Source organism: Ictidomys tridecemlineatus, chromosome 13 (genome assembly GCF_052094955.1).
Source record: "Ictidomys tridecemlineatus isolate mIctTri1 chromosome 13, mIctTri1.hap1, whole genome shotgun sequence".
NCBI lineage: Eukaryota > Metazoa > Chordata > Mammalia > Rodentia > Sciuridae > Ictidomys > Ictidomys tridecemlineatus.
Genome location: NC_135489.1, coordinates 32,375,497 through 32,447,585, shown reverse-complemented (window position 1 = coordinate 32,447,585; position 72,089 = coordinate 32,375,497). Strand labels below are relative to the sequence as shown.

Sequence of the window (72,089 nt, the reverse complement as noted above, 5' to 3'; positions counted from 1 at the left end):
ACAAGAAATTCTGTATGGCTGGTCTAATGAATACAAATAAGATAAACAGATTCAAAGTATACACAGAAAATAGTCTTGTGTTGTTGGGAGTTCTGTGTTCATGTCCATCAGATGCTGTCAGTTGTTATTGGGATGATATGAACTTGGTAATAATTGTGAAATTTCCTGGTGAATTTTTATATTTTAAGTAAAAATTTTTCCCTCAGTTTCTCTGAGAAATACCTGACTCCTGGATGTGCATTTTCAATGGATGAGGGTGAGGGGAGGTGAGAGGAAATGGAGAAGGGATTTTAGGTGCAAGTAATGTTGAGGTGTCCTGAGCCATTTTTTTCTGCTCCATTTTTGTATCAACCACTGCTCCTCATGGCAACATTATGAGCATTGTCAGAATAGCATTTGTGAACTCTCTCTTTAAAGTGTAAAGTGCTTCACAAATACTACATACTGTTAGCCACAGCTTGGTTCTTACCCCAAAACACTAGATTGACATTTCTCTACTAACTCTAAAAATGAGATAGATTAGTAAAGACCAAAAGAAAAGTTCAGTGAATAGTAACTGAGATAAAAAATGTATAAGCACTGTGACCATGCATGTAGCATTGACAAGTGTCACATGTTTCCTTAAACGGGTCTGTTAAATGGTCCATTCTAGGCATCATGAACCTAAAAATATGTGATGGTGTCTTTGACTATTGCCAGTATATTATAATTGTAATACTCTGTCCAAATAATACTTGTTCCCTTTCAAAAGACAAAAAGTCTGAAGCTGGTCAGACAGGAGGAAAAATTCATCAGTGGACCTTTTAACTGGATGGAGATTGGACCAGGATGTTGAGAAGATTTACTTTACTTCTCTATCAAACAAAATAATAGGTTCTCTGTTCTTTCCTTTTGCATTCAAGCTTGAAGAAGATTTGTGACAGGCAGAGATCTGAATCTCAGACTTTAATGTTGTTTTAACAAAGTTTCCATTTTAATCTGTAGATAATCCTAACATAATAGACCGTGAATCAATATTTATAAATGAATTTTAATCTTTTATAGCAGATTCATTAACAAACCCCAAATTTATTGAGCCATAAAAGGTAGGCCAATGCTATGTCATATAGTATAGTCTTATAGTTCCCAATTGAATCACTAGGCACTGTAGATATGTTGCTTCCCACTGCACAAGTGCCCTCAAAAAAAAAAAAAAGTCAATTTGTCACTTCTTTTACTTTTCTTTGGGATAAACATGAAAACAGTAAAAAGGGGCTAAGAAGCCACAGGGGATGCAAAGCAGACAGGCTGCACAGCCTACAAGGGAGGCTGTTACCAAGTTACAGTAGCTGCCACAGAGCAACCAGCTGTGCATCTGGAATGAGCTGGTATAAATGGGACACTTTTAAGAGGACCAACATTGTTCCTTGCATGTTACTTCATTTGCCTTTGGGTTTTATTAGGAGATTTGCAAAGTGTATCCTCCCACAACCAGATGTGCAAACAATGAATAAAAGAATGGTTTTGCCCTCTTGGCATTTTTTCAATAATTGAATTAAATGAAGGTAAGTAAAATGAAAGAGGACCAGCTTTTCTGGGTTCCTAATCCAACCTCAGAAGGTGATGAATCTCTGTGTGGACCTCCCTCTGAATCCTTGATGCTGTGCTGCATTGTGACAGTTTTGGACAGTTTCCTTGTGATGATTGCTTAGCTCACCCATGCATGAAGCATAGACACACTGGACATATGTGTAGGCACAGAGATTCAAACAATAGCAAGAAGATGAACTTGGAACATTGTTGGCTCTCCTATGGACCTAGAAGTTAATATGGAGAAAATGCTAACATTTTAAGTCTAGCACTTGAAGTGGCTGTAGTCTTTTGTAAAACTGATGAACTACTGGACCACAGAATAAATTTGCAGACCTTGAAGAAATGCTATCACTTTCAAGTCTCCTTAGAATTTATTTTCAAGGTTGTGAGTTAGTGAGGATTGCCCTGAGTCTGCCTGTTTTTTTTTTTTTAATAGACTGATAGAAACATTGCATTGTGAAAACCAGAGGAATTGACAAAATAATATAGTAGTTATAATGGCTTTCCTGGAGATCTGAGTTGGATATCGGTTTCCAAACATCATATTGCCTAAATGAGTCATATCCTGAATCAACACTTACAACTTTGTAGGCAGATATATTATATTTCATGATTTAATTAATTGGCATTTCTTCTCCCATTTTCTCCAAAGTCCTGCATACTCTTTAGTTCAAAACTAGAGAGCAACTTTGCAAAGTAGTATCTAGATTACACCATTCCAGCCTGGATGTCCTTGATGTTTCCCAGCTTGGAAAACCACGTTCATAAGCTGAGCAGCTCCCCTCAAACCAGGCAATTCTTCTACCACTCTTAGATCTCATTGCTGAGTTCAGCCTCCCAAAGGACATTAGTCACACTGTTTGTTCTATATTTTCCAAAATATGCATATGCCTATAGTCTGGCTGATTCTAATGCTTTTGCAAAAAGAATTGAACTACCTCATCTGATGTGATGCTCCTTATCTAAATGATATTTTAAAATATTCTGGCTGTATTTTTATGTGAGTAAGAAGTCAATAATTTTTTTAATGTCTAATTGGCAGAGACTAGTACCTTTCTATGGAAATGAAATCTGGTTGTCAAACAAACAAACAAAAAAGTGAATATGAGTCTGAGAACTAGAATTAAGAGGAAATTCAAAAAATATGGAAAAATGAACAAGAGATAGGAAGATAGGAAGAGTGTGGGAGTAAGAGACTTTGAGACCTGGTTTAAGTTATTCTCTTGAGCTGTTGCCAAATGCTTTCAATCCTTTATGAACGCTGAGAGTCTATTTCTCCATTGTTATCCTAAAATCTGCTTTCCTCTGTATAGACACAGTTCTAAGAGTGAGCTAACCCATGTATACTAAAGGCCAACTCTCTAGGGTTCAGGAATTCCATGTGTTCCTACCTAGATCAAAGCTGACTTGATGGAATATCTCAGCATTTCAACAATCAAATCTCTAATTAAGAGTTGATGGAAAGTTGCACTGAAGAGACGCCTGTGCTGCTCCAAGTGCTAGTTCAGCCCACAGACCTTTTCTAAAATATTCAGTTATGGTTTGCATATGAAATGTCTCCCAGAAGCTCTTGCATTGAAGGGTTTTCCTCTGTGCAATAGTGTTCAGAGTTGAGGCCTTGGAATGTGATTGGACCAAGAAATCTCTGATCTCATCAATGGATAAATACTTTGATGATTTCATTGAAGAATGGGCTATTGGAGACGGTGAAACATTAGGAATGGAGGTTTTGTGGGACATAGTGAGTCACTGAAGGCCAGGCTCGAAGGATTCATTTATGTCACTGGTACCTTCCTCTAGCTCTGTCCCTTTCTGCTTCATGACTCTCATGAAGTGATTAGCTTTACTCTACTATAAGCTTTCCATCATGATGCTCTGCTACATCACAGGCCCGCAAACAAAGAAGCCAAGTGACAATGGACTTAAATCTCCAAAACTGTGAACCAGAATAAACATTTCCACATTTAAGTTGCATATTTTATCACAATGATGAAAATCTGACCAACATAGTTTCCTTACTCACAGTTGGAGAAAACTAGACCTGTGTGACGCTGCCACTCTAGACAGTTCTTGGTCATGGAGGTAAAGATTGAAGAGTCAGCATAGGAGAATAGTATGAAGTCAGAGAAATGCAGAAATAAAAAGGAGTAAGCAGCACCATTACATTAAAAGAGGAGAGAAGTGAATGTGGTGTTATTAACCAGAGAATTGGTCCTAGGAGAAGAGAAAATCCCAAATGGGCATAATGGAGAATACTGTTACAAGATATTTGGCAATTTTTACTGATAAGATATGCCATGACTTGCAATTAACTCCCCTGAGATTCTACCTACCTTCTAGAGCTTAAAAAAGGGAGAAATATTGATAGTTTCTTTCATACAAAAAGTTGATAAGTATGGTTTCTGGTGCCACATAGCCAAGCAGGCTATCTACTGGAATACTTGACCTTTCCTTCTTTTTTTCCTCAAGTTTCCCTGTAGCAAATACTAATTTTCTGAGGAAAATTTACACACTAGTGAGGGTCAATGCCTTGTGTCCTACACTTGCCATAGACATTGTTTAAAAAGTTCTGCATCCAATAATCTATACATTTGTCCTAGTACCAAGCCTAGTTTAACCACATTATTTATTTATTAGAAATATTATAGAAAGTCATATATGAAATATAGGATAATCATATGGTGGTGGGAGAAAAAAATCGTTTAGAGAGATATTAAGGCTGAAATTAGTCAAGGATAGTAGCATATGTTTAAAATTGTATTTAATGAATACTAATATGTGCTTGCAATTTACTAATAACCAGTCTATGCACAAATTCACTGCATCAAAAATAATAGCTCTATGAATTTTAACTCACCTAATCCTTATTACAACCTCATGAGATAGGCACTATTATCCTTATTTATAGTGGTTTGGATATGAGATGTCCCTGGAAAGCTTGTGAGTGGGACAATGAAAGAATGTTCAGAGGTAAAATGATTTCATTATGAGAGCTGTGACCTTATAAGTAGATTAATCCATTTGCTGAAATAATAACTTATAAAGACTACTGTAGGCAACTAAGGTATGGCTGGTCAGGTAGGTCACTGGGGCATGCTTTTAAAATTATATTTTGTCCCTGGTGAGTGTATCACCACCACCACCCCCACTCTCCTTACTAGCTATCATGAACTGAGAAGCTTTCTTCCACCATGCCCTTCCACCATGGTGTTCTGCCTCACCTTATGCCCAAAGCAATGGAGTCAGCCCAATATGGACTGAACATCTGAAATCGTGAGCCAAAATAAACTTTCCTCATCTAAAGTGTTCTTGCCACAACAATAGAAAGCCAACTAATACACGATTAATATAGATATATAGGTAACACAATAATGTCTAGATAAAAAAAAAGTTGAGGCACAGAGAGTTGAAGAAATTTGTCAAAACTTCCCAGTGTGTGATTAGAAAAGCAAGAATACGAATCCAGGAAATTGTTCTAGAGAAAAGCCTCTTGTCTGTTACATTATGCTACCTTTCAAATTCAATTTTGAAGATTTAAACTAATTTCTAAATATTTGTTAAACACTTTTGCTATGAAATGTGAAACATGAATGTGTGTATACACATTCACACACAAAAATATATAAATATGCAAATGTATACAAATGTATACATGCCCATGCACAAATATATACATTTATGTATGTACTGATTGGTATGTGTGTATATATATATATATATATATATATATATATATATGTACTGTACTAATACATATATATGTCATATTTTCTAAATCTAATAACTTTGTAATTTTCCATGTGGTAAAAATATGAAGATAGTAGGTAAAAGTAAGTTTCACTGTTGTTCTACTTTTCTCTGTGTGTAGTACTAAGTAAGTGCCACTATTTTTCTACTTTTCCCTGTGTGTGTGTAGTAGTTCAAAGCTATTTATTTAATCCTAACTAGTCTAACCCAATTCTTAGTCCTTCAAATAAATTATCTCTATCAATACCAGTACTACTTCAAGGCCTCTTCATTTTATTGTCCAAGCAACTAGGCTTAGGGAGACTAGAGACCTGCAATCCATAGTCACTCAGATAATGAGAGAAAAGCCCAGGATTCAAAAATAAATCCTGGTACTCAGATAAATGAAAGATCATTACAGTCTGCTCCATGAAAACATAGCTTCCAGGAACAAATCAGATTTGACCTTTATGTGTGTATTTATTTATTTATTTTGCTTTTTAATTTACACATTGAGTTACAGGTAACATTCCAAAATTCTGAGAGGTGGTTCCGTGTCGGGACTATACTTCCTACAAACAAACTGGGAAGACTGTCATGACCACATGCTGGTTTGGTGGGGAAGGAGCATGACATAAATTTGGATAAATCAGATGAAGCCCTATTAAAGAAGTCTTGAAAAACAGCAGAGGAGTTTGGACTTAATGTGATAAGAAATAAGGCTGTGAAGGTTGTCGAGAGGCAGAGGATATGATAAAAGCAGTGCTTGGGGAAGATTAATCTGTCAACAGTTTGCAGGATGGATGCTATTTTAAAGATTGTATATTGTTATGGTACTTTATGTTTCCTTGGGGGTGTTTTGTGTATATTTTTCTCTCTTCTGTTAGATTATAAACTCCTGTAAGGCAGACCCCATGCTTTCAGTTTGCTCCTGCAGTTTCCCACAGCGTTTAGCCCAGTGCTTGTCTGTTACTCTTGATGGTTGGGAGTTTAGAAAGGCTATCTAATGATGGAGTGTATTCAAATATTTCAGGCTGTTCAGTACAAAACAACATCTCCCCTTGGTTAAATTTAAAGGATGCTTTCTTTTTCTGATTCAAAGATTTTGGAATCATGTGTTCAGTGACGTGAAAAGTTGTTTAAAAGGAGGAGAAGTGTGCAAAGTGGGAAAGGGAAAAGACTAGAAGGGACCTCGCCCACATGGGACAAGCTTTGGGGGAGGGGCAGAAATACTTCAATCAAAATGGGAGATGCCCTCTAATTCCATGTGGGTAATAGACTGAATCAATGTTGCTAACCACAAAGTCTGGGCACTTAAAAGTCCACATCCCAGATGATACAGTCTTATATCTACGTTATAACCAAAAAAAAATCTCATTATCCCATTTTTTTTTTCATTTGGCAGGCAGCAGCTCCATGAAGCAGTATGTAGAGGACTGTTATGCCATTTTGGGGCAAAAGTTTTTAAAATAAGTTAAATAACAATGTCTTCCCTGGTGTAGGATATGGTAATGATAGCACGTAAACCTGCCTTTGTCAACCCTGACTTAGTTTGAAATCTTCCTACAGCAGAGGAAAAAATGAGATCTAAATAATAATATGGCTAGTCCCAAATAGCTAAAGAGGCTAAGAATCGACCCAAGTTACAGTCTAGTCCTTGGTCTCCATCCTGATATTCCATACTCTCTTTTATTTAGATACTGGGGTTTGTTATTTCTCTAAATTCCTCAAAACACAAAACCAAATGACAACCTTCAACCCGAATATTTACAGTACCTGAGTTTTTCTGGACATATTTACAGATAGAGGTATAAACTCCTTTTGCTTCCAGAGTTTGGTTTCAGTTCTTTGTGATGCTAGATTTGCCAAAGGGGAAATGAATGAACACCCTCTGGGGCACACCAGCATCTGTAGAAAACTGCTGCATTCCACTCCTGCTTAGTGCCTGCAGTGTGGAAGTAATTTATCCTTCTAATTTTACAATGCAATCTTTCATACCTACCTTTCAGACTTGATGCCTTATGTGTACACACTTCCACTGGGTATAGATAGCGTCTTTGTTTCCGTGGTTTCTTTATGATCATGGCTAGCTCCTACTCAGATAATCTCCTCCACCTCCACAGTGGTACTCTTGGTAATGGGAAGTTCAGCTAGCGGTATAGTTTACATCACTATATACTGTTGGTTAATGGCCGCTTTATTAGGTATCTCCAGTGAGATGATGGGCCATCGGAGAGTATTAACACCTGGATTTACAGTCATCATGATGGAACACATCGAGGATCTTTACTAAGCTGAATTACTCAATAACATCGAAGAAACATAAATAATCAAGAAGCCTCATTTTCAAGCCTAAAAGCCAGGAGTCTGTCTTGCTAATTGACCATGATGGAGTTATAATAGTGAAATACAGCACAGAAAAATTCTCTGGAAGGCTGCCTTGGGCATATAACATCAATAAAGCAATGGTGATCTCATTTCCAGCCCCGGAGTCCTTATGAAGGGCTCCTTCAAAGTGGGCCTATGTTTTGAGATGCAGATCTATGGGGAAGTGCTTTAAATGTCTAGTTATTTCACAGAATACTTGAGAAGAACTATCTCCATGTAATTAATGTGAGCCGCAAGGTGTTTCCAAAATGCTCTAGACTTTTCAGAATTAATTTATAGGCTTCAGGCACCCAATGAGATTACCTAATTCATCAAGGATGTACCATAAGTAAAATAGAGTGTAATGAAGTAACACAAAGAATAGAGTAGAATGGAATAGAATAGAATTAGGATGGATCCAAACAATTGATTCCTAAAACTAAACAATGTGTACCTATACTTTCCAAGTAAAGAACAAAAAAGAGTAAGACATAAATCCGGGACTAATCTTTAAGTAGACTGTGCCTAGGTTGATCAATGCCAACGATAAAAATGATTATGCCTTTCTCCAATGTTAAAATTTTATGGTCATGAAAGAATGTTGATTCTTAAAATGTAGATAAGGCAGATACTACTTAAATTTTACAGATTATAAAATAGAAGCTTAGAGGGAGCTAGTTAAATTGGAAATAGAATACACAGACCTACTGACTTTAGCTGATTCAATGTTGGTACTTTTTTGTCCATTCAAGTAACAGGTAGCAAGGGCTATGAGACTTTTTCATAGTTCTAAAGCCAATAAAGTAAGGGTGTTTCATTCCCCATGTTAATTTGAATAGATTGCCCTCTGAACACATAGTTCACATTCTGATCAACCAGTAAGCAGTATTACTTATAACTCAACGTGTACTAATAGAAAATAAGGTGGAAATCAAATTTTCAGAACTGTGGTCTCCCAAACATTTCAAACACCAAAAACTGTGACATATTTCCATCCACCACATAGACAATTGACAAAGAAAGCAGATTTACTTCTAAGTTTTCCAAAATCCTTAATATACAATCAGGGTAAAGATCCTGTATAGTTCATTAGGTTGCCTACACATTTCTGAGTTGAGTCAAATATCACTTATCTCGTGTGGCATGCAAAGGAACTGAGTAACAACAAGAAGCAGATCATCTGTTTGATTCTGTGTTACTAGACTTGAGCCCTTTCTCATTGTCTATGTAGTAATGTCCATTATCACTATGCACAAAAAACATGTAGTCTGCTGTGATCACTGCAAAAGGTTTCTATGGCTGTTTTCTGCTAAATAGGAGCAAAATAGGAGACTTTGTTCACCAGGAAGATGTCTTGTTTCTTACTTGTTTTTCTTGATCCTTATGCTACTCTTCTCCCTTATCACCTTAGCCTCCCCTTATTCATTAATACTGGAAGATAGCAGTAGCATATTATCCCGAGTCAGAATTCAGGACAGAGACATTCATGTCCCCAGATTGTTAAAGACCTGGAGAGACAGTAGCCCATCACAATGTCCTGCAGGCTTCATGGGTTGCTGAAATAGAAAAGAATCCTTGCAAGTTGGGAACCCCTATTTTGCTCTATTTTGTTGGGAATCTTTTCTATGAGTGTGGCCGCTGTTTTAAGATGAAGGTAGAACAGGAGCAAAAGCAACTAAAATAAGTTATCACCAAGTAAAGGAAATGAAGGGACACAATTTTAAGAAGCAATAAGAGACAGGCACCAGAGGAATTTTTGTTAGAGTCTTAGCAGAGAGAGTAATTAATACATTGCATATGGAATCAACCCATCGAGGGATGCGATGGAAGTAATTAGTATGAAGTTTTAATAAAAGAGTTAGACATGTATTTAGAGGAAAGAGAATGCTATGATGTACAATTAATAACTCTGAGGCTGGGACAAAGCATACAGGACATGGACTTTCTGGCTGCTTTTCCCTATTCACCCATCAGCCAGTCAGCTAAGAATGTGCCTCAGCGAACATTTTCTACAGTTGGCTCCCAGGAGTGACTTGTCTGTGGAAATCAGGGAAATCTAAAAACAGCTCTGTTCTGTTTCAGAAAGGTAAATGAACCTTCTATGGAAAGCAGAGGTGTGAAAGGCTTTAGACAAACTCATTACAAGCTCCAGCACACACTTAGTGAATGGAATTGTGACTTAGAACCTCATACTGCCCAGTGTCCCTGGGGGCCAGGAATAACAGATAAAGTACAAAGACAGGGCATTCAATTAAATACTGTAAATGAATGGCAGCTTGGCTTATCCTGCTCTGTCATTCTTATTCTATCCCTGCTCAAAGGAATACTATAGGAAACTAAGAGCATACACTGGGGCTATCACCTATATGTAGTTTTCTGTATCTGGGCAAAAGAGCTCACCATCCCAGGAAGAATTTCCAATTTAATGAATGTAGCAAGCAGAAATCTGTGATACGCAGTCAATTTTGGTGTACCCATGTGGTTAAATATGTGACTTTTTAAGTAAGAGTTTAGCCAACTCTATTAACTGCATTTATCTATGAATGACCCACTGGGTAAAACAAATGGCTCTGGGTTTAATTGCTTGCATGAAGTTAGGTTGAAATCAAGTATATAGAATTAAGAAATAGTTAAGGTCTTGAAAGAGCCAGAGAAGAAACAAACCACCTAAATAATCATGCCAAATTCCACCTCAGAAATACTCCACGGTGGTATCTGATATTCAGGATTTGTCATCAGTTATTTTGGGAAAGTATTTTCTAAGAGTTGGGTCCCACAGTGATATATGTCTATCAACAAAAGAAAGTAAGTATTTATGGAGGTTTATGGCATTTATTGCTCACTTAACATTCTGATTTAATTGCCACTAAAGTGCAAGAATGCAGGTATTCATAGCAGAATTTTATAGATGACAAAGCTTTCTGAAGCTGGTGAGTGGCACAGCTGATGTTCCAAACCAGCTCTTCTTTATGCAAAAGTCTTGATAATTTATCCCAGTATTTTTTGTTTCTATACCAGTGTTTATTGTACATAAAATTAAATTTTGAATTGAGAGCTTAAGGAAAGCAATCTTCTTCTCTTCCTCTTCCTCATGCTGGGATAAGTAGCCCTCAGTATATCTGCTATGTGAATGACAATGAAAGGCAATACAAATTCTGACTTAGCCAAATGCACAGTACTTCTTTTCCTTTGTGGTTAAGATTTATAATATAGGTTGCAATTTCTATCAACAAAACAAGACAGACCAGTGTTCTTCTTTGGCACACACAAAGAGAAAACATTGAAAAGAAATTGAAAGAATACAGGAAAACAATAGATAAAGGAATGTGGAAAAGTGTTCCATTTATAGATGGATGTATGTAAAGCCCTGATGTGAGTGTGGTGAAGGGCATGGGAAATAGTGGGATAGGAGCATGGAGAGATAGACTGAACCAGCATCACTCTTCAGGGAAGGAGTGACATGATAAGATGGTTTAGATCTCTTGGTTGGAAGCTAAAAATGAACTGAGAGGGGGAAAGCAATTAAAATCTCGCTAAAGTATTCATCCAAGAAATATTGGCAGGTTAGTTTATAGGGATGAGAGGAGAAGAGAGAAATGCTAAGATCATACATAGATTTTGATCTTGGAATGAATAGTTTACTCAGATTAACTGGATGGGTAGATCTCCAAGTTTAGAATTGATTTTGTTGGTTGGTCGATTTTAGTCAGTAACATTATTCCTAGTATCTGGAATTTAAGAAGTAAGAAAGAGGTAGTACAAATTAAAGAATGGAGTGATTTGTGGAAGATCTTTGATTTTCACTGGGAATCAGGATCTTCTTTATACCACAGGACTCAGAGCAGCAGTCAGCACTGGGCCATCTCCTTCTCATTCTTGATGATTTGAAATCTATTACCAGACTTTGACAGGTTCTTGAGACTATGCTGTAGGGACACAGGAAGACAATAGGGGCAATACAATGAAGAAATATAGAAAAAAAAAACATGTGAGAAGAAACAAAGTGACTTCCATTCCCACCTAGGTGTCTGAGACTGATTTCAGAGCTTTGTAAGTGAATACATTTTGATAGCAGATGAAAAGAACCCAGTAAAGTTGTTAAGAACCTGAAAGAAGACTAATAACATTTGGGAAGGGGAAAACCTTAGAAATAGGAGTCTGGGAAATAATGTTCCCAAATTCAAGGAATTCAAAATATTGCAGGGAAAGAGCTTCTTTTTTTTTTGAAAAGGAATGAGCTACCCAGCTCAGTGATTGTGCAGCTATTTATAAAATGTGACATTATCACTCATTTAGATATTTATTCAATTAATTGTGAGTTTAGTCAGCCCTTTGTATGCTCTAGGCTCCTATTGCTAATAAGTAATCAGATAAATTATATTTCTCTTTGTTTGCAAAGAAGAAAACAAGGCAGGCTTTCCTCAGAAGACAGTCACAGGAGCCCTTGGAGCTGCATTGACCAGGTGCCCCTCACCTACACCATGCAGATATGCACCTTTTTTTCTCTCTCAGACCTACAATTCTAGGACACATGAAGTAAACAAACGATGCACCTTCCTCTTCCTCATGGAATATCCCCCCCCCTCAGGCCACAGGAGAATTAATAAACATGCCTTTATGAATCAACTAAATGAAAAATCAAATATAGAATTTTAAACATGATGAAGGTTGATTTTAAAGTTTTAAGTACATTCAAATGAAATTTTCCCCTGGAAGTATCTGTTAATACTTCATTTTCCTGCCTGACATATAAAAAAGTTAAGGTTAGTAATTCTAGGCATATGAAGTAAGACAGAGTCCTCTTCCCATGTCTAATGAGAAAAGGCTGCAACCAAACTTTGGATTTTCTGCTGCATAACCCCCCACATAACATTCTCTCATTAATGCAATACTAATGTCTGCATATGCTGGAAACATCAAATGTGTTGCATTGACTCCCTGGGCCATGAAGTCTCAGCTCCTTGCTTACACCTCCAACCACATCATTGGTGTCATCTCTGAACTCTGTAATCTTCCCAAGGACCTGCTGAGCACATAGCTCTCCCTAGGAACTCCACAAAAGCCTGGTCGCCAGTTCAAAAGTCAGGAGGCAGCAGGTTTGCGCTTCTGCTGAGCTGCAAGGAAACATGCTGATTGCTGCCAAGAAATGAAGGCGAATCAGTCACGGATCTCCACTGAGAGAGAAGAAATCTCATCAAAGATAGGTTCCAAAGGCAAGCGAGGAGCTAACACATTCCCTTCATACTGCACACTTGGGGAAGCAAGAAGCTGGTTTAGATTCTTTGTGGGAAGGAAGGAAACAAGCTGTGGATAGGCAGAACAGGCAACCACCTGTGGAAGGTCATTAGGAAGCCACATCCACCTGCCCATCACCTATGCACTTAGTCCACTCCTTTTGTTTGGTAAGTGCCTCAGAGACTTGGACTTTATATTAAGACTAAGTTATTCAAGAAAGAGAAACTAGAGCTGCTTCAGTCTACCTCGAGTGTTTCCTTGTTCTATTTTGCTATTGCAAATGCAAGCTTCCAACCTTCTTTATATTGAAGCATCAGTGCATTGACATTTGCCCTTCAAATATGTTTCTCTCTGTAATCATGTTTCACACTAGCTCCTGGAAAGATGACCAGGCCTTTTTGTCTAAATATTGAAAAGTGGCAGCAAAATAACAAATCATTTCCCTATTGAGCAAAGGAAGTGCTGTGAGGTTTGGGTGAAGGTTTGGAATTTTTCTCAAAGGGAATTGCTCAGTTGAGCTTTTCTAGTACCTTATTGCCAAAATTAGTTGGAAAATGTTTGCTAAGATCTCTCTGATGATGAAGGTAGTGTAATATGCTATATTCCAGTAAATAGCCACAACTAAATCTCCTTGTATTGTGCTCAACAATTTAAAAGCATATTCACACTACAGTCATAGTAGTCAGATGTGATTTTTTTTATGTCAGAAAGTAATAGATCTAGTGTGAATATTTCCGAAACCTTTCAAAAGTGTGGTATTCCCAATTTTTTTAAATATAATTTCTGCCTCTGAAGATAATCTCTCTCTTTAGTGAATTGCATGAGACAACATGCAAATTTTTGGGACAACAAAAAAGAAAGAAGTAAGAAGAGTACACACACTCTTCTCAGCTGAAATGGACAAAAATGGAGCCCACAGGGAAGGAATGAGTGTTCGCAGCTATAAGAAAGAGAGAAATAATTCTATAATAAATTTTTCCTATTGTCCTCTGTTAGGCTTATTTGTGCCAAGCATTTCTACTTTTATACCATTTAATCTTTAAAGTGTCTCTGTTTCCCATCAGAAAACAATGGACCAAACAAGTTTTGCATCATGTCTGAGAAAGAAGTGGCAAGGATCGAAAGTCAACTTAGACCTCGGGCCTTTTGAAGGAACATATTAAAGAGAGTGGTCTTTGCAACAAAAAGTTACCTCTGGGGTCTTTCACAGGAGATAACATGTGGATTCCTTAATGACTACTTCCCAGAGTCAATATTTAGCTTTAAAAAATAGCTTTAAAAAGAACTGCTACTTTATTTAATATTGGGGCAGAAGTCTTCAAACTATAGAGTTGGTCACTCCCTTCATTTTGCATACAGCTCAGAGGTTCTAAGTGATTCGCTTGGACAAAAAAGGCAAAGACTTGTAATTAACTCCACAAAAGGCCCTAAAGTAGTGAGAATTGGGCTCTGGAAGCCTTGCCTCTCCTGACTTTATTTCCATGTGCACATCAACAGATTGAACTGAGTAGCACGTTAGAATCACTGCTTCACACAGAGTAGTATTTGCTTATTTTTAATTGATTCTTATGCATCAAAGACTGTGTCCCAGATGTGTCCCTTACTGATTTTCCACTCAGGCGGTCCTTACTTGGTCTTTGGGGATTATGATCAGACTGAGAAAAGCTGAGTTAATTTACTTTTTATACAAACATACCTTGTTTGGGATTGGAACAAGATTTCTTGAGAAATAAACCAACAGGACAGGTTAAAGGATTTAATCATTGACAATTGTCTGTAAGTTTGTCCCAAACCAGCATTCTGATTTTCTTGCCTCGAGTTGGTACAGTATAATGGATGCTTTTGAAACCTCTTCTCAAAGGAACTTTAAAGTTTGCATGGATTTCCGTAATACGCACATAACTAGAAGAATTAAACACAGCTCTTCATTCTTCAGTGTTGATCAGAAACACATGCACCCCACTTGCATCCCATCTTGAAAGTGTAAGAATTTTTTTGCTTTTTTCTTCTCCTTGCATCTAGATTGGAAGCAAACTCCTTCCTTCTAACACCATTATTATCCAGATGTCTCTTCTACATCCCATTTCCTCTGGGATTTATGTGTTAGTTGTCATAATTGAAAACATCTGCAAATTTAATTTTTATTAAAATTTTAAAGAATAGGAATGCAAAGTGTTCATTTGTAAGCAGTCATATGAGTTTTTAACAATTTGAAAGCCAAAGGTAGGACTCCTGGTAAAATTCAAAAAAAAGGAAAGTTAAGTTGGAAATCAGAAGATAGTTCCAGTTCCCAGTCTCTCTCTAGCCAGATCCAGGAATTCCAGCAGCTCACCTAATTTCTTTCCTTGAAGAAATAGGAAACAATAGTAAGTACTCTCTCAATAATTTTCTAGAGATAGCACTCCATCACTGCATGTTTCTAAAGTCATAGACATTTCAGGCAACCTGACAGGATATTAGCATTGATACTTTTTTTTGAACATCTCTCAAAAATAGCCATACATGGAAAATTTTAAGGCTTTTACATGTTTCTTTGCTCTGATATATGTTTTTTTCTATAGATTTTAGGTAGATAGACAGTTAATTTAAAGGTTAACTTTCTCCTGATATTCTCAAGAAATAAATAACATGGCTTTCCATATTCTAATCACAGGCACTTACTGGCTAAATAAAGGCAGGTGTCCAGTCAATGCAGATCAATCTGTGTGCTACATGGAGAGGTGTGAGCATCCTTCCCTGCATGAGCTCAGTATAAGAAATTCATTTAACCTTTAACTTCCAGTTTGATGAACCTGTGGTGACACTATGCTGTTCCTTTCCACAGAATGGTTCATAATAACAATAAAATAAGGGAAACATTGGAATGACAAAGATTAAATTCTTTTTACTCTCCCTTGTGAGAATCTAAACTGACAGTTGTCACTTTATAAAGCAGCAACTTCACTACAATACAGAGATGGCCCAGATCATCAGTTGTGCCTTTTCTGGTGAGTGCCTGAGCTGCCATAGAAGTTGAACATACACTGAAGAGTGTAAACTGAGAGTAGTTATTGTTTTTCCACCTGACAGAATTCAAACTGGAAAATTTGAAACCAGAGCCAGATTCCTACTTTATACTCAAAACACTCCACAACTTATCTCTTCACTGATATGCACAGTAGTTTCTCTGATTTGCCTCAAATCATCTCATCTTTTCTGATGAGGTTAAGAAAAGATACATTCATTTAGTTCCCAAGATCAATGCTATTTCTTAGTGTTACAGATAGAGAAAAACTGCATAATTATTTTGGAATTTCCTGAATCTATTTAAGATGCTTTAATAGTAAACATGTGCAGATGTTTTTACCATAGTTTTAGTTAGCCATGCAGGAAATGGAAAAAAAAATTCAATTCTCCTATCAATTTCATACATATGTTGGCATATGCAATTCACAGTAATGGGTTTTTACTCTCTCAAAACTACTTTTTTTTAATGATGTATACATATCTCCAAAATGGTCTTCAGGTAGAGAGACATTTTATACATAATAGTCTGGAACTTGTTTTTCAAGGCTATCCCAGATAGGAACTTCAGTATATTCATGTTCAAACATCATGTGTTACTAAAATCATGATTTCAATTCAGTAAAATAATATGAGAAGTTGTATTTGCTGACTTGATATCAAATCATCATTCACAGGCCTTCTTACTTCAAATGGATTGTTTTGACTTCATAAATACACAGAAATATGCTTAGAATACTGGATGATTCAAAATTTTTGTGATAGTTCAGAAAAGAAACAGACATTACTTGGAAAAAGAAAAAAATGCTAAGCAATTATTCTATACAAGAATATTCTTACACAAAGAGATATAAGAAAATTACCTTCCTTGGCATAAGTTTTAACATTCATCTAATTCATATGAACAGACCATTTTGAGGTGCTATGGGGGATTCAAAATATTTAAAATTTTCTCCAAATTTAAGAAACTTCTCTATTATTCCTGTTAATGTACATGCAAAATTATAAGACACAGAAAATGATGAATATGAGCATTTAATTTGCAGAATAGAGAGACTCCCTTCAAAGTAGAGAAGATAGACTGAGATTGTAGCTTAGGGGTAGTGTACTTTCCCATACATGCATGAGGCCCTGGGTTTAATCCCAAAACCACGCAAAAAAAAAAAAACAAAAAAACTCACCAATTCCCTAAAGTAAGGAGTAAGCAGTCAGTAAACCATCATGATAATATACTCAATATAGGGTAAATAGATAGGAGAGAAAATTCTATCTTGGGTTTTTGAGGCCCCTGTCTCAAAAGTGAAATATGCCAACCATCTTTAGTTTATTATGATGATTATTATTATTACAAATGCAAAGGTATTTAAATATGAAGATGCAAACTGAATTGGATGTCCAAAATGTTATAAATGAGCATGAGATCTGCCATCCCGGAAGAGAGGAATGATCTATATTGTTATTATCCTGAAGAAGAAGGCGATTTATACAACAGTGACAGTGCACTTAGCTCTGTACGGTGGGTGGGCGATGCCTGTCTCGGTTCAGCGGGCTTCCTGTCTAAATAAGACTGAATGCAAAAGAGGGTAAAGACAAAGACTAAATTCATCACCAGAGATACAAAATTGAACTCATCCATTTCACTGATGCAGTTTGTGTGTGATTTTTTTTTCCTTTCTGTCCAGAGGGGTTATAGAAAGAAGGAATATCTTCTAAATCTTCCTTATCACCATCCAAGATGTTCCCAGATTTCGCACTCTCTTTCTGTGTTCCCCAGGATCTCAAGGGGATTCTGGTTCTTCTCTTCCCTCCTCTTTTCAACCTCACGTGTGACATAGTTCTGAAGATTATTCCCAAATGCCCATTACCTGTGTGCATATCGGATTCTTTTCTAATTGGCAGATGTTCCTTCTGGACTCCCAGTGATTGGGGAATAGAATGAGCAGCCATCCTTAATGGGGGAAGGAAGGCACAGCCAGGTGAAATCACTTGCGTGATTAATGAGTGACAGATGTTCCAGTGCCATCAGTATTGCATTCAGGAACCATTTTTCTTTACTCCCCTCCATGAAACCTCTCTGTAGATTGTGAAATCTTTAAACATGGAGGGAAGGGAAATAAGAGTTCATCTCAGAGGAGAGCATTGTTATTCATTCAACAAATCCTTTCAATAAATATTTACTGATCTCTGAGCTGGGCCTCTGAGGATGGCTAGGCATTTTATCAATGGAGTTAAGTACGTAGGAGGGCAATGTAGAATGAAGGATCAGGCAAAAAGACAAGGAGGTACGATTTGAAAGAAAACTGGTAAACCAATTTAGTAGAGGAGAGAATGACTATCTGGCCTCTGTCTAAATGCTGTGCTTCACATAATACTTTAAATGTTATATACTTGTGCACCCATGGGCATGCTATGTCAGTAAACACAACTGATTAGGGAAAATCCATTGTTTTGGTAAATAATTTTTAAAGTTTGCTCTCATTTTCCTGATGGGAAATTCAGTCTGTAAAGGGCAGTAAATTAATAACAGGTAGTTACTGTAAGGGGAGCAAGAGAAGCAAAATGATTGACATGAAGAGGGAAATATATCTGGGAAAGCCCAGAAAGAGGAGAATAAGAAATATAGGGATGTCAAGAAAATATAATTCACCAAACAGCATACTGGCAGAGTCTCTGTTGTAACTGACCGTGCCTGGCATGCTCTTTACTCAGTCACTCAAGCATGAGTTCAAAGTTGATTCCTTCAAGGCCAAAGGCCTTCTCTTTCCTTCCTCATGTAAATCAGTTAAAATTTCAGTAGCTCAAGTCCATACACATGAAGAAATACCACCAGAAGGTGAAAACCAAGAGTACCATGTATGTGGTTTTATTTGAAAACCTTCTTCCTATCATTTTATCCAGAGTTGACATTGCAGTGACACGGCCCCCAAAGAAGGCTGTGAAGCTGGGTCTTCAGTGTTTCCATTTTTATTCTTTTTTCTCTAGGCACTCCTACATGACTTCTGGGCCTGCAGACTGAAGGGTTACTCCGATGCTAGAGTTGCCTGAAATATTCTTTTAGTGAAGGAATAAAGATGTATCCCTTCTGATACATATTAAACATTCAGTATGTCTGATGAGTTCATGAGTTGGCTGGAGAAGGGAGTACTCACCAACTACAGTTCCAGGGAGATCTACAGGCAGAAAGATATTGCAAGGAGAAGAGGGCATCTCAGAGCTAATTTGGGTCCAAAACGGAGGGGTAGCAGAATGTATCTCTCTTATTTTCCTATTGCTCTTCATCCTCTTCTACAACAATCCGCAGATGTCAGCTGCCCTCAGGTTACCTTCAATAGTGAGTAGCAACAACAACTTAAAAAGAATAAATCTCAGTTGCAAGAAAATGTAATTTTTGTTTATTGCCTAGGTTTGACATTGGTAGGAGAAAGGGGACATTTCTGACCAACAGTAGCTCAAAGAGTTAAATTCCTGATTCTGCCATATTACAATTAAGAAACTTCTAAGGCATCCCATTCCTTATGACTATAATAGAAATCTGATGGAGTTATTTTTATTAAATATTCTAGTGGCTTCAAAACACAAAGAATCGTGTCAGGCACAAAGTAGTTGATTTAAAATAGTAACAAAATCAACAAAGACCCATCAACCAATGTTTTTTCCCATCCCAATATTTTTCTTTTTCTCCTATTTTCCTTTTCTTGTTTTCTTTCTTCTTCCTTGAATATTTGTTTTCTAACTTAAGTACTCATAAAAAAGTTTACACTAAATTGAATGAGCCAGGGAGTGTATGAATGAGAAAGTGATTTTGTGATTGATGGTGATATCCTATGTTCTCTTCCCATCTACTTGGAGATTATAATCTTTTTTTTAAATATCACCAGTCTGATTCATCCATCTAGGGCCAATTTTTTTCTTTACTTTTTAAAAATTATTCTGTTTTGGGAGTAAGGTATTACTTTTATTTCTGTGTTTACATTGTACATAACACATGATACATTTCTCAATCCTCCAGAACCTTTAAAAAGCAAACAAGTGATTCTGGTCTGCTTTTCCAAGAAATATGAAATTTCAACATTGAAAATAGTTAGTTTGGAATCAGATTATTTCATCGCACAGCTAATAAGTCACTAAGAACCAGAAGACAATGTGGGCAGTAAGTATTTAAATAAAACTAACAAAAATGATTACTGTCAATAAAATTCAGCAAGGTTTGATAGCTAATATTAATTCAAATAGTATAGCCTCATACACAGGTAACAGGCTCAAAGACTTTGAATGTTGAAAAGAACCACAGATATTCAAAGTCAAACACAAAAAGAAAAAAACAAATAAATGTTATTGTTAATATATTTTTATGTGATAAAATAATGCTGTTGCAGGGCTGAGTTTGTTGCTCAATGGTGGAGTGCTTGCCTCGTGAGTGAAGCACTGGGTTTGATCCTCAGCACCACATAAAAATAAATAAATAAAAATAAAGATATTGTGTCTATCTACAGCTAAAAAAAAATAAAAAATTAAAAATAATGCTGTGCAGAATGGAGACCCGAAAAATACAAAATTCTTGTTTGGGGGAAGGGGAAGTTGATTGAGGACTTTTTATCATTCTATTTGTAGAACACCCATGGAGAGTATATTTTAGAATTACCTATTGAGCCAGCTGCAGTCTCAAATACAAAAACAGAGAAGGATTGTGGAGGGTTAAGATCAGGTGACAAAACTCAATCCTGTGGAAGTTTATTAGCAGAGGATTTCTGGAGAATGCAACAGTTTGGTACAAAGTGAAACATTAAAACTCAGGAAGAATAATCATATGGATGTTTTATCTCAAAGGGAAAGGTCAGTCATGCACAGCAGAGCACAGTCACCAGCAGAATTCTAGGCTTTCACTTCACGCTTCTGTTGTTGGTCTCCTAAAAGAGGTGAGGTAATGGCAACTTGAACTTTGTAAAAAAATCAAGACAATAATTAGAAACCAATGCATGATCCTTCTTGCACTTCTCAGAAATATCCAAGCAGAGTAAAGGATCTATAGAGTAAGTAGGGAATGAAATAAAATTCATAAATATTTTTAATAAATTTTATTTTTAATAAGGTGTTTATTTTTAAGAACATGTCTTTTTTAATATTTATTTTTTTTAGTTGTAGTTGGACACAATAGCTTTTATTTATTTATTTATTTTCATGTGGTTCTGAGGATTGAACACAGGACCTTGCAAGTGCTAGGCGAGCGCTCTACAGCTAAGCCAAACCCCAGCCCAAGAAGAACATGTCATTTTTTTTCCCCTTGGAAATCCAACTGGATTGGATTAAGGTGAACACTAGACATGTTTAACCCAGAAAGAAAAGAAAAACACAGACGTAAGTACACATATTCACATCTATTTGTGTGCCTGTCTCAAATGTATCTACCTTCACATGCCTAGGAACAATGCCTGTTCTGATAAAGTACTCCTGGGACAATACTTTTAGGTATAGAGACCCTTTCAGGAAAATAGCATTTTGTGATGTGACATTATTTATCTACTATTTACATATATTGGTCATCCTACTCTCTTTTTTAGTTATAGTTTATAACACTTGAATATAAAGCTGGCTGAACAACTCTTTTTAGATGTGAAATTTGAGATTGGATACCTGTGCTACATGTGAGAAAGGAGTGCCACATGCTTTTATAGTTGATGGTTAGTGAGGTTTCTGTGTGTGTGTGTGTGTGTAATTGTTAGTGTTGTTGCTGTTGCTGTTGTTTTAATCCAGGAAGCACTGACTCTTTCCTTTAGGCAGCTCAATACTTCATACCTAACTCACTTATAATGAAATACGGCAGCAGGACCCACTTTTGTGGAAGCTCCCAGGTAAATCAGATTCTGTCTACCTGGCTTCATATGAAGGGGAGATCCTCATGACCTGACTTAGAAGCATCCTGAGGTAATATGCATTTGTCCACTTCAGTACCAAGAGCCTAGCTAGAACATGATCATGGCAGTGCTCCTTCCTTAGACCTGAGGGAGGAGTACAGCCCTCCAGGACCTGTGGCTCTCAGATTACCACCCTCACCCCACTCTGCCCAGCAGCTCACTTCTGTTCTAGCCTGGAAATGTTTTGATCCTAACTAACTCTTTGAGACAGGCCTCTCATAAAAAGAAGATGAGAACCTGATCAATGTTTACTGCAGAAACTGGAAAAGATTCATTTCTAATTGCCTATTTTTTTCACTTCATTATCTCAAATCACATACCTTGACAGTTGCACCTGAGCACTCACCCACCCTCCCCTTCTCTCTATTACCTTCTAAGTGTTCTGTTGGCTCCAATGATACAATCACAATTGAAGAGAAACAGGAAAAAACGTGCCTTTGTCTATGGGTTGCCAAGGGCATGGGGAATCCAAATTAGTACAGTAACCACTTTAGAACCTCTCAGGATTCACAAGGAGCAATCAGGAATGCTTGAATAACCTCAGGACATAAAATCAGGACTCTAGACACTGGGAGGAAGACCCACGGGAATATGAGAGCTATTAATAGCTAGGATATTAAAGAGAGAGGGTTGTTAGTATTTCTCATTTGCAAAAGTGAAACTAGAAAATTTAAAGAAACTTCCCCCAAATTCCATATTTGCTTATTCATCCATAGATTAAGATAAATAGATGATATATGACACCAATGTGTACCAGTTACTATAGAAAGTTCTTCAAAGTTAAATGGTATGCAATCCGTGTCTTTTTTTTAAACAATATCTTTATTTTATTTGCTTTTATGTGGTGCTGATCGAACCCAACGCCTCATACGTGTGAAGCAAATGCTCTGCCACTGAGCCACAACCCCAGCCCCAATTCTTGTCTTTGAGAAGCAAGTATAAGACACAGCTCAAAGACAACAGAATTGTGGCAGAAGACCATCCTCCATGATGCAAAAAGAAGGTAGAGGCTATAGGTAAAGTAGAGGACTTCAGAGAGGAAGAACACAGGGGCTGGCATTTTCTAAAGAGAAGAGGAAGAAGAACAGGGAAAAGAGGAGCGGGTGGAGGAATAGGAGGAGACTAAGCAGAAGAAGAGAGAAAGCAAAACAGCATTATAGTGTTTCTCTCTTTGGACATATAATCTCTGAATATACACACTGGATTCATCATGAAAATACCTTCCCATCATGTGACTTAACTGGATGCCTGAGTAAGCTGTCTGACTGCCCCTGTCTTCATGCCTTCTGGTTTCTGATCAAATCAGGGAGCTCTGGTCCAGGCTGAGTTTGGGGAGGGCCTGTGCACCAGTTAACAGAACAGAATGTTTTTCTAGAATGCCTGCCCCACCTCTCTGTGGCATTCAGGCTACCTTGAACCTTCTTGAGTCTTTCATGTTGCTCCCTACCTGGCTCCTCACCCCTTTCCCAAGAGGAGCACAACTATCACCAAGGTGGACCTCGTCCAAAGAAGATTCTAGTCTCTGCCTCTGAGCTGGAGAGCTTTCTCTTATTTGTCCACAAGAGGTAATGCTCCTTGTCTGTAACTCCTGGGAGAGTGGCTTTTCTGTCCCTCCCCCACAGGCCTAAACCTTTAGCTTCATAGAAAGAAAGGGTAGGGAAAGCCACAGGAATTTCATGCCTGTCCCACCAGTGGACCTTCCAACAGTTCCTGTACCATCACATCACTGGGCTGGCTCTATCACAGGATCAGCCTCAAGCTTGCTCTTGAGCACCTGATAGAGGCCCCTGGGAAAGATCTTCCAGCAAGTGTGGATTTCCACAGCAAATAGACACCAACTTGCTAAGCCACACTTGTCTGGTGAAGATCTTTTAAATATTTAGGTGATTCTTACCTAGTTTTTGGCAGCCTGAGAGAGACAGCTCTTCTATAGTCTACCAACATGAGGCAGATCTCATGTTCCAACTCTCCTTGGAGGCTGTGCTTAGCATCATCTTCTGCCAACCTTAGGCAAACTTAGCACCTCAATACTCTGATAGGCTAAAGAAAATTTATAATTTAATAGTATAGTTGATTATTACTCATTATTAGGATGGGAATGATTTTCTTTGACGGTTTCTACATTCTAAATAGAAACACAACTCTACTCAAAATATTGAAAGCAGAAAATTCCCAGAACTAAAAGGAGAAATTGACAAATGCTCTCCCACCATGTGGCTTTCATTAGAAGCCAATGCTCTCACCATGATCTTGAACCACCAGAACCATGAGCTAAATCAATTTCTTATCTTTATAAAGTACTCAGCAATTAAAATTTACTAAAAATTGATACATACAACTTTACAAAGTTGAATCTCCCAGATAATGCCAATAAAAATAAACTGAACATGAACAAATGCATACATGAAATATCACTTACATAAAAATCAGAAACAAGGACAACAATCTAATACAAAGGAGATGAGGAATGAAATAGCTTTCAAGAAGTTTTGAAGCAGATTTCTAGTGTACTGGAAATCTTCAATATTTTGATATCAGTCCTGGTTACACAGTTACACAGGTGAAAAGATTCTCAGAAATCCATTGAGCTGCATACTTAAAAAGGAAATTGAAACAACATTATAGTGAGCTATAATAATTAGTTATTTTTAGCCATACCATTGTTCAATTTATGTGGGTAATACTCCAATATACATTAAGGAAAAATAGCACAATCATAAAATTTTTTACAGGGATGGTGGCTCCAAGAATCTGATGACAACTGAAGGGTTGGCAGGTGAGCAGAAGCTCCATTTTTTAGTGGGCCTGTGGCAGCAAGGGTGGCATGGCAGGTCCCACAGCACTGGGACCAAGACCATTCCTGAGCCATCATGTGCCTGAGTGACACTTAAGCATGGAAAACATGAGATAAAACTATTTAAAGATTAGTTTGTGAAGGTAAAAACAAACACCTGTAGATAAAAGTAAAGATGTAGACTAAGGGTATTTATAAGAGAATTCAGAGTACCTCAGCCTAAGGGATTCTCCATTAATCTGGGCCAATGTTTCTCTTTCTAAAATTTGCTTTAAAAATTAAGAGAAGGATCCAGATTCAGGAGAGACACAAAGGAAGGAAAAGTTATTAGAACCAAGTAGGTTCTTCAAAATTGTGAAATATCCAGGCTTAAAGTCCCTTCCTCATTTTGTCTTTTCCTGTGCTTTCTTCCCCTCCATTTCCTGCACAGTGTTGTTTTTAGGTCTGCAGCATTCTCTCATCACTCAGGGAAACATTCTCTCCTACCACCATGTGCCCCTTCTCTTCTAATGGTGAGCATACCAATAGGGAGAATGAATGAACTTGAACACACCCAAAGCATAAGGATTGTCAGCTCAAGAGAACACAGGGATGCTTAAAGGAAGGCAACAGGACTCTGTATACAGGATAGAAGGACCTGTAGATGGAGTAACAAGAGTGGCCTGCAAGAATTAGGGGGAGTTCAGTCCATTATTATCATGGCTTACCATCCCCTAGAATATAAATTTCAACTCTTTGCACAACATATATAATCCATATAGATAAGTGATTCCTGACTAGCCCATCCTGGGAAAGATGAAATATGTGCGCTTCCTATGATACATTTCTCCTTATTGTCCTAAATTCCCACCTTCATTTTATCACCAATACACAAGGTAGCATCTTTAGTAAAACTTGTTCTGGCATATTCAGACTGTCCAGACCATCCCAGATGTCACAGTGCTACTATGTTATATTTCTATTATAGCACAATATTTTTTAATTTCAACTGTTTGCTTATCTCTCTAGTGTTTGGGCAGGGAGCTTGTCTTATTAGAGCTGTTCCCTTGGTATCTGCATGGCACTTTGCACATACTGGACCCAGAATAAACATCTGTTGCTTGAATAAATGAAAAGAGGGACGGATGGGGGATGGATAGATGGATGGATGATGGATTAATGGAAGGATGAGTGAATGGATGGATGGACGAGTGAATGAATGATGCAGAGAAGGCCAGCCTTACAAATTAGTGGTAAAAAGGACTAGTTATTTTTAGGTGTACCATAAAACACTTCTGAAACATAAGTAGTGCTCCTATTTGGATGCAAATGTTTAAATATCTGAAAAATTTCCTTCATTTAATTTACTACTTTGACTTGTATTAAATATTAATGTTCTTGGAAAAGGTAACCATATTTTAATCAGAACCCCAACTAGTGTAGATTCATCCTGATAACAAAGTTACTTCTCTGTTTTTATCTGTCTTCCCTCATTTTTCTGTTCCAAATATGCTCTCTGGAGACATTGATTGATAAAAACCAAGTGCTCAAGGTTAATATTTTAAAATAGTTTCAATTTATAATAATACATTTCTGGTATATATTTTTTTAATTTTCCCTTTCTCTTTCTTTTATTATAGGTAGAAGGCATATACACCCTTGAATGACAAGAAGGGACATTGAAGAAATTTGGGGGACTAAGACCACAAAATTTCAGGTACAAAGGAGGCCAGAGTGCTTTGATGAAAAGGCATTATTGATGGTAACTTTCCCTGGTCTACAATAAATCAAAATACTTTAGCAAGCTTTCAAAATGATGGATATAAAGAAATTCCACATCAAGAACCTTGCATTTGGATTGTAATCAATATCCCAAATGAAATAATATCAGTCTTTAAAAAAATGATCCTGGTTACTCCAATCTAACCTTTGCACTTTGACTTCTGTTAGTTTCTTTTGTTTGCTTCCTAAGTGGAATAGACTTAAAGTAAAAGCCCTTGATAGCTTTCTATGCAGAGAATAGTGATAGCATCACGAAGCCCTTCCCAACAAGGCCACATTTCTTATCTCTGTGAGATGAATTATTCACCATTTCAGTCTTCTTTCAACATTAGGACATGGAAGGAAGGTGAACTTCACAGTCAGCATTGCTCTTGTGGGGTCAGCCAAGCGCTTATCTTCAGAGCAGCAGAGGAACATTCATTTTACAAGGTCCTCTACTTGATTCTACTGCAATGGAAAGCCAACCAGGACCTTAACAGCCAAAGAGATCAGCCTTGGAGCTGTAAGAGAATGAGCTCACCTTGAAAAGAATGATCTCAGGCAGGGAAAAAGATGGATTTCATTGCAATGAATTTGCAATTTTAGATATGAAGCTGTGTGCAATTTGGGCATAAGTATCATTTCTACCTTTTAATTGAGACTTCTATCTTTCTGCTACATTTCTAAAAATAATGAATTCAAAGTTTCCACTGTATATCTAACTCCATTATCCAAGGATAGCTAGAAATTCCTCAGCCAGTTCACTTAACTGCAGAAAGAGTTTAATTTTCAATGATATATTCGGCCATATTTGTCCCTCACCTTATTTCCCTTTGTAGGATTTCTTCACCCTCTTTTTAGATCATTTTGTCCCACCATCTCAGGTACAGAACACACATTAAAAACTTAAGATGAACAGCAACTATAACCATTTATTGCAACTTTAAATAATATTTAAATATTTATTATGTTCACAGAATTGAAACTTGGGACTTAATGGGCTTTAATCTTATTTGATGCTCTCAGCAAGTGAAGTAGTAAACTGTTATAATGATGTTAGATAATTTGTGTATGTCCTTTTATCCAGAAGCGACTTTTTATTTAAGTAAGGTACAATGGATAAAATAACCCCAATTAGTTTACTGTCTTGGTCTTTTCTTTTTTCACTCTTTCATTGCATTTATTCTACAAATAATGATTAAACCTGTCCTATGTGCTACATATGAAGACAAAAACGTGAGGATGTTACAACGCAGAATAATGAAGTGAATTATAGAGTGAGACTAGAATAGAATATATACAACAGATTTGCTGCTAAGGTTTCTCTATTTCTCAAAGATGGTGTTTAACTAAGGATATGCAAACTTGGGAGTGATTAAAATATTGATTTACGCATCCTCAGTCCTTCATATGTCATCTGTCCCCAAACTGATCTTCATCTCAGGTTTCCTTTTCTTCTTGTCTTCTCACGATGGCCAATCTTATCTTCAAAACAAAAAGACCAACTAAGGCATATCATCTTACTAAGGCGAAGTTATCAGAACCTACCACCAAGGCACCGAAGAGTGGGATGATTCCAAGTGATGATTTGCGGCTGAGATAGGGAATAACTCTGATGTCTAACAAATCCTTTTACAAATCAAGTTTCTAATATTTTGCTTTCAATAAAATTAAGTTATTGAAGTACAGATTCTTCAAAATAAATTTGCTTGATAACCATGTGTTTTCTATCCTTTTCCTTTTTGGTTTATAATTAAGAAGGGAGTCAAAGAACTGAAAGATATTTACATAACAATTTTTTTCCATCTCCAGCCACGTATTTATGTGAACAAGGTTTATTGTATATAGCCAATGAAAACTAAAACTGAAAGACACTGAATGGTGAATTCTGACACATTATAGAAATAATTAATAATCATAATTAGATAAATAAACTGGAAAAGTTATAATTAAGAGTCTTTTGAAATTTTTTAAGAGTTTTTGATGCCATTAAGAGATTAGTTCTAAGGATGTTTTAATTTTTATAGTGAAATAGTAACATCAAAATATAATAATATTTATATTATTTTGACCAATTTGTACCTAATTGTAATAATAAAACAATTCAGCTAGATTTTTGGGGTTTTTAATTTTTTTTTATTGGAAGACACATCTTTTTTAAAACTAGAAACCTATGGTTACGTAACATCATCTCTTTCTAAAGTAAATTGAGATACTATTCATTTGTTTACTTGTTTGTGGAGAAGTATAATAGTGATCAGTGAAAGGATTTCAAAAATAAAAATGCATTAAATTTGAATAAATTTTCTGAAAGATAAAATGTAAATATAAGTGCAGGGAACAAAGAGCTTGTTGAGCACACAGATGAATAGAACTAAGCAAGATGGAAGGAAATGGCACTGGAAAGGCAGGGACCAAGGTAGGTTTTCTTGAAATTGCTTCCCACATCTGGGTCACTGCAGGTGATTATCAGTGAGACATGGCTTGAAAAAGAAATAAGGAAATCGATTTACTAGCGTGTTGTTTGAAGGTGGCAACACATTAAAATTTCTGGGGTGACTCTTCCCTCTCTCTACCAATGAGATATGTTGAGCTCTCTTGAAACTTCAGCCATTCCCCAGAGTGCTCTACCAGAAAAGCTCATGTTTAATTCAAGTGTGATGATTCTGAAGCCTTGGCAAAAAGCCACATCAGTTAAGTTTGGAATTTTTCAGATTCTCCTAAACTTTGAAATACATCCCAAAGTTCAACTAACAAGGGCTGGATGTTTCATCAGCCAAGAAAATGAAGGTTGATAATTTATTTTTCAGATGTTCAAAAAGGATGTCCTAATGTTTGTTTCTATTCCTCAACTGAAATTCTTTTTCGAAAACAAGGGAAGATTTAAGTGGCAGGCATGTTTTCCTTATTGATCAGGGAAGAACTCTAAGACCTAAGAGCTATTACAAAAAGAGACAAAGGAACCACATCCCATGATCCAATCCCTGGAGCAAGACTTTTCCCATGGGAAAACTGGTTAAGAGTATTGACAGGCAACAGACTAGGAGCTGAGTCCCACAGACACCTTTGGGTAATGCTCAGCATAGCAATGTAGCACAGAATGCTAAGACTTTTTTTTTCTGATATACATATAAAAAGTCCAAAGGAAAGAATTAATATTTAACTCCAAAAGTTTTATCAAGGAACACAGATGACTAAATAAAATCTATCACTCTTTTCAAAGGAAGAAGGAAATAAGAGAAAGGAAATCACTTGAAGGCATTTTTAAAAATCAGAAACTGGAGGTTTCTAGCTAAGGTTACAGATATTGAATTTACAGGGGCATCCATCATCATCCATGTGTATTTTTCTCCAGCAGTTCTAAGGAACTGACAAAGAATGGGGAAAGATTACATTAACCAGAGCTACAGATTTACAGAGTTGGTGTGATGGAAAGGTGAGAGGACAAATGTATTGAGGTAACTGGCAGGAGAATGATCCAAATAATAAACTCTGGCACCAAGGCTGTATGGAGAAAGAACTAGAGATGAAAGTGGATTTGGGTATAACTGTGAGTATGCACAGGCTTAGGGTCCCTTAGGATGGTGGGGAGGCATGCAGAACATTTACAGGAAGCAAAAAGAAAGAAACAATGCTAACTCTGGCCAAAGCCTGAGAGGGTGGTAAGAAAGCACCCAGGTGAGATCAGAGTAGAGTCACAGTAGTATTTGGGAATTTGGGACTGAGACACTGAAATGGAATTTAAGTTCTTCAATAAATGGCAAGAGAAGAAATATTTTTGAAATTTGTTTAGATGTTGTTTGAGTCAGCTTTTTTACTGCTGTGACTAAAGGACTGACCAGCACAACTGTAGGGGAGGAGAAGTTTATTTGAGTGCCCATGGTTTCAGAGATCTTATCCCAGAGAAGGCCGGCTCTATTCCTTGGGGCTTGAGTTGAGCTGAACATCTTGGCAGTGGCAGAGGGAATCAGCTCACATCATGGTGGTCAGGCAGCAGAGAGAGAGACTCCAGCTACAGATACAAAATATATACCCCATGACCATGCCCCAAATTAACCACAACCTCCAGCCACACCCCACCTGCCTCTAGCCACCACTTACTTAATCCCATCAAGGACAGATTCACTGAGTTAAGGCTCTCATGATCCAATCATTTATCCTCTGAACCATCTTGCATTGTCTCACACATTAGCTTTTGGGGGACATCCCCCATCCAAACCATAACAGACATCAATTATGTTAATTTATCTCACAAAATTATAGAGTCTTTGATTTATCCTAATCATGTGCAGTAAAAGATGGAAGGTTGTTTTAGGGTTTTACAAACACATCATGACGCTTTTTATATATGCCAAGACAATGTCAAAGATTTTGATTTTATCCACATAAGATTAAAAGAGTAGGAGAAGAGAGGAGAGGGAGAATGGATATGAATATAATTCTATAGATATTTTTATAGACAGTTAACTTGAATTAAATAATGCTTTTCCAAGTCTTGTTGACTTTATCATTATGTTAATATGAATTAGAAAAGAATAATTTTAATCACCCTTTTAACATGAAAAGCAATCAAATAGACCAAAGTGCCCATCAGCAAGACTGCTGGGTTCTTTTGTTGCTTTTCATGCCCTGTATCACACAATCAAAACAATGCGACATTTCATTAAGTATCTACTATATACCAGGTTCTAACAAGACCCCACATGTGGAGATCCCTCTGCCTTTGTCTCTCTGTCTCTTTCTCTCTCTCTCTCTCTCTCTCTCTCTCTCTCTCTCTCTCTCTCTCTCTCTTACACACACGTGATATTTGTACATTCAGTTTCCTCTTCCTGAAATATATCGCCCCCACACCCCGCATTTTCTTCTGGGATATTCCATTCCTTTCTTAAAATCTTACAAACTTGTTACAATGATGACCATCTTTGGCAAATATTATTTTTCCTTTATTAAACTCACTTTCTACTGTTACTGGATTGCAGCAGATAATGTCCACTTTTCTAGCCACAAGATTTGAGTTTAACCTTAGCACTAAACATATTGTAAGGTGCATGGAAGGTATTAGATGAATATTTGTTGAGTTAGTGGTCTAAAGCATAAATCAATTAATGAGTAAATCTATACCAACACATAAATATTGTGCAGTTCTGCTACCCCATTCCAAAAAATTACTACACACTAAGGGGACTTGGAGCTTCAGTTGTAATACCCAAAATGGTAATATCACTTCTATTTTGAGAAGTACTTCAAATATATCCTACATTATTTGAATTATAATCTAATATAGATTTTGACAAAATAATATTTCCACTGGGAATGGATGACCCATTGGATCAAGGCCATGTGTTTCGGCCACATACTTCACAACCCCGTTTTCTTCCTTCTTTGTCCAGCGACTCTCACCTCTTGCTTGTTAGGGAACTGTCTTTGTAAATTTCACAAGACCTACTAGATATTGTTAGGAATGACAATGTAAGTAAATTAAGTCCAGGATAGTATGCACTGATGAAATACTGTAATTCAATTGTATTGCATCAGTGGCAACAGTAAATAAATGAACAGCATAACATGCCGAGATAGCCTATTGATCTTTTCAGTCAATATTGGGTGAAAATTCCTAACAAAACATAAAATTACAATATTGTTAGAAAAGATCATTTGGGGCTTTTAATAATACAGGCAAGTTTGGAAGGGTAATGGTTTCATTTATAGTGACCAAGACTTTAATTCCCAGCAGATTAGATTATATACAGTAAGATCCTACTTATCCCAAGTTTACTCACTATGTAAACTCTCAGCAGTGACCAGCCAAAGCACAGCATAGATATAAATGTTTCTGTTCACGCAAAAGTTTAGCACATCATCCAGGTACCCCATATGCCTCCTTCAAAGATAAAGCATTTCATTTTAATACCCCATTTTAATTTATAATTATAATTGTTCAATAGAGTATGCAAAAAATATGTGAGTTGGATTTTAGGAGAATGAGAGAAGACAGAATTTCCATAATTACAAATGATGGTTCCTTTTAATAAAATAGAAAGTGTCTTTTAAAAAACATGGTTAAAAAGATAAAAGCAAAACCACACACAGGAGTTCCAAGACTTTCGATGGAGGGAGAATTATTTCTCACATCTTCACAACCACTCTGGTTGCTTTTGGAGTTTAGTTAGCCCAGAAAATAATTAATAACAATCTCTTCTTCATTGAGAACCAAAATTATTTTCAAATATTTACAAATTTGACCAATATGCCATATCTAGAAATCCACCAATTTTCTGCTCATCGTGGATCAGTTACTCTGCATTCAGATTGACCCAATTAAAAACTTTCCAATTAAAATCAATATATATTTGTTGTCTATTCTGTTCTATACCCTGTGGCTGTCTCCTGAAGAGATAAGTACATGAATGTTAAGTGATTCTCATATTGAGGTTAGAAAATTTGGGAGGACCACTGAACTTCAAATATGTAAGTGCCTTCTTTATCTACTTCTTTGGGGAATATATAAAAAGCAAAAAAAAATTCAGCTCCACTCACATAAAAAATGAACTACATTTATTAAAAAATTTGAGATGAGGGATTTAAAAATAATTTATGAAAACAGAATATAACTATTTTTGCTGTGTTTGTATTTTTATTTTTTGATGTCTTAAACAGGTTTGTTTTGTTTCAAGTGTTTTTCCCTCTAAATGGTAATATTTTTCTGAATAATAGTGCATCCTCTAAGAATTTGAAGAGGTTTTGCCAGAAAGAATTTTTTAAAATAGGTCATTACAAGTGAATACTTCCTAAAAACATTAGTTTTATTGTTAAAACTTAACATAGTCTTGGGGCTAGGGATGTGGCTCAGTAGTAGCGCACTTGCCTGGCACTGGGTTCGATTCTCAACACCACATATAATAAATAAAATAAATAAATAAAGGTCTGTCACCAACTTTAAATATATATATATATATATATATATATATATATATATGATCTAATTAAGAAGTTTTTATTTGTCACTCTCCAATATTTCTCTCCTTCCACTCCCTTTTTATCACTACTGCCTCACATTTTGAATAAAAGAAGAAGAGGACCAGTCCTTGTAGTTATGATATGGAATTCTGAACCCAAAATGAATCTGAGCCAAGGGATATCAGGAACCTACATACATTGTCCAATAGAATAGTTCATTCTCCACATGGAACACTGTAAGTCCTCATTTTGAGGCTTTTACGTTCTTTAACTTCTGCCATTTCAATAGAATAAAGCTCACCTTAGCGATTGTCATCATGGAAGATAAGAATTGATCAGTCTTGCAGGAAACTGGTCCATTAAACATTAGCTCACCCTTTACTAGCGGAAGAATGAACCATATGAATTCCTTAGTAGTAAAATAGAGTTTTTGTTCTTCTTGTTTGTTTCTCACTCAAGTTTATTAGATACATTGGAGGACAGAAATCATTAGAAACATTCTACCATGAAAGAGTAAGTGAAAAATCAGGGAAAGAGGAAACCTCTGAAATTGAAGTGAACCAAAATCAATGCAACAAACCATAAAACGAATGAAGAAAGTTATGTAAAAAACAACCTATATTTCTACCCTGAAGACAGTTTTAAAATGAGGAAAGAGAATAAGCTGTCTCCCCAATCCAACCAGACTAACTAAAGGAATAAGACATTGTGTTTAACTGAATCCACCATGAAGGCTCAGCGTTACATTTATATTGAGGGGATGTTCCCTTTCATGGTTTCTGTTGGATTCTACCATTTTGTAGTTGAGCTTCTCTCACTGCTACTGATTTGTTTGCATGAATGACAAATGGTTTATACCCAAAGGACTTAAAATTAGCATACTAGACCAGCACAGCACAACAATGTTTATAGTAGCTCAATTCAGAATAGCTAAACTATGGAACCAACCTAGGTGCCCTTCAACAAAATACACACAAACACACACACACACACACACACACACACATATATATATATTACATATATATTATATAATGAAATATTACTCAGACTTAAATAAAAATAAAATTATGGCATTTGCCTGTAAATGGATAGAGCTGGAGAATATCATGCTAAGCAAAATAAGCTAATCCCCCCAAAAAGCAAAGGCCAAATGTTTTCTCTGAGATGTGGATGCTAATTCACAATGGGCACAGGGGCTAGGGAAGAATAGAGTTTATTTAGGTAGAGGGGAGTGAAGGAAGGGGAGAGCAGAAAGAACAATAGAATGAATCACACATTATTATTCTACATACATATACGGCAGCATGACCAGTAGGATTCTATATCATGTATAACTAGAAGAATAAGAAATTATACTCCATTATATATGATGAGTGCATTCTACTGTCATGTCATGTATAACTAATTATAGAACAAATATAATAATAATAATAATAATAATAATAATAATAATAATAATAATAATAATAAATTACACCAAAAATTATAGTGTTTCAAACTTGCATACCCTTGCATGTTCTCATATTAATCCTCTCATTAAATGTTTGAGCAAAGTGATAGTAATATTCATCCAATTCATTGATAATAATGCTAAAAATCAAAGTGGTCATCTCAAATTGTAACATTAGAAGTTGAGAGGGATTTTCCAAAATAGATTCAGCAAACATCTTTAGTTTCTCCTTCATAGGCACTTCCTTGCTGGCCATTAGCCAGATATGCTGAACTAGAGGATACACTTTTGTTCGAGTGTTTAGAAGAGAACACTGGAAGTCTAGAAAGAAGAGGGCATAAAGGGAAGGTACCTAGGAATAAAATGACATTTCATTAAATAGGTGTTTATTTACATTAGTAGATAATTACTAACAAATTTCAGAAATGTTGCTGGAAATAAGAATAGGCTGTCTTCTGGAGAAAGTTTGCGCTTTCTCCAGAAATATGTTACATATCTAGTTGTTCCACATCCTCACCAGCTGTTGGTCTTTTAAATTGTACCACTGCAGTGAGTATAGGATAACATGTCATTATAGATTAATTTACTTTATGTTCATTTCTAATTATGATTAATACCTTCTTAAAAAACAATCGTTGGCCATTCAGATTTAGTCTTTAGTCAATTCCATATTTAAATCCTTTATTCCTCTTTATGTGTGTTGACAATACAAAATAAGAATGAGTTTTCTTATTATCAATTTATTATCTTTTCACAAATTTTCAAAAATAATTATATATAAAAATTATATACTATGGATACAAAAATGTTTTTGAAAATATCTACTGCAAGTATATATTTTCCCACTCTGCTGCTTGTAATTTTTACTTCATTTAAGGTGGTATTTAATAAAGGGAAGTACTGAATATTAACAGAATTATTCTCTCAGTCCTGTGGCATCACTTTCTCACAAATCAGATATAAATATGAGTCTGAACTCTTTATCCCACACTACTGTTTTAACATCTAACTTCCTGCTAATTTCACACCATATTAAATATTTTTGCCTTGTAACAAAGCTAGCTATCTTGTACCACAAACCCTTTATCTAGGTTAGCATTTAATTTAATCTTGATTATTTTTTGCCTTGTATATTGCAATCTTTCTTTGAAAAGAGCTCATCATTTTCCAAAAAATTAAGTTGCTTAAGTTTTGTATTGTGATAGCATAATTGCATTGAATGTAAACATCAATGATGGAGATTCAACTTTTAAAACTGTGGGTTCTTCCAATTTATTAATATAATCAGGTTTTATATTTTCTATTAAGAGGTCTTAAAACTCTACCATTAGATTTTTTTAAAGGTGTTTGATATTTTTTTGATGACACTGAAAATATTATGTTTTTAAAAATATTTTCTAGTTATTATTTGGGGCTATTTGGAGAACTGATCTTCATGAATAAAAATATATCTAAATATTATGATCTTCCTAATGTTACTTATCAATTGATATACTTAATATGAATTTGAATGTGCACAGTCAATTCTCATTATTCATAGATTCATTGGATTCACCTACTCAAGAGAGGATTTATTTGTAATACCAAAATCAGTGATCATTATACTCCTATGGTCATTTGCAAGTAAGAATAGGGTGACAAATACTTTAAGTCACTCACATATATGTTTCTAATTGAGGTCAAACAAGATGACACTTTTTCTTATTGATTTAACTCTCATACCACAAAAAAAGAGTCCTTTTAATGTACTTTGTACGTCGCTTAACTTTTTTTTTTTGCATTTTTCTGGTTTTTTTTCAGGCAATATTGATATTGAAAGAAATCCTCACACCTAGTGCTAATGTGCTATTTAATGTCCCTAAGTGCAAGAAAAAATGTGATGTACCTTGCAGAAAAAAAAATGTGCCAGATAAGTTTTTACATCTTGCTTATTTATATCTTGCTCTTGCAATATAGAAGAATCGACGATGTTCATTTAGATGGACATATACATAACACAATCTATATACTGATAGCTCATTAAAATAATGTAAACAGAGGCATTCAGGAACCTAACCCTATATTTCCCTTAGGAACAACTATTCAGTATTTGCTAATTTACTGTTTATGGTGATCTTATTGAAAATGAGAACTGTGTCTGCTCTTTCTTTAAACATACATCTATCTAACTCTGACCCGTATGTTATTATTTTTATACAATGAAAAGTCAGATAAGATTTCCAACATAATGTCAATATCTTTGGTAAAACTGAGTATCTTTGCCACATTTACTGATCTCAGGGGGAAGCATTTAATATTTCAACACCAAGAGTAAGGTTTACAGACCTTGAGATGAGTAATATTAGTAAGAACTCCTGAAACTTGTGAGTAGGAATCTTCAAAAATTCTCTTCCTAAAAGAAATTAATAAGAACATTGGTAAAACATCTTTAATCAGTTATCCTGATATCTAGAAATTATTCAAAGCATCCAAAAACTAGGGAGTATTAACTAAAGAAAACTTGGCTGAATATTGGTAATAATATTGTGCTTTACTGCATTTTGACTTACCTTATTTACATCTTGCTCCCCTTACCTCTGTGGTAGCCTTGAAGACCAAAGCCCTGTAACCAAAATGAAAATCAGCAACGTAAGCTTAGCTGCTGAGGGCCATTACCAAGTAGGAATGACGCATCGAAATTTCCTTGCCAAGTGTACCCCATGCTGCTTAGAGGACATTTGATGGAACATTGCATGCATGCTTTAATAAGGTGACCTTGCTCAAGGATCAAGGAGGATTCGGGTTTAGAGCTGATCAGGTTTGAGGAAGTAACCGGCTCCTTGAGTTTAAGGCATTGCCAGTTTAAGATAATGGGTTTTAGGGAAGTTGGAAGTTGAAGATTATTGCTGGGATTAGGGTGTTCCTGCTGCTTGTTCCCGTTGAGTTCTCGTGAGATTAAAATGGGATTTAGAGATAGCCTCGTGGAGTAGGTGAGCCACCACACACCTTTGTAGGTTCAAACAGCAATTCTTTATTCCAGCTCTCACACCACCTCCACACAGGTCCAGGGGCAATCGCGTTCTGCCGTCTCCCGCACAATTCACCTACTCCACGAGGCTATCTCTAAATCCCATTTTAATCTCACGAGAACTCAACGGGAACAAGCAGCAGGAACACCCTAATCCCAGCAATAATCTTCAACTTCCAACTTCCCTAAAACCCATTATCTTAAACTGGCAACGCCTTAAACTCAAGGAGCCGGTTACTTCCTCAAACCTGATCAGCTCTAAACCCGAATCCTCCTTGATCCTTGAGCAAGGTCACCTTATTAAAGCATGCATGCAATGTTCCATCAAATGTCCTCTAAGCAGCATGGGGTACGCTTGGCAAGGAAATTTCGATGCGTCATTCCTACTTGGTAATGGCCCTCAGCACTTAGCAGTTACTAAAAGACACAGAATAGCACTGGTGCTTGCACAAATCCCCATTCTCAGAAAATTATTTATGATGTCTGGCAGTTCTCTGAAACACTTGACTCACAGAATATGTCTTTATTTGACTTAACCCAAACTTCACCCACACTGATTTTCCTGGTGACATTTGTTGAAAATAGTCAATTATCAATTTTTTTTAGCATTGCAATTGCCATAGGTGAAAGTAAGAATTGGAGCAAACAAGTTAGCCAAAATGGTTAAAAAGGAAATATGAAGATTGAAATGTTCATAGAGGATTTTAAAAATAATCACCATATTTCTTGCACTCTAGAATAGTAATCCTTGTACATGCACAAAAATGTGTGTGTACAACTAAGGCTATGCCCTTGCTTCAGGAAGACCTAATAAATTCCTAAGCTCCCACTTATCATTACCCCTCAGCTTCTCTTAGGCTAGAGTAGAGTAAGATAAAAAGCTGTTCCAGCAATTTAAGGAAACCACTATTCAATAAAAAGGTTTTCACTGAGAAAACTGATCAGATTTCAGTGATTCCACCTGACAAAACATGCAAACTTCACAGAATTAGATCCAAAAGTCAAAGAACGAACAAATAACAACCACCACCATCACCCCAGTACTGAGGATAGGAGAATCTGATTTCTTGATTTGACATATTATACTATATTATATTTCTGACTTTCATCAGAAAATTATGAAACTACAGAAAAAAATATACCCCATAGAAAGAGGAAAAAAGTCAACAGAAATTCTTCCTGAGAAACCACACTGTTGGACTTACTAGACAAAGACTTTAAATCTGTTATTTTAAATCATGTTCAAAATCATTATAGAGCTGTGAATTTAGAATTAAATAAAATATAAAAGTGATATCCCAGGCTGTGTTTGGCAGAGCTGGCCCAATGGTAGAGCACTTGCCTAGCATGTGTGAGGCACTGGATTTAATTCTCAGAAGTACATATAAACAAATAAATAAGATAAAAGTCTATCAATAACTAAAAACAAATTAAATGTCCAACCAAATACAGAATTTAAAAATATTTTAAAAACACACAAAAATTATTTAACTAAAAAATTATAATAACTGAAATTAAAATTGCAACAGATTGATGCATTATCAGATTTTATGTGGCTTGGGAAAGAATATATAAGCTTTAAGACAGAGCAATTGAATTTCTTTTGAGCATGGGAAACAAACAAAATAAATAGCAAAGTGAAATGAGCATAGACTCAGAGACCCATCAGACATAATGAACAATGCCAACATAATGCATAATGGGAGTCACAGAATTAGAGTGGAAAAAAGGACAAAATATATGAAGAAATTTTTAAAAATGCAAAATTATAGGAAAAAACATTTGTACATATATTCAGGAAAATTAGAATATTTCAAGGAGAATAATTCAAAGATACTCATTCCTAGCTCCATCATAATATGTTTAAAGACAAGGAGAGAATCTCAGAAGCATTGAGAGAGAAGACGCATAATACGTAAGTAATCTGCAATACAACAGTTGCTTTCTTATCAGAAAACATGGAGGCAGAGAGCAATGAAATGACATATTCAAAGTGCAGGAAAAAAAGACTAATAATCAAGAATTCCATGTACAAAAAAATGTTTTCAAAAATGAAAAAAAATGATATTTCCTAAAGAACCAAAATTGAGTTCCTTTTGCTAGCAGTCTTGCTCCATAAGAATATTAATGTGATTCAGGCTAAGATAAAAGCAAATTAAGCAGTAGCTTGATTCTATACAAGCCAATAAAGAATTAGTAATGGAAACTACATAGGTATAGTGCTACCTGTACACACACACACACACACACACACACACACACACATGTATGCACATAAAAGTATAATAAAATATGTGTTTATGTATGTATAATGCATATATGGTTTCCTTCTTGAAGATTTTGAGTTACAATTCTGATGATGTATACTTTTTCTAATGCTAACAAACCAGTATTTTTATATTCATCCCAATTATCTAGATTTTTTTCCTAAAGTTTTTATTTTTAAAACACATTGTCATTTTTAAAAATGGGAACATCTAGAGAGACATTTTTAAAAATATGATTCTTTAATTTTGGAAAAACAAAATAAATATCATGGGAATTCAAAGGTGTTTAGAATGAACATTGTTTTGATTTTTTAACTGAGCTCAAAATATGCATGCTTATAAATGTATGCTTTTTTTGGTTATTGTTACTGTGTTTTTATGAAGTATATGAACTTGAAAGTCTATCTTCCCTTATGAAAAACTATCTGGTGAAAAAAATGTATTATTTCATTTTTGATTTAACAGTCTAGAGAAGAAGTATCAATTTTAAGCAGGTGCAAATATACACTAGCTAAGAAATAAAATTGATAAAAGTAAGGGAAAGAAAAAGGAAAAATATTTCATCTTGAATCTTAGACTCAAGCTGAAATGGTGTGGTGAGCAACTAGTCTGTCCCTAAGATTCTTTGAGATTTGATATAGCTCCTTGACCTCTGTTGAACAAGATATTAAAGGTAGAACTCCAGTAGTGATCCAGATTTATCAAAGAGGGCCATTATTTCTATGGTCAATAGCATCCCACTTAAGGAGAATATTTGGGTGATATAAGGACTTCTAATGGTGCTATCACTTGGCTTTTGAAACACTGCTTCCCAGTAAATAAGCTACTTCAAATAACTGCATGTTACAAATACAGGTAGTGTGTTAGTTTGTACAACAATGGGTTCTTCATATTTTTTAAGTAGAAATTCCCATGAGTATGTGTATCTTTTATATACACAGTGTAGAAATAACATGGAGGACAGCAACATGAAGGCTTTGAGCTCAGCTACAGCATGTATCCACTCCAGAACTGAAAGATGATAGAAAATCAGGGACAATGGCATGATATGGGATACAGAAACCAAGTTTAGATTATACAACAGAAACTGCACAGAGAGGGATCTTTTCTATGTCTCTCACACCCTGCCCACACTCTTAGCTATGATGCCCTGATATCAGTTGTGTTTCATTTGTTCTGTGCCAGGTAAATACTTCTCTTAATACTCTGTTAATTCTTTTAAATGAAGAAAAGGAAAGTGGGGAGGGATGAATGGGTAGATGTGCATTCAGTAGAAAATTAATCACCTTCCCAAATCTGATTCTAACAAGGTGTTTAAACTTATTTGAGTTTATTATGCTGATTTATAGAGTTGCCAAACAGCTAAAGAGATGATGCAATCTATCAGTTATGTCATCATGACGGAGAAAATGACCATAATCTTAGTGTTTGTAACAGAGAGGTAATGTTTGGCCAACAGCTTCTGTCTAGTCTATATGTATACCAACAAACATGGTAAAAAAATAAGAACAGTGCATTAATACCTATACTGTTTACTATTTGATATCAGTAGTGTTCACACAATTGAGAGTAATCAGTTTGGTGAAATTTTGGTGATGTGCTAGACGGAATGGAGCTGTTAAGCATTTTCCATTAAGTAAGAATGTAGCATATTTAGTATGACAAGCTATTCACACAGAAAATTAAAGAATACTGGTTGTTGCAGAATGTTAAGTGTTAAACAATGAAAAACTCAAAACAGAATATATATGATTGAAAGGCACCAAGCAGAAGGATGGGAATGAAATGGAATTCTTCCTCAAACTCTTGAGTTAAAGTTTGAAAAAAATATGGTAGATGAATATGTACAATGGAGAGGGAAGATGATCTAGAAAAAAAATAAGCGGTGTCTAAAAGTTTGAAAAGATATCAATAATTTTGAAAAATAACCAAATTACCTTAGCTTAAGAAGGAGAATTGAGACATGTGGTTGCTAATTTGAATTAAGCTGTTTTGAAGGAGTTTAGATGGACAGCCGTGACTATTGTTGTGCAATATGAATATATGCATATATACAGATATTATGATGTGTCTGTCTTCTCATACACGTAATTCTTTCTGGCAGATCATTTTTTTTAAGAAAAAGTATCTGTAACAATTTCACTTGAATTATGAGAAAACCCTATTTTATTAAAGCAATGCATCTGGTAGGCTGGTAATCCCTCTTGATTTCAAATCTACTGAAATCGTGGTGGAAATTGTTGCACAGTGCTATGCAGAAAATTTCCTTCCATTAGTAACAAATGGCGAAACAATGGTCCACGTGGACCTTACCCTTCCTTTTTTCTCCCACTTAAGTGATGAAATGAACTTAAATATAGATTTATAATAAATGGAGTAGCTTTGTTTTTGTTTCTATGTTTCATTACTTAATAATACATTTCTGTGAGTTCTTTTGCCTATCTCATCTTGATGCTTTATGTGTCCCATGAAATGTTCATGCCATTCCAAGAACGCCAGAGCAGCTGTTGGAGGTGCTTGATATTGCTCAAACAATGCCCCAGCGCGCTCTGTAATTTCATAAAAAGTCAGTCAGGGGAGGGTGGAGCTCTTAGACATGCATAATGGGAACTTTCCCTATAAAGAAAAATGGGCACCATTGCTTTGCCATTTGCATATAGATTTCCCCCCTACTGCTACCTGAGAAAATTAAGAGCTTCCACCCTATCAGTTTCTTAAACATGTTCTTGAGAATGTCCACATTTATGTCAGCACTTTTTCGACATCCTAATGATGTTTTTGCGAGGACTATGGCATCTATATGGCTTGTTACCAGCCTAATGAAAAGTTGCTTTAGGTGTCAAAATAAATCTAAGAATGTTCTACACTTTAGCTGACTGTAATATATCATCATGGCCTGCTTAAGTAGTATAAACTGCAACATGATAAAGCAGCTAACAAAAACCTATGAGAACCAGTAGCTGGGATAATGGGCATTCAGTGTAAGGATAATATAGCAGCAATTAAAATTTCAATAACCAAAGGTTATATACCATACTTTTTAATGGATTTCTTGGCTAACTGAGCTTTCTTCCATAGTAGACACCTATAAGCATTCCCCTTTCTTTCTTCCCCCTTGGAAAAATATTAATGAGCACCTTTCTCAGATCTCAAGATTCTTTTATTAAATTGTACATATGGGAAATGAAATTGAGTTTTACCACACTTATAGATAAACTTCCAAATTGTTTTGCCTAAAAGCCTAGTAGATTTGATTTTTTTTTTGTTTGTTTTAATGAATGAATACACTGAAAGGCACAGCATAAAACTAAGAAAACAATTCTCTCATTCTCATCCATTGTCATTTGATTGGTGATTACTCAGTGACTTCTACCTCTTGAACTCAAGTCTCACCATTTCTGAAGTCAGTGTTGGTCTCTCCTTCTGCTACACCTGACACAGTGGCATGCTTTTGACTGAGACTCTCCTGTGCCATCACACACCCACTAAACTCTACTCATTTGTCCCTCCTTGCCTTTGTTTGTTTCAAACAACTTCATTTCTGTGAAATTTCTCTGATTAGTCTCAGAGAAATGTTCTTCCACATGAACACCTGTGGAGGGGGCATAGAGTTATAATGATGGTTTAAATATAGTATCTAACTAGGCCAGAAATTTCTCTTTATTGCAAAGAAGACCTGCATGCTAATTGAAGGAGTTAAAGGGTGGAATGATTTCTTTTTAAAAGTGAGATACACTCAAAATGTTTGTTTTCTAATTTAAGACAGAGGTATATGTTTAGTTAGTTTTGCATCTCTGTGAACAATGACCCAATAAGAACTACAAACACGAGAAAGAAATTATTTTGGCTGGCAGTTTCAGTGGTTCTTTCCGTGGAAACTGACAGAGAGCTCTTCTCAGTGGGGACAGAATATAAACCCCAAAGTCACACCCCCAGTGACCTAATTCTTTCAGCCTTGCTCTACCCAGTTAATCCATTGATATGAATAGATTATGAGAATTCTAATCAGTAGGTTAATCTATTCCATTAATCACTGACTAAATTATAATGTTTATAATCTATTCATTTTACATGTGCTTTTGGGGGAAACCTCATGTAGAAACCATAATAGAGCATAATTTTTCAGTATTTTGGCACTGCCCCAAACTTTTATTTGAGTATTTATTGGATTATTATAATTTATTATTATTTTTCATGTTCATAGTGCTCCCTAATGCATCATCTATGATTTTTATATTGATACTTTTTATATTGAAGTAACATCTTTAAATACACTTGTGTAAAATTTGACAGAGATAATTCTTATAGAAATTTACATTTTTTCCTCCCTCAAACATTTACCCTTGTCCTTCCTTGTCTGAATTTGACAGTAATATTATGTAATGGCTCTTTTTGGTGACTAACAAATTGACTTTGGTGAAACTTTCTAAGACATCATATTAGTTTTCTATCATTGCTTAACAGATGATTGTGAATTTAGCAACAAAAGACCACACACATCATCTCACAGTTATTTTAGATCAGGACTTCTTGCCATGCTTAGTAGGATCCTCAAGTAAGAGTCCCCAAAGATTGCATTCAAGGTGTCAGTGAACTGCATTTTTATCTGAGGTTCAACTTGTGAAGACACTATTCAAGCCTATCTACATTGTTGTTCAAGTTCATTTCCTTAAGACTTTGTGAATAAGTTCATGCCTCTCATTGCTTTTGGGTGTAGACCACCTTCAGGTCACAGATACTTCCCAGATTTCCCTGCCACATGACATTTTCCATTGAAGAGGCATGGCCCTTTGTCTCATCGAGGTCAGCAGAAGAATCTGTATACCCAGGTCTGCTAAGTTAGAATCCTTACAGAATGCAAAATAATCAAAGGAGAAATGTGCCATCACTTTTACTATCAAAAACATAACTTACTCAAGGGTGTAACAACTTATCATCTTTGCCATAGTCTCTTGGTTAGAAGCAAGACACGGTACTACCTTCTCTTAAGATAAATAATTATACTAGAATATAACTTACTCATAGTCACATTGGCACATGCCCTTAGGTATTCAAAATAAATTACTGAAAATGTCACGTATTTTCTCCTTGCCTTTTTCTCTCAACCTACCCTTTCTATATTGTCATCACAGTGTATGCAATCAATGTCATCTTAATCTTTTATACCCTTCTATTTACTATTCCTGGAGGACTGTGTACCATCACTAATGACTTCTGTTTTTTATTTCATTATTTTTATTCTAAGATTTCTTCTCCCTGCCAGAGTACACTCAAGCTCAGTCCTCTCCCATTCTAGAAAATTCCATCTTCAACCACGTTATTTTTTTGAATCTACTTTATCTATTTTAATACTTTTAGTCATACTTCTTGAAAAAGTTGCATTTACTTTATGAAAAAAAAAAGACTTCCTTTTTCATCTAAACTTGTTCCTCTCATCAGGGTGTTTAGAGGCAATATAATGAAAAAGGCATCTAAGTCTCCTCTTGAAGGTTCCCCATAAACTTCAGCCAAATAAAATATTTAATGACTCATCTTCTCTCCATAGATTATTTCTCTTGCATTTGCTCCATAGCATTTTAAACTTAACAATGAATAAAATTGAATTTTAAACCTTGCCTAAATTTTTTTCTTTATTGACTCTTTTCTTCTAATAGACTTGAACGTAACATGAGTAATTTATATTTATTTTAGAAAGCTAAAGAATTATCTGTACATACCCTTCTTTGATTCAAGTGAGTAGAAAGTGCACACAGGGACAAAGATAATGCCCTGTTTTATTTACTAGGAAAGGAGAATGGGATTTCCAAACCACAGCCAAGGTTTTGCCATCTTCAAGTGGGAGAGTCAGCCTTATAGTAATTGTTATGTTATTAATTTACTTCCATTAATGCTATTGGACTTTGTCTATTTTGTTAACTGCTGAATCTCCAATAGCTAGAAGAGTACCAAGCACATATCTGGTGTCTGATAAATATCTCATGAATGATGAAATAAAAATCAGACTTATTTTCCTCTCATTAAGTTCTCCTCTTTAAAGTACAACCTTTAATCCTTCACCTAATTCTCCTTCATTCTATTATACCTTCACTTTAAGGTTCTTCTTTAATCAAGTGAATTCAAAATTTATTCTATTGTTTGTTCCTGGTTGCTTTATAATTTTCAAGGAGGGTCTCTTCAGATTTCCTGGAGCACTTCTTCAGTTATGATAACCCCCAATCTTTATAACCATTGGCTATATTCACTTTTGCTGAAGAATTTAGGTGTTGAGGTGCTAAAAGCTATATAAATAATTAATGGAATGGAGACACTTAGATGCATAATTCAATTGTATTAGACAAATAGATCAGATATGTTAGAGACACTGTACTGGCAATAGATGGGCGACTTCTTCTGTGCCACTAAAATACAGGGCTGAGAGAGTTACTGGTGTTACAACTAGGATGAATTACTGCGACCAGCCGAGATATAATAACAGTATGAATTATTGAATTGGCATCTTCCTGAGACAGCTTTGGTCACAGCCTTGCTATGTTCTGGAGATGATAGAAGGAGATTTGTGTGATGTAAATTTATAATCAAAGAGTGTTCAGGATGAAAGATGACCTCCAAGGTTATGAACCTGAGCAGGAGTCTGCATCATCACATGAAAAGGGAACTGTAAAATATGAAGCATTCTTCAGTTACTAGTTGGAAGTCAAAGAAATTTCACTCTTACAAATTTAACTCTAAGAAAGTTTCAGCGAGGCAGATATCGAATGCAAGAAACCAAGAAAATCATGCATTAAGGAGCTCAGGTGAGGAAGTTAGATCTGTGAAAAATCAGATTAAACATGTTTCCCCAAATTATACCCAGGAGAGGATTATCAAGTAATTAGAATATTTGGGCTCTGAAAAACAGGGACCTAAGGCCAGCCACACACACACACACACACACACACACACACACACACACACACACACACTTTGCAATCACCTGTCAAATACTAAGGATATTTGAATCCCATATTTACTTAGAAGCTGGATATTTTGTTAATGTCCTGATGGTTTCATTATAACAAGATCGTGAAGATGCTATTTGTTTGGAAAGTGTTCCAAACGATATGCTCTGATCCTGCACATCAGAGGTTTTCCTTTTCTTCTCCTAGCTGTTCATGAGGAACTCAGACACACTGGAACACATTTCTTTGACATGGCTGCTTGAAATGCTGAGTGATGGAGATGGATCCGGGAGGCGGCATCTCCTTCCTGAAAACAAAGTAGCCTTTAAAAAGGACTGTTAAACTGCTGTCTTGTGTTTGATTATTCTGTCCTCACTAAAGTCCTTTATTTTTTACTACTAAATGGTCATTTTTATGAATGACATTATTTTAGTCCAATGACTGTTTCAAGAAACAATAGGTCAAAAGCAGCAAACCTATAGATCAGGGCTGGAACTATGGAGAAAATTGCCTCAAATAAGAGACCATGGGCAATTCAATCTAAGAGTGTTCTCCAGGAAATTGCGTCAGATAGTCAAGGAATTTAGGGAAAATATCTTCTAGACATGGTTTTAATTTAATGTAATGAAATAGTAATACATAGATTTATACCATGTAATAAGACATTTTTATGTCTCTACATAATTTCAAATTACATATGAAAAATACAGTAACTCAAATTAATGCATTTCTAACATATGATCAATTGCATTGCATTTCCTGGCTGTTAAAATTGTGTTTTATAGCATCAATAACAAACGTAATAAAATGTATTTCCTTATTAGGCCCCTCAACTTTTTTTTTTGTAAGAAAAGCAATAACCTAAAATTGTTATCTGCAATGTAACGTAACTTTCTTTTTAAAAATGGCTTAATTGTTCTTATATTGTGTAATAAAGAGAACAGACGCTATTGACAAAATTAATTCAAAAAAAACCCATACAATTTTACTCTTTTATTTTCCTGTAAGACAACAAAGATACATCAAAAGCAACTGAAAAACAGTCTTCGAAAAAGGAGTTATTATTACTTATAAAGTGTCAGAATCAATAAAATATAACCTGTTTTGCTTTATTGGCTTGAAGATATTTAAATCACAGCTCTTTTATTTCTAAATAATTAATACTTTTCAGAATTTTATTTACTTAAATAAAAAGTGTTTAATACTTGTACTCCAAAGAGCCAGTGCTTAGCTTGTCTGTATTCTTTCTTCTCTGATGTGTATCACCCTTTCCTTTCATATATACACACAGTCTTCTAGCTCTGTAGAAGAGAGAGGTCAAGAAATGTCTTTCTACTATCCACATGGGATAGATTTGGGTTTAGATTGAGAATATCACTGGTTTTCAATTCTGTGTTTGAGCTCCTGGAATACTAGAAACCCAACCCAAGTGTGCTTTCACCCTCTTGTCATCTAGTTTTGGTTCTACTATCTATAATTCAAAAAAAAAAAAAGCACATTTTTTTGTATTTAAAGAATTCAAGGAATAAAAGCACCTACAGCAAAAAAACAGATTAAGTACTTTGTTTTACAATTTATTGGATGTTAATGTTACATATTTTATAAAAGAAAACAAAGCTGTCACTAAAATCTGCTAAGATTAGCTTCAAATGTCCTTTCCTGGCCTGTATATCTGTGAGGCATTAGGTTTGCTCTCTTCATAACAATCATTGATCATGTTTCCTGCACCCACCATGATCAATGTCTAGTGCTAGGTACTGGACACCCCTGCATGGTGGAATGTGAAATCTAAAGGCAAGTAAATTTATGTTTGAAAAGTCAAATAACAGCACATGGTAATAGATGCTAAGAGCCAGCATGAAGATCCAGATAGCATACATTATAGTATATGTTTAGAACTCCACTCCTTGGATAGCAATTTTCCTTTTCACTCTTATTTCATATCGCCTATATATAGGTTCATGATTAAAGTATTTGCTTTTGATTGGTGAAGTTTTGAATCCCAGAGTTGTATGAAGACACTTTTTCTCTTATGCTTCTCTTAAGGGTGACTAATATGCTTGCCTCCAAAGAGCAAATATTTTCTGAATTCTCTGGATTCTCAGAAACTCATGGACAATCTTGGCAATTGACATCTTCAAATTACAGATGACCTATAGTATTAATCCTTTCACCTTGCTGAGGCATGTCTGCTCAGCCATGGTAATCAGGCCTTTTTTTGCTCAACATAATCCCATTAACAAATTGAAAGATAGAACAAGATTTTTTTTTAACCAATCCCTTTGACAGGAAGTAGTGCAAAGGGGTTATAATTATGGATTATGTCTTTTATTATACATTGGAGCAAGCACACATTAGCCTAATTAAAAACACAGTGTGAATATTCAACTGCATCGAGCTGCAAATGTTTAAGGGCTGTCTGTAACAGCTGAAAATATATTTTGGTCTCATAGAAAAGCTCTTGTCAAGTTGTATGGAAAACTGAGTTCAAGAATTGAGGATTGCACATTTTTGTGTTGGCGGATTTATTGAGACCTCATCATGTAAACACTTGCTAATCTGGGACTCAGACATACAAAGCATACCTGAATGAGCCACAGGATTGTAAAGCGAAGCTATGCTGAGGTTGACTAATATAAAGAAGTCAGATGCTCAGATTCACCAAATCTCTCAGATTGGTTTGGGTTACCTTTAGAAGAAACTATGAATGAGCAGAAATCCACCCCAGAAAATACTGTTTCAATACCTTGGGATGCTAATTTGGTGTCAATTGAAATCCCAGCATTCCAGAGCTAGATTGGCTGTTATAGGCAATAAACTCCAACTTTCTGAAATTAGAAAATTCAACAGGGAAATAACTTGACTAAAGTCACAAGGCCAAGCTGAACCAGAATAGCCACAAATATTTGGGCAGCTTGATCAGTGCACAATCCCAGCAGGCACTAGTCAGAAAAACTGTTGAACAAATGTGCAGAACCCTTTGCAGTAACACTGGATATGTCCATGGTCCTTAGTCTATTTCATGATTCCATACATTCTCAACCTATCCACTTTAGCTATTGATTTTTTTCAACTTCTTATCAGTTGAAAGCTTATGTTAGTTTTTCTGAAATAGAGACTGTATTCTCACTTTATGGAATGTGCTACCATCAGACATCATAATTCTTTAAAACGTGTTGTTGTGCTCTTCACTTCTACTGCTAAACTCTATTTCCTATTTAAGATATTCAATGAGTCTTTATCCAGAAAGTACATAACATGACTTAATTTTGGAGGGCTAATATGAACCTGCCTATCTATGCTACTCATATTTGGACTGTAGCTAAACATCCCTCAACAATGCTGGGTAGAATCCAGTCCTCCCATTGTGTAGTACTATGACCAGGAGAGCTCAGCCACTGGGAGACATGCTATCATCCTCCTGTACTGGCCACAGCATGTCTGGGTCATGGTATCAAAATCAAGTTGACTCACAACCTAAACCTATCAAATTCACTCCTGCTTTATGTTTCTATTTGGAACTACCATCTTTCACCAGGAAAACTGCAATAGCCAGTGCTTTGATCACCTTTTCCCACAGATGTCTACCTTTAACTAATTTTTCACAAGGCAGTAATAAGATATTCCTAAAGTAAAAATCTCATTATATCTACTCTGTTCTTGCCGCTAAACCATTTTAGTGGCTGCTTAGTGCCTCTAAAATAGAGATCAAACTACTTACCATGGCTCTTCAGGTCAGACCTGCTCTCTTGACCTTCTCTTGTTCACCTCATCTACTCTAGCCACCATGACCTCCATTCTTTTCTGCTAATATACCAAAATACTTCCTGTCTTAGCAAATTTGAATCAATAATGTCCCCTTTCTAAAAGCTTTTCATCTTGCTTTTGGAATATTCAACGCTCTTCTTTACCTTTCAAACTTCAACTCAATAGTCATTTCATCAAGAGACTCTTTCTGTTGTCATCCCACAACTGCCTAATAGGCAACTCATTTTATAATCTTTTTGAGATTTCTCCTAATTTTATTTTAAGTAATTTTTCATGTAAGTTCATACACATTTCTTTCTCCTAGATTAAAAATCCCATGCTCTCCCAGATTCTTTCTTTACTTTGTTCCCAGCATAGAGGGCAGTGCTTACAAAGAATGCATAGTATACACATGAGATGTGTGAATACCTTGGTGCTGGGTAGCGTCTGACATCAACTACACAGCTTAATTCAGACTCCTTCGACTGCACAGCCTTTCAACATCCTATTCCACCTGCCTGGAATAGTCTTTTTTGGTTGCACTTTAACTTCTGTTTAGTCTTCCAAGCCTAGTGCAAACACGACTTCAGCACCTTTCATACTCCTAGGTTGGTTCCCCTGTTAGACTGTGGTGGCAAAATTCCATTTCTATGTGTAGAATTTTATCACAATGTTTTATTTTTTGAGAGAGGATACTGGGGATTGAACTCAGGCACTGGACTACTGAGCCATATCCCCAGCTCTATTCTGTATTTTATTTAGCGACAGGCTGTCACTGAGTTGCTTAGCATATCACTTTTGCTGAGGCTGGCTTTGAACTCATGATCATCCTGCCTCATCCTCCCGAGCCACTGGGATTACAAGCGTGAACAATGTTTTTAAATTTAATTTTGCAGAAGTTTTATCCTTATCTAGCCTGTACTTATACTTCAGGAGCACATTTAACATGCATTTTTTGCTCACCCATATCCTATTTACTGAGCACAGTGCCTGCTACATACATAGTAGGCACTAAGAAACAGTGGTTAAGTGGACAAAGAGATGAATAATGAGGAGCTGTTTCTTGTTTTTGTTTGTTTTTATGGAATCAAGGTATTCACTATGAGAAGAGCCGCTACCACTGTAATAGTGGGGGCCTGTGTGCCTTCCCACTAACAGAGCAGATCGAAGTGGGAGAGTTCAATGTCTTATTGAACAGAGATTCTTTGATGTACATATTTGAAAGCAGAATCATATTTTCTACAGTGATTTAAGATTTTGTTTATTGCCTAGGCTTTTCTGGGTTCTGTGGCAAAGGTTACCTCTTTTTCTTCAACCAGAATCCTTACATTCAGTCATTCACAGTCTTGCTTCACTTGTCTTGCAGAATAAGCAAAGAGAAAGTTTACAGGCATCTGTACCCCACAAACATTCTGACTACCTCTGCCAGGCCAATAGGCAGAAAGAAAGCTGTCACCAGGATATATTAATGGCTTCATTTATACATGGCCTAAACAAGAAAACTGAGAAGAGCCATCTGGCTTAGATGCTGGGAAAATGCCTCAGGAGATCATAGTAAACCCTCCCTAAGTATTCTTTCTCCAGGCTAAATGACCCAATTCTTCCAGAATTCCTTCATAGATTTTATTCTAGGGTACTACACTTCCTGGCCACTATTAAACATTATAGGACTAAGTAGTTCTTTCCAAGCCATATATTATTTTAACTCATTGAATAGGATGGCACATAAATACACAAAATCATGGACTATCAGAGCATTAATGATATATGGAGAACATGTAAGTAAATCATCACTTTAACGAAGAAACTATGGCCTAGGCTGGTTGTCTGACCTGAGCAAGACCTCCCCAGTTATGTACAGATTGTCCTTCAGTTTCTCCTGAGCATTGCTTCTCATAAGCCTATGTGGCTATAAAGACAGACAGAATGGGATTTTTTTTTTAATTCACCAAGATCTCTAGATTCCTTAGCAATACTGACTGAACAGTAGTATTTTCAATGATATGTGTATCATTCTTAACGACCAATTTTTTAAGTAGTTACTGGTGACATCAAAATTCATCTGTGATTCTTTTAGATAGCACTCTCTTATTGTCCGTAACTTCCTTTATATAACATGCTGACAAGTCCTGGCTGCAGAAAAATGCAAAGAGCAAAAATGAGCAGAAACAGTTTATAAACAAATACTTTTATGATGCTCCGTGTTGGATATTTTAATATCTGATAAGTAGAACATGTAATATATTGAATATTGTCATTGTTTTCATGTAATACCATTTTACTCTTTTATTATTCTAAATGGCATCTCAGTATGAAAGTTCAGAATACTTGGATGCTTCTAGGCTAATGATTCTTTGTATGGCATTGAGGCTAATTGGTCAAGAGAATGGGAAAATACTTGGGAGTCCCATTAAAGGAGTTTCTGAGGTTAGCTATCCAGGTGTACATAGAGGATAACCATGCTCAAGACTGGCACTCTAGGGCTACCTTCCATTCCTCAGTTCTTTCTCCTCAATACCCCACCAGAGGCAATATATTATTGATAATATTAAGTAAGTGTAATGAGTACAAAAACCCTTTAATCTGTGATTCTATGTCCCTGCTCAGTGATTTATGTCATTATCATCATTAGCTATATTACTCTATGAGGTCAATAGAAGTAAATGCCATGATTTTCTCCATGAGAAGCATTAAAGATTATAATCCAGATTATGAACAATCACTATAATGCTAGTGAAAATGAAATATTCCAACATAAGAATTTTTAACTCCCTTTACTGACAAACTACATAATTTCATACTTGCGTTTATTTTTAAACCAAAAAATATAAATTAATTAATCAGTTTAACAGGTTAGGAAATGGAGCAGTATTTTAATGCCGTCCATACAAAGAGGAAAAAAGACTAATAAAAATAATTGCAGAAATAAAAAATTATAAATTTCTGAAAATTAAATTGATAAAGAAGCAAGAAGGTTGTGTATAGATGAAATACATAGAAATTCCCTATCTGTTCAACAATAAAAAATCAAAAGTTAATAATACTCAAATTTATAAATTACAAAAAGAGAAATTATGAATTTAATAAATTAGATAAAAAAAGAGAAGTTTGTGGAAATAATTTTAGAAATATAAATCACTAGAATAAGTTCTAGGAAAATAAAGATTTTAAAAAAATAATTCCTAAAGTGTTCTTGAGAAAGAAAAGCAAAACAGATCCATGAAAGAAATAGAGAAATTTACTAGACACTAATTTAAAAAATTTATTGACAAATTTTAAAGGTTTACAAAATATTTATTTCCTGTGAAATGCATGCTACTTCTGAGCATATGGCAAGATCACGATATTTTAAACATTATATGATTGGCCAGGTGCAAATAGACATATAAATGGAAACATTTATTTAAAATACTCCTAGAATCAGCAGCATGCCTATAATCCCAGCAACTTGGGAGGCTAAGACAGGAGGATCACAGGCAAGTTCAAGTTTGGGGCCACCCTCAGCAACTAAATGAGACCTAGAACAACTTAGTGAGATCTTCTTAAAATAAAATATAAAGAAGGGGTGGGAGATGTGGTTCAGTGGTTAAGTGCCCCTAGGTTCAATTCCTTGTACCTAAATAAATAAAAATAAAGTACAATATTCCTTGAGAAAAAGATTTACAAAGCAAGAAAGTAAGTCAATTGCCAAACAATAAAGATAAATTAACAAAATAGAATGAAAGGCTTAAGTAAGTACTCTTATTATTTGAAGAAACTATGCACTATTTTCCATATAAATTAAATTAGTATATAATAAAAATAATTGAGCAAGGTTTTTATTATGTTTTGATAATATGTTTTGACTCAGAACAAAGAAACTGCGTACATCTTCCCTGGTTTGTATTTTTCATACAGAGTAAATTGCTATAATATTGTTAGAGCATAATTTGACAAAGAATCAGTTAAGACCTATGCATATCTTTTGACTCCAAATTTCACTATTAGAAATATTTATCAAAAATATCAAATGAGTACATATATGAGTGTACTCATTTATTCAGGAATTATGAAATACATTTGCAAAAGTTTAGGAGAAGACTACCTATCAATGGGCATTGATTAAAATAATTTATAGGCTATCCACAAATAGTGGTGTGCAATGTAACCATTAAATCATGATACAGATATTTATTTGTTGGAAAGGAAAGATGCTTAAATATAACTGAATGGGAAAAAAGTGGATTATAAATTGGGAAGGATTTTTAAGATGTTCTCAACAATGTTAATGATTTTAATAGTTGAAAAGATTCATCTAATATATTTTTATGTACATTTTAGTCTTTTATAATGGGTTTAAAATACTCATGATCGGGAGAAAACTTTCATTTTGGAAACATTAATGGTGTGAGTAACCTATTCCCCTGGGTAAATCAGAGTAGTCATTTACAAGCTCTGTCCAAAGAGAGTATGGTTTCTGATTTTGATTTTCACAATCATGCTAACCTAGTCACAGAACTAGCAAGAGAGCATTGGGCAAAAGAGGCTGCTGTGTGTAGAAGTCAATTAGGGGTTTTCATAGGATATGTTACCTGCTGAAAGAGGCTGATACTACACTGCAAAATTCTACTACCACATCTGTACAAACATGAAATCTTCCTATGTTTTTTTCCAAAACCTTGAGTTTACTTGGATTTAGTATTCACTAAATTCAAGCCACTATCAATGTTAACATATTTCTCTTTATTCCTTATAAAGAAAATGGACCCAAGAATGTGGAAACTGGCAGAGACATGCAGAAATTCAAGGTAGCATGCCTAAATAGGGTCTACCAAGAAGTCTATTAGGGAAGACCTTGCAATCTACTAGCATATTCTCATTTCATGGTTGAAAGGTTTATTTTTCTTTAACCAGTAATCCACATTCTGAATTGAAGCTCTCAACTGAAATCAGATGATTGTTGAAAATTATGGTACTCTAGTTATAAGCCTAGCTGTGTGGGGGCCCGGGGTGGGGTTACAAAGTAGAGGAGACAGGACCTAGTTAACCTCAAACAATTATATCAAACAGTGTAAGTATTCCCCACCATTAGAATAACACAAATAGTGTGTTGTCGGTATCAGTGATATGACTTTATTTATCACTTTATCAGTGATATGACTGAATTTAAAGACTTACTAGTATAAACACAAAATAGAACTTCATCCAAAAATGGAGCCATCCAAAAGACCCATAGCATTATCTTTCTAAGCAAATGTTGCAAAAAATTACCCAGAGGTTGGCCTTATCCTGAATCTGGGCACCATTCTTGACTACCTATCTTCACTCACCCACCTGAGTCCACAATATGAATAGAAAAAGTCATATTGTTCAGTACCTTTACTACCTTTGTCACCACCTTTACTATCTTTGTCATGCTATATGACCTCATTTTATAATAAACTGACCTCATTACTTGAGATCAGTTCTCTGCTAGCTTTTACTTAAATTACTAGAACAGTTGCCTACCTGATATTTCTACTTCTTTGTTCTTTTCCAATCAGTATACCCAGTGTAATCTTTCTAAAGTCTATGACCTTACAAATTCCCCTATAAAATGATTCAATGACTACACCTTTTCAACAGCAAAAAATCCTAACCCCATGGGATGGATGAATTTCTCTACTCGTCTCTCTAGCATCAACTGTGCTATTGCCCTAACACTTTATCCATTTATCCTGAATTTCTGTTCATTCCACTCTCCACCAAGCTCTCTTCACCTTAGGGCCATTCTCCTGCTGACCACCCACCAGATATTTCTGTGCTACCTGTATCACTTGACTCTCTTAAAGTCATCCTCTAGATTCTGCTCAGAAGCCTCCTATCCCAGAAGATGTTTCATCTGATTGTATGCATCCAGGAGTTAATAACCCTGTCTCATGTAACATCCCAAATGCATCTCTGTTTTAGGGGCTTATCACAATCTCTGTCACAGTTAGGTTCCCCAAGGGTACTGTCAGCTCCCTGAGGTCAGGAACTCTAAATCTCATCCAGGAACCACATCTCACTCATTATTATATCTGTATACATTTTCCCCAAACACTTAATGTGAATTAGACTGAATTCCTATCATTTTTGCAACTCAATTCACCAGCCAAACCCACAGTTTTTAACATAACCTGCATTGCTAATTGCATGTTTTGCTATGTTTAAGTTATTGCTGCATTCTTGAGGTCAGAATCCGTTGCTATTTTGAATTCCATATGCTGCTGAGACCTGTGTTAAATACCTGGTAGTGACATTCATGAAGAGATAGACTTGATCTCATGAGTAAAGAGATCGTTTTTTTTCTTTGAGAAGGAAAAGTCTAGGTATGAGGAATGTAAAACAGTCCCAAAGCACCAAACCTGATATTTCATGAATTTAGGAAAGTTTTTCAAAAGAAGCTTAATGTGCAGGAGTTGACATTTTATTAATAATTCCTTTCTTGAGAAACTCAAGAAGCTTGGGCTGCTTTCAACTCTTTCAAGTCCTCTCTTCTGCTGATGTAGCGAGAAGCAGCAAATTCAAAGTAAAGCTAAAGAAGCCTGAAGCTCAGCCTCTGGGCGGTCGTTTTCAGTATTTATGAGTGCCTGTAAATGGCTGGTGAGCTGGTGGCAGCCCCATTGATTCTATTTTTAACAGTTGACTTCCTTACAATCAATAGGATTGACCAAACCAACTGTCCAGTCAGCAGCAACAAGAAGGTGTCCTCACTGCAGCCCATAACATGTGTTGTGGCTCCAGGTGTGTGTCGACATCCACAAAGCCTTGAGCCCAGGAACATGCCCGCAGCACCATATATGCCCCACCTCCTCACTTGGTGCCAGCTGACCCCATTACCATAGAAAGTAGGTGGACAAAGGCCCAGAAGTAAATTATGCAGCTCTTTAGCACCCTCTGGTGTCCAGTCTTCCAAAAACCCAAAATTCTCCTGGGTTTAAAAAAAAAAAAAAATTAGATGATGAACATTCCTGCTCAAAGCAGGAATGTGCTGTAACAGGAATCCAGAGTAAGACATTTTTTTTTCACCTGATCTTACATTTTCTGTGAAATGAAGAAAACTCTTGATTGGGAAAATTTCCCCTTCAGAGTATCATCTAAATAGGGGAAGTAATATCACGTAGTCAGTGGATTTGGGCATACAGCTAATATGGAAACTACCAGTTTTGAAATATGAAATGCATTTTGCAAAGTAAGGTTTTCTAGAAAAGTGTTTATATAGAAGTCATCAATTCAATAACTTCATTAAGAGGAAGGAAGGTGCAGACAAAGAAGTAAATAACCAAACTAGCATATTTGTTCTCTCTTAAGACATCTTTTCAAATGTCATAAGAAAGACACCTCTGAGTGTGCATCAGATCTGGGACGCTAGTTTGCACTTCTCTGTTAGGTTGAAATTTTACTTTGTGCGCATCACAATCATTATGAACTTCAGGTTTTTCAACTATAAAGCCAAGAAAAAGAATATAAAAATTTAAGATCTTGTAAGGTCACCCGGGTTGGACGTACATACTTCCTGAAGATGACAGATGGGTACATGGCGTTCTAGATCTATTTGTGCAAAGGTCTGATTTTTTTCATAATAAAAAAGTTAAATGGTTTGCAGTTGGAATCAATTTTCCATGTTCCCCTGAATATCAAATTAACGAGACTCTGCAGTAATTCTGAAAACACAGAAAGAATGGTTGAGTCTCATTTTAAACCTTCTCATGATTATATATTTTAGAATAAGCATTGGTAGTTCAATAAAATTTCTCTTTTTTAGAGTGGCCTTAAGCAATGTATGAGAAGTAGTGAATTAGAGAGAAGGATTTCTGCAGAAAAGTGCCAAGTGTTCTTCATATAAGTTTTTATCATAACCATGCTCACTTATTAAGATCCTACTAGGTACCAAGAGTTTTAGATACCTCATTTTATTTAATCCTCCTAACATTCTTACAAGGTAGATTTTATTATTCTCATTTTGTAGAAAAGGAAACTAAGCCTCAGAGATGCAAAGCAATTTGTCCCAGATAACACACAACTTGTAGAGCTAATATTCAGACCAAGTTTTAACTGAACTCAAAGCCTTTTTTTTTCTAATGGAACTTGCTTCTTTTAATTTAGATAGCAAAGGTGGGGAGGAAAGAATTTCTGAGCCCATTGTTCAAACAGAACAGCTCAAAGATTGTAATAAGTCCTAGAAGCAGGAAATTGAGTTTGCGTTGAATGTCCTTGTCGGTGAGGTGTGTGCAGGCAGATGAGGAACTCTCCCCATTTAGTGATACAGAATCTATGGTTCAGGAGCTCTGCTTATTTATTCACCATTTCATAGATTTTAATTGCACATCTATTATGTGTTATCTATTTCTAGCTCAGTAAAATGAAGACAAAACTGGAGTTTGTCTTTAAAATCATGTGCCACTCAGAAGAGCTGTCTGTAAGTGGAAAATAAAAAAAGAAAGTCTTGTTCATTCCCTACCCCTTAGAAAAATTTGCCACATTGTGGTGTTCATCAGAAGTCAGCATAACTGTCAGGGTTTATACCACATTCATCTGCTCTGTAGTCCCTGAGACCAAATACACCCTTTGGTTCCACACTGTCGGGAAGAAAGCTCTGGTTAGGGAAGAGGAGATGTGGAATGTCCCCATACCTTACAGAGAACTGAGGAAATTCTGTTGCTAAAATTGTGTAGAGTCACTCTGCTATCAGAGAGATGCATTACTGAGATGGGTGGATATCTCCCTGGATTTCAGATTTTCTCTCTGCTCTGTCCCCTGTAGCAGCATACCTCATCCCAACTCATCTTAGAGACAGAGTCTCAGCCTTGATATTCTAAAGCTAACAAGGGCTTGGTCATATGTAATCACTGTGGGATTGCTTAGAAAAGACAAAAAAAAAAATAGGTGTGACCTGATAGTTCTCTGTCTTTTAGTATGGACATCCCTTTTGGGATGTTGAAAATATATGTTCCAATATCCAAACATCCCAGAGGAGGACAGGATGTCAAAGGCTTTCCCACATGTCTCCTCCAGCCATGGATGCCAAGGTACCAACCTGGACATTTGCAGGACTTCCTTTGTTGCCAAAGCACTGATGCTAACCAGCTAACTGTGTGAGGAGGCAAAAGTGTCAGAGACTGGAAGAAAATCACTTGCCTTGGACAGTAGATTAGTAATTCTATTCACTGTGGATCTTTAGCATTTACAAGATTGGAAATTTCCTCATGACTTACAGACCTGGGGTCAGAGGCAGAAACAGAGAAAGACAGTAAAAACTATAGGAAGGAGAGAGAGAGAGAGAGAGAGAGAGAGAGAGAGAGAGAGAATGAATAATCTAGCAGAACAAAAAATGACCAGGAAGTTTAGAATAAACTGCACAAATGCAAATACAAGGACATTCTCTTGCAAAGCTCAGAGATATTGCAAATTCAAGCTTTTAGAAAAGCAAACAGTGTTATATTTTTTTAAAAAAATGTCTTTCCATTTTTTTTCTTAGCTTATACTAAATCCCCCATTTTTCCTTCTAATTCTTTATTTCAGGATCACTGGATTCTACTGTGTTTGAGGGGAAAAAATAGGAACTATAAACCTAAATTATAGCCAATCAGATTGTACTCACAGCTCAACTACTAGACAAATTGCAGCTCATGAAATTTGCTATGGGTCAGGAGACTGAGTAATTTTATTTTAATCAGTCTTATTTGAAGCTGGAATGTCGTTGCAGCAAATCCTGTGAACAGGATTTCAGAAGGGATATAGACTGGTCTTTCTTCCTCTCTTTCCCCTTGTTTTCTTTTTTTCCCCAGTAAACTGTTTCAGGTCTCTGGCAGATAATGAGAAATAAAAGTTGAAATGGTCAAATTTTATTGCAATTCTGAATGAAAGCATATCCGGGGCTTATGTTGGCTCCAGCATTTCTTACAATGTAGGATTAAGCTATCTAAATCATGTCCCAACATTCATTTACCTAGCAAAGTCTGGGACAGAGCTCAGGCCCAGTCCTAAGACCACAAATGCTCAGCTGATCATTGGGGCCTTGCTATGGTTCAGATTTCTGGGGCATTATTCCATGTCACAGTCAGCCTCGCAGGCTGCTGAAAAATCAGACGGACCCATATCACAGCAACACAGCTGCCTCCTCAGGAAAGTGGGAGCAAATGAGATCTGTTGAGAGTCAGCAGTGTGTGGGATAGACACAGCATTAGCACTTCTCAGCAATCCTTCGAATTTGTAATGTGATATTTGCTGCGTCTCAGAATATAGTCAGACCTCAAGAGAGGTACAGGTAAATGGTTACCAGGTTAGGGCAATTGTCAGGGTAAGCATCTCATGCACTCTTCTTTCTTCTAAATGTTGAAACCCAGTTTGTGGACGGAGCCATGCAGTGTGTTAAACAGGTGAAAGAGAAAACAGGTCAGCTTTTGGAGGATGATGATTTAGCAACAGTCCAACCAGCTGCCAGATGTCAGACTGCTGGGGATGGAGTTCTGAAGGGCTGCTTTTGAAGAGCCAATACCTTTCAGTTTATGTATACCATACACCCATATGCAGAAAAAAAACTTCCTGTAGCTAAAGGGATGGAGCAGTCTATGACATTCCTTTCTTTATAATGTTCTTTTTCCTCTACTTTTCTCATCTAAAGTCTACTTGCTTTACTTTTTTGGAGGGTGGGGTACTGAGGATTGTACTCAGAAACACTCGTCTACCGAGGACGACCAAGTCACATCTCCAGCCCTATTTTGTATTTTATTTAGAGACAGGGTCTCACTGAGTTCCTTAGCACCTCGCTTTGGCTGAGGCTGGCTTTGAACTCTCAATCCTCCTGCCTCAGCCTCCCAAGCCACTTGGATTACAAGCATGTGCCACCAGGCCCAGCTTATTTGCTTTCCATTTAAAGATAAAGAAATTGTTAATTCTAGCCCAATAATCTGATAACATAGCTCTGAGGAATTTTTTTTTTCAAAGAAACAACAAAATAAAGTCTACTTTCACATTTTAGGCAGTTTATGTATTAACTCATGTATTAATAAAGTATTTTGAGGCCAAACACCAAAGGTTAAAAAATAAAAAGAGAGAGGACATTGTCGGTGACCTCAAATAGATGAGGGCCTCAGGTGACCTGCTGACTGAGAGCCTGGGCACATCAGATTGGGAGCAGCTTCTCCCTTTGCCAAGATGGGGCAAAAAATGACCAGAGACCTGGCTGGATAGGTCTTTTTCTATTTAGTACCTACTATGTGCGAAACTGTGTTATTAAGGGTTTTACATGTCACCACATTTAATTTTCAAATGAAGGCTATGGGATTGTTATAAACGCTACCTTCCCCATTTTTACACAAAGAAACTGAGTCACTGAGTTTTTGTACCCAACTCCAGGCCACACCGTTAATTAGGGACAGAATCAGCATTCAAATGCAGGTCTTCAGACTCTAGAGCTTGTGATTTTATTTATAAGAAAATGATCCTTTCTTGAGGGGAGTCAGAAGAAGAAAAAAAAACTTTCCTTACTAACTTTAAAGGAGCTCACCAAGTGACTTTGTCTAAATTCTCAAAGGGAAAGTCCAAATATTTACTTCTTAATGAGTGAATTAGAATTGCCATTTCCATATCTTAAAACCACTTTTTTTTTTTTGCTTAATTGGAACTCCCTTGAAACTAATAATTGTGTTTCTAACAAGCTCTCATAATTTTCACTTAGTGCTCTTTCCCATTTATCTAAAACCTTTTATCATAAAGAGAAAAATAAGAAATAAACAAACAAGATAAAATAAGCTTATCCAAGAACGATTTCTCTTTATTCATTCACTCTTCCCCAAGAAACATATACAGTTTCAGCTAAGAAGGCTTTTTTTTTTTTTCCAACAAGAAAAAGTTTGCAACAAGCTTTTAAGAAATTGATTTTATTCTAGGGCAAGTAATTATCGCACATGCATTTAACAGTAACTTATGCGATTTTCCTACTTCGCTGCAAACTCAGGAAGTATACACTTATTTTTTTTAGAATGGAAGACAGAAATTTCCAAATGAATGAGCCTCAATTTGTATTTCCCAGCATCCCCAAACTCTGTCTTTTCTCTAAAACTTTACTCCCTGCTCTCACTTATTTTGTCGACTGAAAAAGACTCTCTACATAGACTTTCGTGGTGTTGATGTTGAATTTCTGCAGCGAATGTATTTTTCATGATTAGAAGTCACAGCATGTTTCTTGTCTGGGGAATGAAATACAGAAGAGCAGTCATTCTTAGTTATGAGTTCCTAAGTCAGTTTTAAACTTTGATTCTCTCCAAAATACATAGGTTTAGCAGTAAAATGGTGGTACTATGAATTTGGAACAAAATACATACATTGCAATTGTATTTTTATGCAATCAAAACATTTGTATACACAAGCAAGACATCCCAGTAGGAAAAGATGGAAGAATGGATTTACACTAAATCCAGGAAGATCTAATTCCAAAGGTGTGGGTGGGTATACAGGAAGCATAAGAAGTGGAGGAGAAGAGCAGTTGTCAACTGTAGGTCTGAAGGGCAAGGGGACGAAGAAATTTTCAGAATTCAAAGGGCAAGGTGGCATTGGAACACCATGAGAAAAGCAGTTATCTTCTTTTGAGAGACAGATACCCCGAGGATACTGAACAGTGAAGAAACCAAGCAATGGACATCCCACTTTCCTCTCCTGCCTCTCCATTTCCTGTCTCCTCCTGAGGCTTCCATTGATTAAAACTACAGGGAAGCCAGTGGGTATGGGATCCCCTAAAGTAGTTCCTTCTAAATCAGTCAATCACAGAACATTGAGGAAGCTTGAGAAGCTGGAGAAAAATTTGGTGGGAAAAAAGAAGATACCTCACTAACCTGTGACACTGTGGTTCAACAGTCATTGTTGGGTGCAACCAGTTTCTACCCTGGCACTTAGCAGATGGTTTTCCTAAGTCAAGTTCCCCTGGGCTCACTAATCTTTGGTTTCCCACTCTGTAATATGAAGATTCTAATTCTACCCTTCATGGAATTAGAAGAAAAAAAAAATTGTGTATGACCAAGCCCAGTACCCGGAGCCAAGGAAGAATTAAGGTTCATTCCCAGTCTCTTACCAAGGAAACTCGTTTTCCGTATCTATTCTTGCTCTCTGTTTTTTTTTTCTTTAGATATCAGATATACACAGCAAGAAAGTTTTCTTAAGAAAATATGAAAGCATTTTCTGAAAAAATTAAGCCCACAATTTTATCTCCTTGAGAACAATGCTGAGCCACGTGAATAAACCAGCTGGCTTCTGATGATAAATTTCAAAGAACTGCATCCAATAGAACACAGTTGATAAATCTTAATTTAAAAAAATATATATATATATGTTGTCTGAAGTAATTGTTAAGGCATGTCTCTTAGATATGTTCACTTAGTGATCAATTGATGTTCATAGATTATCGACTTGTAAGGCCCTTTTTTTTTTTTCAATAAAGGATTCCCATGGAGAGTCAAATCAGTTTCAGTAGTGACAAATCTTTATTCATCTGGACCTCCTTAAACTATTCTTGGGCTGTTTGAACTAGCATTTGCAAAGCGAGGCTAAATCATAATTGGACATGCAAATGAGAAAAAATTTAACTGAAAAAAAGTTATAAAGCAAGAAAAAATGATTTAAGAAGGACAACTGGGAAAAAGGTCAATTCCCTTTAACCTCAACTTTTAATATTTACCAATTATTTCACATTTTGCATGTGAAAATTGCTCTTGCTCACAAAGAGAACTGATTTATTTACTTCAATCCATCAATAACAGCTACAGCTCATATTCTTAAGCACCATTGCATTTATCCAGACTGTTTTCTTAAATGATCTCTGGTAATCTTCAAAACAGCAAAAGTGGGTAGGGATAGATATATTTCTCTTTAATGGTGAGGTAAAAGTGGATCAAAGAAATTATAAAAAACTTAGTAATAAAACCAGAACTCAGTCAACAGACATAAAGTATGGAAGATCATTTTAACATTCACCCAAATTCTCATTAAGAAGTTACTTAAAGCTGTGCTAAACCCAGAGGCTAAGAAATGTTCTAATAACTACCATTATAATGTGTGTTCCCAACATGTTCCCAAGTATGTAACTAGATATTGGCTGATATTTAAACATAATAAAACTTTCAGCCTAAACAATAACTGAATTCTATTTGAATTTGAATATTTATGTACTTATTTAATATGCATAATTGATGTGCCCAATGATCCACCTTTTCTCTGTAGATGTATTTCTTGGTTGCTAATGCAGGTAGACACAGACTTCCATGTTGAGGAAACTTAATGGATCTCTTTTAATCAACCATAACCTGAAAAATTAGAAATCCAGAAAAATAATAACTACTATGCATGTAATTCTGTTAAACATAGCTATATCTTTCTTTGTCCACCCCTTTCTCTTTTTCTATTCTTTCTTCACTGTTCCCTTATGTAAAATATGTATAGAGCAATGTTTATTCTAAGTTGAAAATCAAACCTAATTTGAAAATATAAATTTTTATTTATTATCAATTTACAGTTTAAATGAAAACTATGCAAATAAATTAACAGCCATAAAATAGACTATTCAGGTATAGAGATATTCAGTTATAGGATCCTGTGGTAGCATATGCACAGAGAGTTTTGCAGATGGAGATGGGAATTCACACAGATGTAACAGAAAAGACAAAGAGGTCTCTTAGTGGTTAGGAATGACTAGTGACAATTAATAAGGGCAGAAGATTGAGTATGAAAAGGGGAACATGAGCAAAATGTTGAACAGCTTCATGCAATGTGCTGAGAGAGAGAAAAACAAACAAACAAACATCCTTGATTCCTAAGAAGAAATGATACAACTTTGTGTCCATTAGATCAATCTCTCTGTGTTTCTGTCTTGAAGGATTCCTTTGTTCTATTTTTAATGTAAGGATCCAGATGGGAAGGTCCTTGACTAAAATTTAAAATTTCAGGGCTCTGTGCAACATTGATATTAGATTAACATATAATACGGACTTACTAATGAAGATGCTGAATCGTGAGGTGCTCAGAGAAACATGCCTGATGGAGTAGGACTGTGCCTTTGAAGAATCGTTTGGATTTATTTTAGATATACACAGGAGTTATATTCAAAATTGAAACATCTGCTGTAGCATGAGTACTTTCATCGGAACAGATGTGTGACCAATCAGAACAGTTGTTAGAAGTAAGTACATGCTGAAAATCAATGCTGGCTGTACAGGAAGGTAAAATGCCTCTGAGGACTTGAGATCACTTTCAAAACCTCTTGCTAGAACACTTCTGAGTATTTTGAGGAAACAAGGAGGAAAGAAAAAAAATATCAAAACCTCACTGTGATATCTATGTTCTTATCAATCTTCCAACTGATTGATCATACAGCCTTGACTGTAAGACTTTCTTTTCTGCAACACCAGTTTTCAAATGTGACTTCCTTTAGTGAATCCCCATTAAAGTCCTCATTCATTAGTACAGCACGGAAAGTATCCCATGATCATGTGCAATTAGATCATTCAAACGTACCCACCGCATGCTTCGTTTGATGAAACTCTCTGGTCAGATCAAACATAGCCTCTACATCTTCAATAATCGCTCTCGAAAATCTGGCTTTGCAGAAAAGAGTGTGAACTTTGGTTCAGCAGAGCTCAGTGTGAAGCTTATTTCTAACTCTGTGACCTTGGGATCTTACATTAACTTTGCAGAATCTGTTTCTACATTTGGAAAATAGAATGAATAATATTCACCTTGCAGAGCTGTTATATTATAGATCATTTCATAAAATGTCAAGTGATGTGCCATGTACATAATAGCTTCTCAATAAATGGTGGCTGTTATTGTAATTCCTTTCTCCAAGTTCCTATTTGGCAGCTCCCAAGCATTTCTCTACTCCCAAAGGTGCTGTCCCAGTTCTTCCTCTATGTTCAGTCGATGTCAATTAATTCTTTCTAAATTGTTACCTGGTGAAGAATCAAGGGCCCTGGCTCTGACTCTTCCACTGGCACACTTAATAACCTTGAACAAGTCACCTGCATTTTCTGAGCTTCAGTTTGCATACCTGTACATTAAAACATTTGCTCAGATGATTTCTAATGCTCTTTCTTGCCCAAGGTTTGTAGATTGCATGGTAGTGATTGCTTGGGAAAGCACCCCTAACCTATGGCTTGTGAATTCCTTGGCTCTAGGAAAATATTTGATTTTTCATTGTACCCATATTCCCTTAGATATCTAGTCCAGACTAATAAACTACATTTGGTGACAATTGTGATAATTGATGACTCAACCTAAGAGCTATCTTTGAGTTTCTGGTGATAACAGAAAAGTAATGGAAATGTTCTATATAACCTTATCAATTATTTATTTTGTTTTTGATATTGGTCCAAAAACACTGTCAAAACCAGGGTGAGCATATGTATATGTAACCAAAGAAGAAAATGCAGGAAAGTAAATGAGGTTTTCTTGAATAAATTACAAGGTCTTTTCCTTTGACCTGAAGGGGACATAAATAGAAATGAAATGGTCCAAATTGCTGCCAAATATATAGGTTGTAGTGACTTCTTACCCAGTTGGGATGTACTAATGAGATATTTTTTTTTTTTGCAAGAAGCCCACATTTTTAGCAATTTAAAAACCAGCAGCAAGAACAGAATATACATGAAACGGAACCAATTTCAACTGAACTGGGGGGATATTTGGGAGTTATTTCCAAAGTTAAGATGGCAAGATGGTTGATAATCAAAGAGTAAGTAGACTATACCATTTGAAATAAAGACAATGATCTTGACAGACCTGCTCCTTATATCACTTTTCCTCATTTTTAAATGGAATACTCCTACATGTGTAGATTCCAGCTACTATCAATTTACCAGAGCCTGTACCAGATGGGTCAATTTTTTTCATGGAACTTGGTAGGTTGATCGTTCCTAGTCGACATGATACTCACTAAAAACCTATCTATTTTTCCATCTTCTTGAAATATACTAATTATTTCTAGCAAAGTTTTGCTTTCAAAGAATGGAAATCAGAGTTTATTTAAAGTGAATGTATTACTTTTGTGAGATTGTGTTTACCAAAATTTATCTCCTCTTCTTTCTTCTTTTTTTTTTCAGAATCTCATTACATATAAACTTTTATTGTTTCGAGAACATAATCTTATTATTTTGTACCCTAGAGAATGAGCTAAATTCTGATTGTTCAGTGGAGATTAAAATAACAAAGTCCATGTTCTTGTGGAAATTTTGGTGAAACAGCAATAAAAGAAAAAACACAAACAAATTATTACGAAAGAGGTAGGGCGAAGAAGTAAATGTAATGTTAATTAGGAATCTAACAGGGATGAGCAATGTTCTCGATATGGGTTCCAGGGAATCATAATCCATAAGGTGACGTGCAAATTCAAATCCTAAATCCAAGTAGCTAGTCTTATAACATCTTTAAAAAAGAGCATTATGGAGTCCTTTATGATGTATGTGTTGTATACCAGAAGGCATAAATGTGGATTTCTGTTAACAGAAATTTCACCAGAAAGTTGGGGTAGGATTAGGACACACAAAAAATAATAAATACCAGCCCATTGAAGTTTGCTTGATGTCCCATCAAAACAGATGGTAGAGGGAAGAAGAGAAAGAGACTAGCATGCCCTGGGACTGCAGAGCCTTGAGCTTGAACTGAAAACAAGTCTGAATCTCAGTAGAGAAATCTCAGTAGAGAAATCTGCTCAGAGAAGACTTTTTTTTCAATAGAGTTCTGACTATGATTTAGATAAAGTAAGATGTCTTCACTATCCCCACTTATGACGTCTCTCCTCCATTTTAACTGTAGCAAAAAGGAGAACACTGCTATGTAATTATTGGTGTGTTTTGTTTTATGTTGCTTTGTCTATAAATTCGGTTTCCAGTGCCCTGATCAAAGTAGGCATTCGGTAAACGTTCTCATTTGACTAACTGAAGAGTTTAAAATAAAAAACAGTGTCCAAACATCTGAATTCATTGAAATTAATAAAATAAGTTTTTGTGGTTTTGTTGTTGGGTACTAAGAAATGAACCCAGGTGTTCTACCCCTGAGCTGCCTCCTATTCTAAGCCCTTCTTATTTTGAGACAAGTGCCTTAAGTGCCTGAGGCTGACCTTAAACTCACCATCCTCCTGCCTGAGCCTTCTGAGTCACTGGAATGACAAATGTACAGCACCATGCCCAGAAAATAAGTTGTTTTGAAAACAAAATATTAAAGAAGCAAATTGAACCTAGACATAGATTTCTATGAAGGTATCTCATAGAAACTTGCCTTAAAATGATGGGGAAGCAAATAACCAGAGATGGGTTGATGGGTCAGTGTAATGTAACCACTTTTACTTTTTCTGAAACACACTACACATGAAGAATACCATTCAAGGCGCCTCAGTTAGTATGGTGCCTGGTAAGAAACTCACGATTTCTGTTCTTTCAGTGCTGAAAGCATCTATAGAGAGATGTGTGGACATCTGTTGGGAATTGAGATCTTATCTATGTTAACCCTTTTTCTTTAAAATTCTAGATACACATTTAATGGATTTGCTATTTTCTTATACCAACTTAAAACCCCGTAGATGGCTCCTTGACTATTTCAGGGGGGTGGACAGGTCTGTGCCTCCAAGTCCCTGAGCTCCCAGATTGTCAGAAACTGTCTCATAACTGAAAAGAGATCTGGAGAGCAATTCTCTCATTGTAAAGCATTTCCAGGTTGAGGGATTCTTTCAAGTTCAGTTAGAATGGTGTCACATTGGAACTGCTAGTAATTCTGCACAGTGGCCCATATGATTCAGGACCATGCAAGGGAGGGCAACGGGTGGTCAAGGTTCAGTTCATTATGATGGCATCAAATGGATAAACTATTCCCTAACTCCAACACATCTCATCATGCTGCCTGTAGGATTCTCTCTCTCTCATTTCTCATGCATCTCTTTCTGTCTGTTTACCCCTTGATACTCTGGCTGGTTGTGAGTGAAGGCAGATTCAATTTATGAAATATAAAACCCAATATTTTTCAATTTTTGAGTACAGAACCTGGACTTTGTTGAACAGCACAGCCACTACTTTACAATTTTACAGATACTTGTGCATTGATTTGATGAGAATCGAGGTGATATCTCTGAACAATTATTGTTGTCCTACCCCATAGCACCAGAGACTGGTTGTGCCACCCTTCATTTGTTTAAATTAAGATATCTCAATCTCTCACAATTTCTTATTTAGACATATACAATTCATTAATATATAATATTTTAAGTCACTCTGAGCCTGTCAAATATTTTCAGCTTATTGGTTAATAAGATCTTTGTAAACAATAAAATGTAGCTGAAGGACAGAATTGAAAGATTGGATGAGTGTATCTGAGCGGCATGAAGTCACTTTGTTGATCTGCAGCCATAGAAAAGCATGTCTGGCTTGAGCAGGATACTAAACCAGGGAACTGTTGGGAACTTGGAGTTTAGAGAAGATAATTCAAAGGTGAAAGATCACAAAATCTAATGTCACCAATTTGCATCAGTTTGTGCCACTCAGTACCTAACCCAACTTTTCCTCCTTTGCTTTGAACAGGAGTAAACTCAAGACTTCTTTTGCCTTTGCCCCAAACCCTAGATGTCCCTGACTGTTTCTTCTTCTGCCTTCAGTATGTGTATCTGCCCCTTCCCATGCCAGGATGTGGGCAGTACTCAATCAATATGAATGATATGAATGATATTTTAAAATAAATGTATGATAATTCAAAACACAAAATCTCTAAGAAGATAATGCTATTCTAGATGATAATCTTGCCTCAGAATATGCAACAGTCTATGTGAGCATGCATAAAATACATCAATTTATATAATCTTCATTCAAGTGCACACATAGACTTAACAAGCATTTACAACTGCAAATGGGCACTCAGAAAGAGTCAAGAGAGTATGTAGAATTTATAACATCCCATTCCCCAAGTTAGGAATGATAGGTCCATTCTACAATCTCATGCCACAAGAGAAGTCCCAAGCAAACCTTCTGCATGCTGCTGAACCTTTCCAGAAATGGCCAGTTTGCTTAACCACCTGAGAAAGAAGCATAAGCCAGATGCAGCTACATGCTAGCAAGAACGGAGGAATATAATTGCAGACCACTGAAATTCACAGACTTCAAATCTGCCAAGGAAAGCAGTTAGTCCATCCAGCTGCGCTGACAACAATGTTAACGAAATTCCCTTTATACAATGGTTTTGCTGAGGTCAGGTGATTACCTCACTAGGCTGCTGCTTGCGAAATTGCACTGGTCAGGAAAATGTGGGATGGCTGTAAGCTCATCAGCTGGATAGCTGGGAAGACCCACTCTGAAAGCTGTCAGAAGAGAGATGCATTCAACATACCAGTGGTATGATGTTTAGATAGCAGATTGCATAAGAACTAGGGCAGCAAATAGATTGATAGCCCACCCCCTGAGAAAAATGCTTGACACAAGGGTGTGTGACCCATGACTTTCACAGATTTCCTCCACCATGGTCCTGCTGGACTCACTACACTTTAGTGTCAAACAGATGGTGACATCCAAAAGTGCCAGACAATCTCATTTCTAACTAGAAATCAAAATATAGGAAAGCATTTCCTAACAAATACTTGTTTAAAACAACAATTATCTAAATTCTACAGAAAAACATATATATATATATATATATATACATTATTTTAAGGTTTTAATATATATATATATTACCTGTTACATATCTTTACAATGCACGTTCATCTTGAAGACCTATTTGTTTCTTTTTTTCTCTTAATTTTTTAATTTCACCCTAGTCTGCCTCTTCCAAGTAAGAACTTAATAATATCAGAGCTCAAATAATGACATTCTTAATTCTTTTTAAAGCTATTTTTCATTTTGTAGTTCTTTGTGCAAGTTATGGTGCAAAAGACTTGACAGAAATCTAATAAATTAATTAATCAAATTAATCAAACTGCCAGATGCTTAAATGTAAAATATTGTAAATTATATATTGTTTTTGATGGCCACCAAAATAGAATGTAATGATAAATGGAAAATATATTATTCATTCTTCTTTACCACTTTGCATTCCTATTTTCTTTAATATCTTCATGTGTAACTTTGGCTTAGTTGAATCAGGAAAACAATTATTGGTTTCAGTTATTGAAACAGTCAGTTTAAGCCATGCAGACTGTGATAACAAAATGCCAGCTATATGTCTCTTGGTTGAGTTGATAGAATCTGAGTTGGCAAAGACTCATACAATCATGTGGTTTTAGAGCTTTAAGTAACTTCAGTACTTCTAGTTCAACATGCTGATTTTAGGAAGGTAAAATAGTATTTCCACTATATTGCACCTGAGGTTTGGAAAGATTGGAAGACTCCTTAAGGTCAAACAATCACGCT

The 72,089-nt window shown here is 35.9% G+C and overlaps 1 long non-coding RNA gene across 1 annotated transcript; it reads right to left on the bottom strand.

Annotated features, from left to right (window-relative positions):
* Window positions 1-14,439: 14,439 nt before the first annotated feature.
* On the bottom strand, window positions 14,440-37,398 carry LOC144369809 (uncharacterized). The gene is made up of 4 exons (XR_013429589.1): window positions 37,309-37,398; window positions 19,053-19,226; window positions 17,769-17,993; window positions 14,440-15,244 (listed from the first exon to the last, which is right to left on the bottom strand). It is a non-coding gene; the product is annotated as an uncharacterized LOC144369809 (long non-coding RNA).
* Between the last annotated feature and the right edge of the window lie 34,691 nt (window positions 37,399-72,089).